Source organism: Aulonocara sp. 'chitande type north' Nkhata Bay, linkage group LG7 (genome assembly GCF_057382095.1).
Source record: "Aulonocara sp. 'chitande type north' Nkhata Bay isolate Kocher_YH1m ecotype deep benthic linkage group LG7, A_spYH_male_GT1.1, whole genome shotgun sequence".
Classification (NCBI taxonomy): domain Eukaryota; kingdom Metazoa; phylum Chordata; class Actinopteri; order Cichliformes; family Cichlidae; genus Aulonocara; species Aulonocara sp. 'chitande type north' Nkhata Bay.
In genome coordinates, this window is record NC_141350.1 from 55,686,300 (window position 1) to 55,758,388 (window position 72,089).

At 41.6% G+C, this 72,089-nt stretch overlaps 1 protein-coding gene across 2 annotated transcripts; it reads right to left on the bottom strand.

Moving 5' to 3' along the window:
* Positions 1-5,856: 5,856 nt before the first annotated feature.
* Positions 5,857-33,839, bottom strand: lhx5 (LIM homeobox 5). Of its 2 annotated transcripts, none has more exons than XM_086301438.1 (5): positions 32,745-33,839; positions 17,494-17,717; positions 16,281-16,558; positions 13,344-13,509; positions 5,857-7,903 (listed from the first exon to the last, which is right to left on the bottom strand). In XM_086301438.1, exons 1-5 carry the CDS (start codon positions 32,762-32,764, stop codon positions 7,554-7,556), a joined length of 1,038 nt encoding a protein of 345 aa, XP_086157564.1. In that variant the 5' UTR covers positions 32,765-33,839; the 3' UTR covers positions 5,857-7,553. The 2 variants fall into 2 exon arrangements, with proteins under 2 accessions (XP_086157564.1, XP_086157563.1); XM_086301437.1 differs by lacking the exon at positions 32,745-33,839 and adding an exon at positions 19,545-20,514.
* Positions 33,840-72,089: the final 38,250 nt, after the last annotated feature.

Sequence of the window (72,089 nt, forward strand, 5' to 3'; positions counted from 1 at the left end):
TCTCTTTGAAACTAAAAAAAGGTCATTTGCTAGCTTGGAGCTAGTTTGAAAGCATGACCCTACTTGAAAATTGCAACAAAAAATGTGTTGCGCACACAGTAAACTGTCCTAGTGTGTGGTGAGTTCACTGATCCACTTCTGCACAGCAAAGTGACTCGAGCCGACTGCCCCCCATCAATGCTGGCTGCTAGTCCATGTCATGTGCTGGCTGCTAGTCCATGTCATGTGATCTGCTGCCGACCATAGCGAAAGAGAGAGAAGGAGAGGCTGATCATTTTAATGCAGGACCTCATCGGTACTTGCACCCTTACTCCACTGCTGGAGTAAGGGTGCAAGTCATCATTAGCACTTCCCCTGCCAGTGGTGGACTCCCTCAGACATCGGTGCGTTGGTGGTTCTTTGTGTCCGGGGATGGGCGTCCAGGTACACACCGGCTCACTCCTTGGCGGCCGCTTATCGGGGCCTGGAGCCTGGGGCTCGCTCGGGCCACTTCGGAGGTGGGGTGCCCCTGGCCTCTCGGCCTGGGGCTCGGTCACTCAGGCACGGCTGGCTGCCGGCGGAGCTCACGGGCGTGTCACTGCAACCCCCCCTGGCTTCTGCTCCGCGGCTGCTGAGTGAGCCCTCATCTGGGACTCTCCTCAGCTCTTTCTGGGACAGTGGCGCGGCTGCCCCTCTGTTGGTCTTCCTTGGTCTCTTGTGTTCTGGGCGCCTCTGGATGTCTGGAGTTTTGATCTCCTCCATACCTGCTTCATGCCCTGGAGGACGGGGCTGTGCCCCCCCCGCCCCCCCCCCCCCCCCCCGCCCCCCCACACCCTCTAGCAGATCATTACATGAAGGAACCTTTTAAAAAAACAAACAAACAAGCGCGTCCATGCTGACAGGTGTACACACGGGTGATCACACCCACAAACTACACCCTTTTTGGCTCCTACCTCAAAGCACACTGTGTTCTGTTGATCTTATGTGCTGCACAATAATGTTTAATATTTAGTATTTACTGTCATATTCCCATATATCATTGTGATGTTGTTTATTCTATTACTCTTGTTCTCTTCTGCTTGTTTTCTTTTTTCTTTCTCAGCAGGTGATCCAGGTGATTGATATATGCATTTTTTTTTTTTTTACTGCTCATTCTGTTGGTTTTTGTCTTTTGCCCTTCTCCCCCGTCCCTCTTCTCAGCTGTTTCTCTTTCCCTCTTTCTTTCTCCCCTTCTTTCCCCCAGTCAAGTCTGTCCCGTATTCTGTAAGTGAAAATAAAATAAACAATAAAAGGTGAATCAAATGGACCATTACAGCAAGGCTGGGATGGTCAATTTGGTAAAGTAAATCCGTTGGGCATCTTTCTTTGCCTTTAGACAACAATTCTGATGGCAAAAGAGCCAAACGGGACAGGCAAAAAAAACAAAAAAAACAAACAAAAAAAAAAACATTAGGAGTAATACATTTTAGCACTTACATGTTGACTATTTTTCAATACTACAAGTCGTTATGTGGTTTAGTCCCTGCTGCTAGCAGTAGGGGTGCAACGATACACAAAATTCACGGTTCGGTTCGGTTCAATACTTTGGTGTCACGGTTCGATATTTTTTCGATACAAAAAATGTTCATGCTTTTTTAATTTGCCATTTATTAAAATTATAAATATATATTTTAACGCAAAAGTACAGTTTTTAAATTTAATGTTGCTGAAACAACAAAGTAATAAAAAATTAATCTATCTGATCGAGAAATCACTCATCTTTGGAAAAAAGAGTTTATTACAGAGAAATGGCTCTTTCCAAAATAAAAGCTATACTATACGCTTCTTCTGGGCTATATTCTCAGCAGCATTTTAGTATTTAGTATTTATTTATTTATTGTCATTGTCAAGAACAATGAAATTGCGTTTGGGGCTTCCATACAACCCCAAAAAAAGAAGAAAATAATAAATACCCCTTAAAACCCAAGTGTACATATTTAACCCAGTGTGACTCCAATGCAATAAGACAATCCTTAGCAATAATGTTCGTAGAAATTCAGACAAAGACCTGAGAAACATGACAAAATACAACAATGCAACCCATTCAATATTATTGTACTGTGAGATATGATATCAGATATGATAGTTATCTATTTAAGAAAGAGGGGGGGGGGGGGGCAGGAGGGGGAAGAGAATAAAGATATGATGCACCAATGCAGACCAGTTCATTGCTATTAAGAAGTTGGATATGGTTATTGTCCGTGAGAGGGGGGCAGAGAGTTCAGGAGCCTCACAGCCTGTGGATACAGGCTGTTGGCCAGTCTGGATGTTCTGGCCTGTATAGACCTGTACCTTCTCCCTGAGGGCAGCAGATGGAAAAGGTGGCGCACAGGGTGATGTTGGTCCCGCAGGATACTGTGCACCCCTCCTCAGACAGCGAGTGGGGAAGATATTACTGATCTCTGGCAGACTTGTTCCAATAATTCTGCCAGCTTCTTTCACCACCCGCTGGAGTGCTTGCTGATCGGCCTTGGTGCAGCTGGGGAACCACACTAGAAATCCATACGTCAGAACGCTGCTGATGGCACAGTTGTAGAAGTTCAACATCAGAGATCTGGGAATGTGTGCGCTCTGCAGTCTCCTCAGGTAGTAGAGGCGCTGTTGGGCCTTCCGTACAACTGAGGTGATATGGTTGCCCCAGGACAGGTCCTCGGTCACAGTTACCCCCAAGAATTTAAAACTGCTCACCCTCTCCACCGCCTCACTGCCAATGAAGAGAGGCAGATGGTTGTTATGACCCCTCTTCCGGAAATCTACAATGATCTCCTTGGTCTTTTTGGTGTTTAAGACCAAGTTATTGTCGTGGCACCATGACTCTAGTTGTTGCACCTCTGTCCTATAGTTTGTCTCATCATTGTTGGATATAAGTCCGAGCACTGTAGTGTCATCTGCAAACTTAACAATGAGATTGGACGCGCAGGAGGAAATACAGTCATGGGTGAAGAGAGTGTATAGCAGAGGGCTCAGAACACACCCCTGAGGGGCACCGGTGTTGACCACAAGGGTGGAAGAGGTGTTCTTACCCACTCTGACACTCTGTCTACGGTTAGTGAGGAAGTCCACAATCCAGTTGCACAGAGAGGAGTTAAGTCCCAGTTGGTGGAGTTTGGGACGGAGTTTGTATGGCCGGATGGTATTAAAAGCCGAGCTGTAGTCTACAAAGAGGAGCTGTGCATAGGTGTTCCTGTGTTCCAAGTGCTTCAGTAATGTGTGCAGCACTGTGGCGATCGCATCCTCGGTTGACCGGTTCTCCCTGTATGCAAACTGGTGCGAGTCCAGGGATGGTGGAAAAGCAGCTCTGATGTGTTTAATGACCAGTCTCTCCAGGCATTTGGCGGGAATGGGGGTGAGTGCCACAGGTCTGAAATCGTTCAGACATGTGACATTTGACTGTTTTGGGATGGGAACGATGGTTGCTGCTTTGAAACAGGATGGTACCAGTGAACAGGACAACGAGGTGTTATATATAGAGGTGAAGACGTCCGCCAGGTCCGCAGCACAGTCTTTTAGCACCCGGCCCAGCACTCCATCCGGCCCGGCCGCCTTCCTGGTGTTAATGCTCCGGAACACACGCCTCAGCTCATGAGTGCTCAGGACCGGAGCAGGGTCGGTTGAGGGGAGAGGGGACAGGACAGGGTCGGTGTTCTCCCTATCAAAACGGGCATAAAAGAGATTTAGATCCTTAGCCAGAGTAGAACTGTCGGCTGAGGGTGATGGTGTTCTTCTTTTGTAGTCCGTGATAGCCCTGATGCCCTCCCAGACCTGCCTTGGGTTTGTGTTGTTCTCAAACCTGGCCTCGATACGCCTCCTGTGCTGCTGCTTGGCAGTCTTGATGCCTCTTCTCAGGTTGGCCCTGGCAGCACTGTATGCCTCCTGGTCCCCGGATTTGAAAGCGTTGTTCCTTGTTCGAATAAGTTGTTGAACTCCGTGTGTCATCCAGGGTGGATTATTAGGGAACACACGGAATCGTTTCCAAGTTGTTACATTGTCCACACAGAAACAGATGTAGTCCAAGACAGTGGAGGTGTAACTGTCCAATTCGACACAAGCATATTAAACTTATCAGGTCCCCATAAGGAGAATCATGTGCTAACGGTCTAAATGACTCGGGTAAAGTTTGTAGCATGCGTGCTTGTTGTTTTTGTCTGCGTCCACTTGTCTTTGCACTAGGATGATGTCGGCGTAAATGTGCAGTCATATTCGTTGTGTTCCCACTAGTGCTGTCAGCGTTAATCTGAAATAACATTAACGCCACAACACGGCAAATCTCCGTTAACGAGCTACCGCGGATCGCCCCGTGCGAGGGGCTGGACGGCGTCAACACGTTAACGAGCTAACTACGCTAACGCAGTAGTTTCCACCCATGTAATTGAGCATTGCGTGGCACATCCAACATACTGTTTTACTTTAGTCCATGACGTGCTTACCTTCAGGGTCATACTTCACATGAAGACCACAATAGTTCCAAAGGCCAGATCTGAATGAGGGTGGGGGAGGTTCAATTTGCCATGTTGCAACGTGCTTAGCTTCTGTCTTGCTAGCTTGCGCTGCCCTTAGTGGATCTGCGCTCGACAGTGCAGCCTAGGCGGAGTAGTCGAATGCAGATCCACTGAGCTCTCAACACGGACAGCATCGTCAGAAGAAAAGTTGATCAAATAAATTAAAATTTTGTATTGTTCGATGCATATACGTACCGAACCGAAAACACTGTATCGAACAGTTCAATATCGATACGAGTATCGTTGCACCCCTAGCTAGCAGTGAACAACCCCTCACAAACCCACTGGAACAGCAGATATCAGAGAGAGTCAAGTTACCAACTAGCTGGTTATTGAGCATTTAGCAAACAGAGAGCCAGACATTCCACCCATGAGTGGAGGCGAAGAGCAAAAATAGTATTGAAGGACAGACAATATTCAGCTTAATCAAAATTAACCATTAAACATGACCCCAGATTAAGGATAATGTCACTTTGCCTCTGCCGCTGGTAGCTACCAGTATGGAAAAGAAATAGTAAAAACTTACAAAAGACTTGCATAAGATGTGGCCTACTTCATTTACTCATGAAAGTGGCCACTTTCTCATTACTTTCATATATTGTTTTAGTAAGTATCCAAAACATACAAGTTTCATTTATATAACTTTTCAAGGGATCTTATATCTATTTTCACTCTTGTATGCTTTTCATACAAGTTTCACACAAGACAGATACAAACTTTATAAGATTTATATATATCGTTTCCATATGGGTAAGATATTCATCACGGCAATTTTTGTAAGCTAATCAAATGCTAATGTTGTGTTTCTAACCTCATAGTTGAAAAAGTAAATAAATGTGCATTTAATCCACACACGATAAACACAATTGGTAAAACAAGTAGTCAAAGTGCTCGCCACTGCATTGCAGTGAATTCTTGCATGTGTTGAGGCTGGCAACCACCCTAAAATTGAATTTATCCATAAGTGTCTTCAGCAGTATCAGTAACATCAAAAGTGTTACAACTGATTAATTTTTTATAAAATGTCCTAACAAAGATATATGTGTTATAGCTGATTGGGATCAAGCTAATATGAACTGCTTTGTATTTTATTGGGCTGTTAGTTTTACTGTAATGCATAATTTTAACAAGCTAATCATTTTTCTTATTGTAATCATTATCAGCACAGTAAATGCTAAACAGGTGTAGCTGAGTTAAGAGTGCGATATTGTTCTCTCAAACTTAATGAGTAGCTAAAGCAAATTATGGCTGCTTTGAAATCATGCTAGTACTACTTTGCTTTACAGCAAATTAAAGAAAAGATGTGTGACGACACTAAACAAGAAACCAGATCTTCAAGTTATAAGAGAAGGTTTTATTACCAGTGCTATTTACATAGAAATAATACAGCCTTGCCCCAATTCCCCCCCATAAATCTACACACACACACACACACACACACACACACACACACACACACACACACACACACACGAACAAGCATACACACTCGCAAGCGTTCAGAAAGACACAGACAAGCTCCCACTCAGTCCTGTATCCAAGAATATCTCCATACAACAGAAAAAAAGACACATTCTTCCTACATCTGAAACAATGTTGAAAGGAAATACAGACGATCTGAAAACAAAATTTCAAGTAGAGCTAACTCATTGCAGAAAAAAACAGCATTCCTCGTGTTAGATGTGGTCTGTTTGAGACATTTTGTGTAGAGATGAGATTGAGCTGAGAGAGTAAAGAATGACATGGAGTTGAAATTAGGAATTGAGAGACAAAAAATAATCATTCTTTCTTTTAATATGTTTTCACAAAGGCGGACTTTTCAAATAGCAGCTGTGGTGACACTTGGCCCTGATCGGTCTGAAATAAAATGCAGAGAATTTGTCCTTTGAAGCACAAAGATGTTCACACACACAGTGATAGACACAAACACACACACACAACCCGAGTCTGCCGCTTTTGAGCTTATTTTAATTCTCTGTGCCTTAAAAATGTGGCCACTAGATGGCAATGAGTGCTTCGGAGCAGACAGCGGTAATGTCACAGATGTTGTCTGCCCCCTCTTTTGTTTTCTCTCTTTAGAGGAAGGAGACCTCAGCTGTTGAAGGACATTCTCCATTATGGGTTCAATGTTCTTTTGAAAATCAATTCCATTAAAACATGTTTTTTAAAAGGGACAGTAACAAAAGGAAGGTCAGGTGAAGCAGTGTGCAGAGCAGAACTATCAGGGCCGCTTCGATGGGTGTGAGATTTGTCCGTGTGTGTGTATGTGTGTGTGTGTGGGTACAAGTGTCTGTATAATTGTGTCCGTGTTTTGAATAATGGTATAGACATCCTTCTTTTGAGCTATGATCAAGAACGCTTTGTGTGCATTAAGGGACTTATAGCTGAGACGTGGGCTAGAGAATGTCAGTGCCGTGCTGGAGGTGTCAGCGTGTCTATCAAGTGGCAGCTTTTGTTTGATTTGACATGTTGGCGAATGTTTAAAATAAGCTGCCTCGATTGAAACAGGCGTGTTTGTAGATGAACATTAAAGCATGTATCAAAACCGGCTCCTTTGTTATGCTGAGCGTGAAGTGGCATTGAAGAGCAACAGAATGGAAACTAATACTGCTTTGAAGCAATGTCTTAAAGAAGGTGGTGAGAAACTAAGAGAACTAAACATGTCCCCTTTGGCATTTCTCCCTATTAGATGATACCGTCATTAACGTCAAGGGGAAGGCGAGAAGCACTTTTGCTGGGTGGAATCGCATTTTTTTTTCTTTTTAAATATATATATTTCAAGTCCAGTAATCCAGGAAGGGATATGCTTTGGAGTGTCTACTGGGCAGCAAATATTACGTTCTCCTACAAGCTATCCCATTCTTGATTCTGTCCATCAGTTCATCAGTTGTGAAAATCAGTCCATAAAAATCTGAGCTGTAATTTTCACCCCACAATGGGTTTTTTTTTTGTTTGTTTTGTTTGTTTTTTTAATTCATCTCCTGAATTAACTAGGCTGACATTCAGCCTAGGCAATGGTCCCTGTGTTTTTGTCCTTTACCAAGCGGTGGTTTCTCCCATCTCCTGGCCTTGGTGGGACATTGGAGCGCTGTAACTGGAATTACTGGCCAAGGAGAAAGGAGGACTGGGCCCACCCCCGAATGCCTCCCCCGGGACAGGCTGAAGTGAGTTTGGTAAGCCCGGCTCTGGACTGGGAGTTTCCGCATGGGAGATCATGTCCGTGAACCTTTGGTCATCTGACGGGTGGTGGCCTGAACCCTCCATCGCTCCGGGACCAGAGCCCAGGATGTAGGGGGAGTCAGCTGGAGATTGAGCCTGTGATGATGGAGGGCCATGGGGAAAGAAGTCGTAGTTGGTCCCTGGTCCATAATAGTCACCTTGGTATTCTGTGGTGTAAGAAGAGAACACATGTGGTTAGACTTTCTATCAGATACATAAAACACTTACAGTTCCCCCAAGCAGTCTACATTTATACACACGGCTCCACCCCTACCTAAGTGGTGAAATTGATCATGTCCAATTCCCAACCAACCGGTCTCCAACAGCCTCATTTGAGTGTATAAACAACTCCACACCTCTCCACCTCAGTTCTCTCGCCTCTTACACAGTGCATTCATCTCCCTCTCCCTCATTCAGCTCGCAGCCATGCGTGTACCTCGATGGATTCCCCTACAGAAACTTCTGGATTTGGATGAGAAATTCCAAAATGAGATTCCAGCTTCCCTGCAGCCCTGCCATGTCCTGTCGGCTGCTTCTCTCTGTCAGGTCTGATGACAAACACCAGCGCTGTCGCTTGCTTCTACATTACTGGGTTGTGGTTATTTGCTGAACTACGGGTGGTTTCTCTACTTTAGTGTTGATCACTCAGCAAAGAATTATTTGATGGCTATTTTTATTATTATTCAACCAGTCCAAAAGAAATGTCAGAGGTCAACACCAGATGTCCCACACAGTTTGACATCTTTTTATTCATTTCATCTGACCAACACTTCACGACACAAAATCAATTTTGAAAAAGTAAAAAATAAAAAAGCAAAATTAGCAAGAACAGCTCAGATGTTAAAAGTTAGAAAAGGAGAATGGCATTAAAATGTCGTTAGAAATCTTTTTTTCATGCTATTTCTCCTTTTTATTTATACCTCTCTCCACTGTTTTGTCCACTACATCGTGCTTTCAGCATCGTGTCAGCGTGACTCCATCTTGCCATGTTCCCACTGTGTTTGTATCCAGTGTCACGATAGCAAAGCCCCGATGACAACCATGATATTTAAAGGTTTATTATCAATGTTATGTTAATATTGTATTAGATTAGTATCATAAATAACTGTATAACTGCTCATTCTGTATGTTTTTGTACACATTTATTTCCCAAATCTCTCGCCACAACCTTGAATTTGCTTTTGGACTTCAACCCTCATGCAACCAAACTACCTAATTATGAAAATGACCGAGTGAGGTCATTCAGCATACCTGTACTCTTTCATTTATTTGACATTCTCAGAATTTCTAATGTAAATAATTATGGGTTTCAGTCATTTTTATGAATTAACAGCATTAACCCATTCATCTCCATCAGCACTTTGGGCATTGAGTATTCGCCTTAATGCTTCTGCAGTAGTTAATCTTTCTACTCTAGCTCTGTTAGCCAGGAATCCATAATTAACAGAAAAAAATATATTATTAAAAAATATTTTATACATAAACTACAACAAGTTGTAAATAGATCAACAATATGTGGTGGGAAAGATTTCAGTCATGACCCTATTCAGCCACTTGAAGGCTAATTAATTCCCAATAAATAAAATACAACAAACAGCAAAGTTATAGATTAGCTTATGGTTACAAGTGAATTTTTCATTACTGTGATAATCATGAAATGAAAGCAGGTCATTGTGACTTTTTGGACCGTTAGTCACATTATTAAAAAAAGCCAAATATTTTGTCATCAATAGAATTAATCTTTTGATTGCACAGATTTTTGTGCAACATGTTGTTACACCTATAAGAGTAGATTTACTCTTATAGTGCAGAAAGTGCAAACTAGATGCATCATACAGAATGGCTAAAAATATATCTGTTGCAGAACCTTCATGTTTAAAATGCTTCCTCTATAACACTCTGAGCCAGGTCGTGGTTCGTCTTGCCGAAAATGTCTGCACCTTCTCCTGGCGTTCACTTCAAAGCGAACAAAGAGCAAACAACTGACACATTAATAACAGATCTTGTTGCTTTCAAAGATGTTCTTCATTGCATACTTGGATAAATAAATATTTCCTGGTTAACCTATGACACTGACTGGCATGCTTATGTCTCTTAGAGGTTTCAGACATCTCTTTGTTTCCTCGCTCGTACTTCTACAGCACAATTTTGTTTCTGGTTCCCATAGTAGAAGAAGAGTTTTGAGTGTCAAAAATAAACAGTGACATCCCCAAAGACTATCCCTGTTGACTGCATAATTAAAACAACTTTCTAAGGGATTATCATCGCTTATAAGATGGTCTTTTGATCCAGAGTACCTGGAAATCTGCCAGTCGAAACACAAAATATGACCTTCTGGTCTCGGCTACAAATGAGAAACCTATACTAAATTTAAACATATCAAATAATGTAGCAGATATGAAGCCGGCAACCATTTACTGAATCAACCCTGCAAACTCCCTGTAACTTCTTTGCATGTAGTGTGTATGGTGCATTTAGTGTTTTAAACTGGCAACAACTATGGTCTTTAAGATGAACACTCGTCTTGCCAAGGCTATTATTAAGGGCAGCCCATGCTACTCTTGAGGTTGTCTCATAGATGTAATGCAATCACCAAAGGGCAGTTCCACTCAGCTTAGCTTAGCACAAAGACTTCTTTTGACCAGCTCAGCACAAACAGTGGAAAAGAAAATGCTAGCTCTGACTGAAGGAAACAAATCCACCCATAAGAATTCACATTAAACTGTGATTGCACGTAGTCATGCAATATAATAGCTTAATTCTACATGCAGAATCGCAACAGTAGTATATTGTCAGTATTTTAGAGACCACCCAAAATGTTGCAAATCGTGTTTTCAGGGGAGCTCATATCCTATATACAGCAGTCGACCTGAAAAAGGGTTTGTATTTGTACTTTTTGAGATTTAATGTTGCAGACAGGAAGATTTAATCTAATAACTAAGACAGACTATAGCTGTTCCCAAGGTTGTATATTGAGCTTTAAGCTAACCTGTTCCTTACATACAAGAAACTTAAATTATATGAATATGTGCCCCTATTATTAGAAAAAACAAAATGAATCGATCTTAAATCAACACAGCTATGCTTTCAAACAGGCACTGCAATTATTCTTCCACTACAGCCAGCACAGTGGACTCAGATGACAAGTAGCCACAGGCAGTGCTTGCACTGCAAAAAGTCTGGAAGGTGATTTTTAAAATGATTAAATATTAAGTGATTTTCTATTTCGTGTGTTGTTCATCATAAGCAATGACCAAAACAGTTTAGAAAGAATTGATTGGCTTAACAAATAGCCTGTTACTTTATACACTCTTTGCATCTACTAATCAACAATTACTACAAACCTTCAACTGCCTCCTGTTTCTCATTCCAAACTCCCAGAGTTGCATTAAATCTATTCGGTTTCAGCACCGCCGTGAACCGAGATCGATGACAGGTTTTATCCCCGTGCCCCAGATGCTACACTAACATTTCTCCACTCCTACCATATGTTCTTCTCGCTGCTATTTCAGTCGAAACGGGGAGGCTCGAGAACTAACAGGTTATACCTCAAGAAACATTCGGCCTAATTGTAAAATCTGCATTTATTTGTCGTAGTGTGTAATTTTGTTTTATTTATTTGTTATAAATTATCAGGAGGTATAATCAAAGGTTTTGCAAACAAGCTAATTGTTAGATTTCCCAAACAGGCTCCTGCTAGTTCAGCTGACCTTGGGGATAAGCAAAAAGCTTGTCTTGTGGTGTGTTCATGTGTGTGCGGATGAAAGAGAGAGAGAGAGACCAGGGTAGGTGCTGAGGGGAGTGTCAGCTCTGCAAACTATAATTACACTCATACATGCAGATGCATCATACCACACACACAGGCATCGCTCGCTCTGAACAGCAGCAGAGGAACACGAGGAGGCAGCGAGCTTAGATAAAGGCAAGCAGGCTGGCCTGCGCTGCCGTGGGACAAAAGGGTGTGAAAAGCAGAGTGCAAAGAAAGCGAGAGACATGAGAGCGAGGGATGGAGGTTTTTTGTCCTCTCTTTTCCCCTCCCACTCCCTGTGTTGCAGCCTTGATGGCTCCGGTTTATTGTATCCTCAATGCCAGGGCCCTTCAGGTAGAGGTGCAGGAGGTGCTGTATGGAAACAGCAGCTCACAGACTGTCCATCAAAAACAAACTGCTGATATGCATGACAGGTGCATCGGCTTTATTCCTGCAGTACAGTGTGGGGCGGCTGTTGCGTTAGCGCTGTGTTGTTATCTCGCTCTTTTGTCTTGAGATTATTTTCTTTTGAAGCAAAGGGTCTTTTTTCTCTTTATTTTTTTATGACCTTTAAAAAGCAATGTTTTTTTGACAATCTCTACACCAACTGGAGAATCTATTTCAGCAACAAACCAACTCCTTTTTTTATGAAACCTTTGGACTATAAGTGCAAATGCATGCCTTGTTTTCCCCTTGTGGCAGCAGAAATATTTCATCAGGGTGTTGTTCGTTGTAGTTATTTGCATTAGAATGGTCAGTATATTAGTGCACTAATAAGTCTAGCTTATCTTATATAGCAATAGCTAAATATATTCCTGTATGGAGGTATGTGTCTGGCTTTGGTTAAAATGAATGCATCTCTCTTTAAAATGAATAAATCTTCTATTCATTTTTACATCCTTATCGAACTCACCCTTTCTTTCTTTGAACAAGTATTCTTCTCTCACAGCTGTGTTTTTAAGACGGAAGCTAGCTACTTTTCAGAAAGTGAATGACACTCACAAGTTGTCATCTTGGAAAGGGTTATTAGGTGCAACTTCATGCTGAATAAAAGTTAAGAGAGACAAGAAGGGAGACGTGTTTCTATTGCTGAATGGCACAGAAATCAATTCTCACAAATATAGTGGAGCCATTACAGGTGCCATTTTTGAAGTTCACCATTCTGAAAGGCCAAAATAAATAAATAAATAAATAAAAAAATCACACTTCAGTCATGCCACCCATGCTGCAAGCTTTGTTTGCAAAGTGTCCCACTGGAACATATGTGCTCCTATCTAGCATTTTCTCTCCTAGCTATGTAACAAATGTGACAGTTCAACAGGATTGAAACTTTATTTACATTCCTCTGGGCGCGCTGAGATAACCAGACTACAGAGCTGTGCTCGGAACAGTTAACAGTTAAAAGCTTCTTAGCTGGTTATTGTGTACCACACAAACTGAGTGCAGCGTGCACGAGATTAGACTTAGACTCAAGTCCTGATCATTTCATCTCTGAACAAAAGATGAGTGGATTCAAGAAAGTAATGTGAAAGCAAATGATCCAATAAAGTACACTGGGGCTCCACCTGTATTCTAATATATAGCAGATTTATGTGATATACTTGCAATGTGAAAAACATCCTCCAGGCACCTGCTTTCCTCAGAACTGCAGTTTGCTTACACAATATCACCTTTTTTTGAGTGTGAAACCAGGGATACAGATTATATTTGCTATTGCACTTGCTCCATATTGCGCATTAATATTGCAAGAGGTAAAGAACCTGCAGGTGTGGTATCTGAGTGTATTTAAAGACACAGCAAGAAGTGTGCACTAAATTTGTGCTAGCACTGCATCTGTTGTCACAGCGTTCATTTCGTACCTCCATAGTAACCGTAGGCTCCAGGTCCTAAGATGTCTGGGTCTTCCAGCCTGCCTCCCAGCGGCCTCATCCTCCTCGGGCCCCTGAAGAAGGCATGCCGTCGGGCGCCCAGAGCACTCAGCTGCTTCATTCTCCGTTCTTTGGATCTTCTGTTCTGGAACCAGACCTGAAACAAACCAGGGTCTGAGTTATCAGCCGATCTCATCTTTTTTCTTTCTTTCTTTTTTTTTTTTTTTTTTTTACAAATTTGTAGTTTATTGTCATCCTTTTTCAAATCACCATTCACTCAAACTGTAGTAAACCTTGCAGGGCTTGTAAAAACGCACAAATGATGTCGATGTGAGAGTAACACTGGGGTGTGATCAAAAACAAAACAAAAAAAAAATCTGTGAACCACAATTGAAAAGCTAAAACAATTACATATGGACCAACTAATCGTTTTAAGGGTTTTTCTTACTGTTAATGCTCAATGTTGCAAAGTTTGCACCACTTTCAAATTTCACAATTAAATTCAAATGAATTGATTCCTTTAAAGAGCTTTTATTCAGAAGCTGCAAACTATTTCCCAGAAATGACACAACGTACTTGCCTCCCAATTATCTGGCACCTCTGCACCCATTTTGAACTGTATTTACTGTACCACAATTAGCTGTGGCCTGTTTTCATTTGTATTAATTGAGGTGTAAATGCTTGAAATTCAGCTTCAAAAATGACTTGATGGGTTCTATGGGTTTTTAAAGTATAAAAACCCATAAAAATGCCATTAACAGAAAAAGTCAAAGAACTCAATCTCATATGAGCATTCTGCAGTGCGACACAAGAATTACATAGGTATAATCAAATCGTTGTTTGCACATAATGAATCGGGAGGCGTTTTGTGCTACAGTGTTAGAGTTCATGTCAAAAAAGCACAAAAGGATCAAAATGAAAAATTAGGAAAGCCAGCGATGACTGAATAATAACAAGAAAGGAACAATTTCTGCTCCATTTTTCCAGTGATGATGGCAGTTTCCTGTTGCAAATTTCAGATGAATAGCAAAGTAATATCAACGGCCCCAAATACAAAGCCATATGAAGTTAAACCACTGAGATTAAATAAACTGTCTTTCAAAGACAAACAAAGGAGGGTTTCAAAATTGCAAAACGGTGCATCATATGGAAGAATGTCTTTGAATTATAAGCACATAACACATCTCGTTTCGCCTTTGCTTCACTGCTGCATAATGATCTATGTTCACACCAGCTAGGCTATGCCAGAGGGAGAATCCCACTGTGCTACAGATTAACAAAAACACACTCACAAAAAAAAAGAAAAACACACACACACACACACACACACATATCCCCTTCCACACATACACCTAAAACTACTTAGGCTCTGCACTCTGTGCTCCAGCGGCAAACGCAACACCTGCTTATTGAGAACAATCATCTAACTGTAGGGTACATTTTTATGGAAATGCTCTCGCTTCCCTTGAGAGAGCGTTGCTTAGGGATTACATACGCATGCTGGAGAAGCAGCGTGGCTCACAGGGCTCCCTGCGTTGAGAGCAATGGTATTTAACACACACTGAACAGGGAGGAAGATGACGAAACGCAGCCTCCATTTTGGCTCCGAGCAACACACACAGGCGGAGGGTGCAGAGGTGGAATGGGGAGGTGGGGGGGTGGGGGGGGGGCTTATCGCAGCCCAGACTGACTGACTGATATATCGACTGGTTTGCTGGTTCATTGAATGATTGATTGATTCATTGAGCGATTGAGCTCTGTTGCTGCACACTCGCACATGCTGGCTGCAGTTTATGATATAGATGAAGCGGTGGAGAGGCACGGGCTGTAAGTGAGTAAGAGCGGAGAGGTGGGAAAGGGGAGGGTGGTATGTAAATCTGTGAAATCAGCGATAATTACAGTGAGTGCACAAAAAGCCACATCACAGTTGGCAGAGATGGTGCTAATCATCCTAACACAGTCTGCACCCAGGCATCAAGCATGTGTGCTTGCATGTGTGTCTGTGTGTGTGTTTTGAGGATGGCAGAGAGGTCCAAAAACAATGTATGCTTGTGTTGTATTGCACAACATGTTTGTATGTGGGTTTGCTCTTACCTTTGGCAAAAACAAAGCTAACCTTTCACTAATTTCATGGCTGTGCATCACATGTTATTGCTGAAACAAACACAGTCTGCACCCCAAAAAAGGAAATTCTTTTACAAATAATGTATTTCTCATGCATCAATAAAATGTATTAGTGTAAGTTCAAAGTGTGCTTTGATGTTTTTATGCTGAAATTACAAGCAAGTAGGAGACTCTTTTTTATAGAAAAAATAAAGTGTGATTTATGATTTTGAATGCAGTAATTTAAAAAAAACAACTTGCGTTTAAATAAAAGTATCAAATGTTGTAACCATATTTCTATAAAAGTCAATCATAAATAAATAATAAAATAAGTAAGTGTGAACATTAAAAACAATGCTTTTCTGCATATTGTGAATCTACTGTTAATGCAAACATGAAACTCTCATTTTAGGCACCATGCTGCCTGCAGTTCCATATGTTGGACTGTTTTTTGGGGGGTTTTACAAGCTAGGAAAAAAAATGCTACAGTACAAAATAAAATCAACCAAATCCATATATTTCATGAAATACTTCCACAACACATAAACAAACAAGGAAGACAGTTTACATACAGCAGGTGGTGGGGTTCGTTTAAATGTGGCATATATTCATCTAATAGTCCGCATCGTGTTTTGGCATTTCACTAATAGATGATGAGGCTTTCAATTAAATGTCTGCACATTTCAGTAAAATTAAAAAGTAATTCCTTTGATTTATAATGTGTCATCTGTCTCTAATCTGTCCGTGTCGCCGCAGATCCCTCCCTCATCTGAATCGAAGAAAAAAAAAGTTCCAGCGATCCACAAACAACACAGCTGATCTTACCTGGATGACGCGCATGTTCAGCCCTGTTTCCTGTGCCAGCTGTTCTCGAATGTGCCGGGTCGGTTTCGGCGTGGCAACAAAAGCAGCCTTTAACGTTTCCAGCTGCTTGGCCTTGATGGTGGTCCGGGGCCCCCGCCTTTTGGCCCCAGAGTTCTGCTCCTCGTTCTCAATATTGTTCGTTTCCTTATCTGAGGACGTTGAATTGTCCGTCTCTTTTATGTCGTCCTGTATTGGGTCCTGCAGATCCGGCGATAAACTCCTATCTGTGCACGACGACACTGGGGGACGGGGCGGATGGGTGGGGGGACAAACAAGAAGGAAGGTCAGGTCACGATCCGAAATGTCAAGGTGGGGGGTGGCGGGGTGCGGTGGGTGGTGGTGGGGGGCTGTTTTAATCAGCCTTGGAGATGCACACAAGCGTTGCTGACTATTACGCATCCGAAACTTGACCTAATGGTAAATGAAATGCGTTTTTACGCCCCTCGGTGAATTTTTGTCTCCCAGTTTCTGTTTTCCCTTCTTTCTTTATTTGTATATTTATTTTTCTTAAATAATATCTGAAGTATCAAACAAAACGCAAAAAACAAATGCGCAAAATAATACCAAAAAATAAAAATAAAAATCCACAGTTGCTAACATCTCCAATTTACGCACACAAAAAAAGATGACATACGGGCATGCAGCCATATTACATTTGCGAGCAAATGAAGAGATTTATATTGGAGATCAAAACAAAGGGTTTATGAAAAAGGGACGCGTGACACCTTTAGTAAATAGGGTGTGGAGTGGAGTTGCTGCCCTCCTGAGCTTTTTATAAGGATAAATAGAGTGGAATGAGGAGCAGCACACACGGCCAGACCAACAGACTCATCCCCAGTGGACCCTGACGTATAATAACAGAAAGCTATTGTTCTTTGGAGGTAAATATTGAAAGTATTCATCTCATAAGGTTACTGTGAGATGCTCTCCGCGGAATGCTGCAAAAGCTCAGCATCAACTTATATTTAAAGCCGCCACTTCTGCTTTTCTTTTGTCTATTAAAATGCTGATTGCCAATTTATTCATCCGATTTCTTTCTTTCTTTCTTTCTTTTTAAATCGGTTCCACGGTTATTAAAATAAACAACGCCCTCAGCAGCCCTCTTATTGTTATCATTGCTTATTGTTGAATGGGAGACAAAAACGCAGCGCAGGCCTGGTGTCGCTTCGCTTACCTGAGTTCAAGTTGACTTCCTTTATGGCCCCGGAGCTCAGATAATCATCTTTGCACACAAACTTGTTCTCGTCTATCACATAGAGTTCTTCTCCCGTGGACAGCTGTTTGTTACACACCATGCAGGTGAAGCAGTTTAGGTGAAACACTTTGCTTCGAGCTTTGCGGACCAAGTCGTTCGGCGAGATTCCCTGCAGACAGCCAGCGCATTTAGTGCCAAATCGCCTGCACGGAAAACGAAAAATGAAGGTGAGATTGAGATTTTTTTTTTTATGACGGCAGCGCGTAAAGGGGTCTGTTAGAAATTACCCACATCCATCATATAATCATTAATACTAAAAAGAAGCTGGTATTAAAATAATATTAATTTAGAAGGAATAAACAGGTTTAACGCCTTTAGTTTAGCAAGTGATATAAATGTCACTAACACATAATAATAATAATAATAATAATAATAATAATAATAATAATAATAATCCACTGTAACGTTTTTAGTAAATAAAACGTAACAGGTAATTACTCAACCAGAGCACCTCTCTCTATGAGAGTGTTGATAACATAGCCATTAAAATCATTTAGAAAAAGACTTTAGAGAAAGGTTTTTTTTTTTAAAAAAACCTTCCTAATTTTGATTGAGGTGCTCTGACAATAACCCCACGCAAAACGTATTAGTGACAATCAACACATTGTACTCGTGGATATATTATAGGATTAGGCAGAGTAGGAGCATCTTAGCGTGCAAATCTTCTCTTAATCCATATTCACCCGCGCTTAAATAGCACTGGGTGGGAAGACTCATCGATTTGATACACAAATAGCCCAAAAATAAATTCACTAAAATTCCCCCTCCTCATTTGCCGGGGTGAGTCCGTTTTTTCCCCTTTCTCTCTTTTTAATTACTCTCAAAAGAAGTGCGATAAAGCACATTTGACTGAGTGACGCTTACAGTATTTCTCGCCTGCCCAGATGTCTTTACTGATGGAAAGAGTTTGAACAGATGCTTAAGGCTCACTTTGGGCCTGCTGTAGCTGGATTTTAAGTCCGCCTGTCGGGGGCTGGTTAAGCCTTTGGGTGACTGCAGGCACCCTTGTTGTGGAGCATTGTTTTAACACTGTGCTTGCCTTTCCATTCACTTACAATGGTATCGCATCACTATCCGCTTTTCACATGCGTGACCAAGCCTCCCCCAGCGAAAGGGCACAACTCTACTTACACAACAAATGGACACATTAGGGTGATTACTGTTTCGCCTAGCTAATGGCTGGCCATTTAAATCCACCGCTTGATGGGACCTGTGGTAATATGACGGCCAAGGCTGCGCGAGGCCAATAATAGCCCCGTCCCAACAAAGGCTGATGTGTCTTACATGTCATTAGACAATTTGGGAGAAAATAACTGACACATACAAATGAAAATGATGCTAAGAGAGTGACAAACAAGGGCTTCACTTATCACTCAATTACCTGGAACACTTTTTGGAAATTGTGAACCGGTTAATAGCCTAATGGGTGTTTGAAATAAAAGTGTTGTCTGGAGCTGGAAATAGATTTTTTTTAAAGAAAAGAAAAAAAAATAAGCACAGAATACACGAGGATACAGAATCAATATATTTATATGTCCATTCTTTTATAATAGAGGCCCCTTTTGACGCCACACGGTTCATATCATTTCCTAAAAATGTCACCACACAGAGATAGGTAAAAATCATGCATTTTAAAAATTACGGATATTATTAACAAATAAGGGAAAATGTATACTTTTAGATTTATCTTAAATTCCTTTAACCATAAAAAAAAAAATCCAAGTACGGGTTAACGTGGCCTATGACCTGAGTCCAGCGCACCGAGCTCGACTTTATGTGCCAGGCTTTAATTTGTATTTTTCTTCATCCTGTTCTTCTATTTTTTTTTTTTTATCAATCTTTAACCCCAAAATAATTTCCCTTATTGTAAAGGTGTTGACGAATGCTTGAATCAAAGCGTGATTTCTTTCTTTCTCTCTCTCTCCCTCTCTTTTTTTTTTTGAAGACCTCTTGATTCCAAATTCAGTTACCTGAAAAAGTCAATTTTGCAATAGAGCTTTCCGTCTCTGGAGAAGCACTTCTCGGTGAGGTTGCAGTTGCACTCACAGCACTGGACGCACTTGGCGTGCCAGGCTCTGTCCAGCACGTTGAGGAGGAACCGGTCCAAGATGGGCCGTTCGCACCCGGCACACTGGACCATCATATCGCCGGCCTGCAGGACGCCGAGTGCCGACCTACCCACGCGGACTGCGCTGCTCGGACTTGGGCACTCCGAGTTTACGCGGAACAACGTCTTGGCTCAGAGAGGTGTGCTGTCAGGCGAAAACTGGAGGGACCTGTCGTTCAAAGGCAGCGGAGTGACAATCCCCGAGAACTGCTGTAGTCCTGGTCCTGTTTGGTCGCTGTCCTGCTACTTGTCACAATCCACAAATCCAGAGGAGAAGAGGGGAGAAAAAATTCAGCTGCGCCAGCTGATGGACTGCGTAATGGCCAAACCAGACATGTTTTCTCGCCAATTCAATGTTAAAACATCATTTTTTAAACGTGTTTACTTCTAAATAATTTATCCCTTTTGCTCACGCTTTGTTTGGGGTCCAGTAATTTCCTTCAGGCTCACCTCACGTCGCCACTTGCACGTCCCTGTGCCTTGGTTATCACGAGGTTTTGCCAGCGCGACGCGCTTCCTGCGCTGAGATTGGATGACGCCCTTGTTAATTCCCGTGCCAGAAGAGCCAATCAGAGCGCAGTTGTTATGGTTACACGTTCATAGCTGTAGCCTCCGAGCGGACCCTGAGCAGAAAACACCTAGGCCGTGGATGCAGGGTGTTTGTAGTGGCGCTGATAGAGGCCAACAGGCATGAGGAAGTTTCACGGTGGGTCACGGAGACGGCACTGGCTTTAGAAGGGAATGCATCAGTTGCAGGTTAGACTATGAACGTCAGAACATTTTACTGGCGATGAACGTGAAAATGTCAGTGCATAGGTACAACGGGCACGCCTCTGAAATGAATCGGACTAGAAGTAGCTTGTTGGGAGAGGGAGTAGCCGAACAAGGCTGTGCTGGGCGAAGACAGGAGGAGGAGGGGGGACGCGGGCCTTTTCTCATGCAGAAAGCTATTTGCAGGGAAATGCGATGGATTAGCAGGAGCTCATCAATAGGGAGAGCGTGGTCACCCGGCGCTTTAACAGAGTGGCCACCAATCGAAGGGAATTTCAATATTTACCAACAGCCTCGTTTTGTTAGTTGCAGTTAAGCAAACATGCGATGCGCTAATTCGTGTTGGGTGAGACTGTTTTAAGCATAATGGGGCCTCATTTGAATGAAATTAGGTGTGAATTTTGGCTCATTTTACACGACTGAAGGCCATTCAAGATAACATTTAGAGGAACAGACAAACAACAAGGTTGTTAGTTTTAACAGAGGAAGAAAGGAAAACTGTTAGGATCTATCTATGAAATATACTTGTATCAACATTTAGGTGCTTTTACTATGAAAGGTTCTAAGAAGGTGTTAGCTTTAAGATAACGAATATTTACTGATTGCATAAAATTTAAAAGAGTATTGATAATATTTTTTTTAAAAATAGGTCACAATATTTTTTATTTCATTTTACCAAACAGGCATCATGATGGCAGAAGCTATGTATAAAAAATGCTTTCTTTCTTTCTTTCTTTCTTTCTTTCTTTCTTTCTTTCTTTCTTTCTTTCTTTCTTTCTCCTTATCTACCCTATTTGTTTTTTCCTTACTTCAGTTTCTCTTTTTACTGTCTTCCTAAATTGGTACACTGATGGTGTGTAGAGCGTTTAAAGGAACCTCCGGCCTTTCAGCTATGACACGAGGTATAATTAGTGTTAGTGTTCTAAGCAAAAATGAGTGTTTTTCTTATCAAAATGATGCCACACATCCAAGTGTGGATTTACTCTACAGGTATCTGTGGTTTAACCTGGCCAGATCTGGTTTTTGTAGAGATGAGGCTGAATAAGTTTCCTGAATTACTCAAGCTTCAATGACCTTTAGCCCACAAACTGAGATGGAGTGTGTGTGTGTGTGTGTGTGTGTGGGGGGGGGGGGGGGGGGTCAGGGAGGTACAGACAAAAAGCCCACAGTGGGGAAAAGAGCATGTGAGGAAAACCTCTAGTTTGAATGCAGCTGTGCAAGGGTATAAAGAAGCTCTGTTTGCTTTTGCTTTGTTCTGCTCTTCTGTGCACGCTAAACACCACCCAAAGAGTGAGACACTCACCTGTGGAGAAAAATGAGGGAGCTGTCCATGGTACCAAAGGCAGCAAGCACCAAGGACAGCAGCAGGCTTCCCTTTTTCCCCCCAGTGAGAATCAGCTGACCTTACTAACAATCACGTGGCATCAAATTTAAGGACGCATTCTTTGTGATCCTTAATTGCTTCCTTCTCCACTGTCGTGCAGACAGCAGTCATATCACCTCATTTAGCTAATGGCAAAACACACATTTGTCTTTTATAAAGTAACTTAAAAAGCAGCCCACCAACAGAGCAGAAAAAATGTCCTAATAAAACATTAACTTTGAATGAAAAAATTGAAAGACAAAGTAAAGTTCACTTACCTGCACCCTGGAATTTATTTTCATCACATACAAAGTTTAGCAATAAAACCCCCTTTTTGTCTTTTTGCCTGCATAAAAAAAAGGCTTTGTGCATGGTAAAGTGCTGAAGGACTGATTTTTGTCATTCAGCGCATAAAAAAGATTGGAATACCTTTCAAAATCAGACGAGAATAATTAAATAGAAATTTGGATGAAGCGTTTAATAATAACATGTTTACTTCTGAAATTATTAGTTTGTTTTTAAAGGACAGGGTGGGGTTTGTTTGCGCGTTGCAACTGTTTATGCAGGCTGACAGACCATCACAACACATATTTTTCAAGGACCAACATCTGAAGTGGTTTGAACATCAGTCACCTTTCTTTACTGAGAGGTCTTCATAAAATATCTCTGCCGTGCAGCATCCAGGTCTCTCCCTCTCCGTAGTTTTATTCATAATGCAGGAGGAATAAAGGCGATAATTTAAACAACACAACTAATGTCCACAAACCCTGAACCTGGGATTTTCTTCAGTCTCGGTTCCTACAGCACTGAAGAATCTACGTGTTTGTGCTGATTAAATTTATGAAAATGTTCTTAAAAACAGGCAAACACCCCATCAGGTTGATGCAGCTGGATCATTTTTTAGGTGCTTGCTTTGCACTGCGAGCTGAAATGAAGTCTTAAATTGAAGGGAAGAAGTGGTGGATGGGAATATAAATCTAGAACAGGTACATAAATAAATGGGAGACATGGGGAGGGGGAAAGAAATTCAGCCCTCACACCCAAATTCAGACCTCATCTTCAATGCTCCACTCCCCTCCACTCTGCACCATCGCAGCCCAGACACCTGAGCAGACCGCTTCCTCCCCTCTCCTACCTCCCTCCTATGCATGCGGTGTCACCCCAACCCCAAAGGCGCGCGCACATGTACGCTCAAGACCACCTCCAGGGCCCCTCTTTGGCAGGGCCAGTCCCAGGGGAGAGGTTAGTATGATGGATGTCTGATTGGTAGCCCTCCCTTAGGGCCTCCCTCTCCGTCACCTCTCTGCGCTCTGAATTAAAAGGCCGTTTGTCTCCTCTGAGTCCTCAGCTGTAGAGCGCCGGCCTGCAATTTCACAGCACTCAGAGAGAGAGAGGGAGACCATTACAGAGGAGGTTGTCAGGGGAGCCATCAGAGCCCGGACACGCCTGAGGGACTCTCTCGCTCCCCTCTATCTTCCCTGCTCCTGTCTCCTCCTGCTCGGCACCACCAACACCTCTATCCCACTGGAGGCAGCCAACCCTGCCCTCACAGATAAATTCATATTCAAGCATGTATGCACCTATGTGCATATAAGATTGCATAATTGAATGCACACGTGCTTGACACGCATCACCGGGGGCATTGTTATTTTTAAATCTACCACTCGGTCTTGGTTCTTAAATAAATTAACACAATCAATTATTTAAAAATAAGTACGAGAATAAGAAAAAGAACATCACATTCAGTCTCTCAGAAAAGCCACCTTGAATTCATTCATAGTCTGAATTCTTTCCCGCAGGATTTGCTGCCAAAGCCTTACTTGTTTTTGTTTTTTTTAGTTTAAATTGTGGTGGCTAATGTTAGCCAACTTTAGATACTGCTGTATAACTGACATTACTGAGTCAGTTTGACTCCATCATATGTGATGTTTGACAGTGTTAAATATAGACTATATAAAAGATAGATGTACAAACCAGTGGATGTAATGTCATCCACTGGTTTGTGAAGCCTCTACTTGAGCAATTTGTCTGTCACCATCTTGTTTTTGGGAAACCAGATCTCAGAAGTAACGAGTAGATCTAACAAAGAAATCAAGGACACCAAACACTCATTTAACAGTGACTTGTCAATCCTACAGTAGGCCCACCCTAAAAAAAATACTGTGCGCTATTCATCTAATAGTGAATATAATTTATAAAACATACATCATGTTATATTAACTATGATTTGAAAATACTAATTGAGATATTCAAATCATAAAGGTAAAGTAAATAATATCAGACCCAGATGCTCTGTCAATCTTTCATGTACATTTTGTGTTTTAAGGGCTACTTGTCATATTTCTTAGCATACCTTTGAAAAGTTTCTCTTTCAGGGCATTCGTTTAAGTTGTTGTGTGGAAAAGGTCATGCTTATTTGTAGAGTATTGTATAGTTTTTTTGTATAGCACATTTAAAACAACAAGCAAAGCGTTTCACAGGTCTTAAAAAAACACACACATATGTCAAGGTTTAGCTCGAATTAAAGGCCAGAGAGTAGAAACAAGTCTTGAGCAAATAGTTAAAAGTAGAAACAGTTTGAGCAATTCGATTATGAAATGGTAAGGCATTCCCGAGACTTTGGCAGCAATTGAAAAAGTTCAGCCACCTCTGACAAGAGTGTGGACATGAATAAGATCAGGTCTTAAAAACAATCAATAAAATCTTAAAATGAATCATAAAATTGACAGGAAGCCAGTTAAAGTGATGCTAAAGCTGGAGTTCATGTTTTCTCATCCCAGTTAAAAGGCGAGCAGCAGCGTTTTGTACCATCAACCTATATACAAACAATTACAGTAATCCAGCCTTGTCATAATAAGAGCATGTATAAGTCTTTGAGTCCTTATTAAAAAGATATGGCTTTGGTTTGGCCAACAATCTCAACTGGAAAAAAAAACAAACAAAACTCTCAAAATCTGAAATTCAAAGTTTCCACTTCCACGTGGTTAATTTGTTGTGAAAATTGTCTGCATGTATGTCATACACATGTATTTTCCTCCAATTGAGAAATAAACCATTAAGATCCATTAAACTACCACATGTATATTTATGTATTTGTGTGTGTATGTGTAGCACAGGCTGTGTGTAATTTCAGTTGAATTACTATTTTAAATTGCTTAATAAAAGCTCGATAGTAGTTTTTTTGTTTGTTTGCTTTTTGCAAAAAGACAATAAATGCCGAGGACTGTATTCATACATATTTATAGGTCTAGTGAGTATTTCTGGCAGAACGATGGCATATATAGGGTTGGCTCGTTGTAAAATCCAGTGATCCTTTTCATTAAAATGAAAGAACACATAATTCTGGAGTAAAGTCAGTTATTCGTGTAATTTAGCCATTTTATTCTCCGAGAAAATGAGGACTATGCTCTAAGTAAGAAGCTACGCCGGGCTTTGAGGCATAGATAATACAAGTAGGACACAATACATCTTTATAATATGCCTTTTTTGAACTATTTAAAAAGATTGAAAAATGAACATGCGCATTATTCGAAGCCTCAGAACTCAGACCAGGCAGTACAGAATTAACATTTAGAGTCAGAAAAATCTTCCCCCCTGTGAATTTCGCATGGCTTCATTTTGCTGTTTTGCTGTTTGGTGTTTTTTAGTCCCTAAATACGATCGTTATATTTTCCCCTCATACACCTTTCAAATTTTCTGTTCAATTAAAACTGCAAAGAATTTGTTTTGAAAGAAGCACTTGGAATTAGTTTTGTGTGTTTTTGTGCTCAGCAGGAATCTGCACTCATACTGTATGAATGGATGTGCTCTGTTTGAAAGGACAGGCAATAATTGGAAAGTATCATCAAGGAAAACAAACACAGCCCACAAATATAACCTTCTCTATTACTCGGAATAAAGGAGTAATTCAAACAAACAGATTCACCTTTCACCCCGTGGGCACTAAATCACCCGTGTTTCTGCATACAGACAAACAATATGCACAAACTTGACGTGGAATGCTACGTGGCTCTTGTGAATGGATAATTAGGGCATTATTCAGCTCCAGGTGAGCAGGAGTCACAAGTTGATGTGTGCAACTGTTCATCAGGTTGAATTTCTTTCCCGCAGTCAACCATGGTGTAAAGTGGTGTGACTTTATGCGGAACAGAGTAAAAAGACAGGTGGCTGGTTCTGGGCATTTGCAGAGAGTAAAAGCCTGACTGGATGGCTCACACTGTGCCGAGTTCAGTCCCCTTCATTGAGATATAATGAGGGAGATCACCTTTCACTGTGGGCCATCCTAATGAAGTAATGAATGGGGGTGTGCATTGCACCTTTGCCCTCACCTACTCTATTAATCAGAGTAGGGTCACACATAGCCGCCAGGATCCAACCTCCCCTATCTGGCAACACTAATGGACCAAGCGATGCATTGAAGGTGCTTTTAGTTAAAGAGCTCTGGGTAGTGACCAGGAGCAGAGAGGAGAGGAGAGAGGGTTGGCATTTCCTGTGAAGAGAAAAAAAACTGGAGGAAATAAAGAGTGGGAAGCAGCTGACTTGGAGAATGGTTTGCACCTCCAAGGTAGTGGGAGTGAGGTGTGTGCATGTGTATGTGTGAGACAGAGAGAGACATGGACCTTTAACCTCATTTGAGTCACCCTGAGGAAGGATCACGAGGGTCAGAAAGCTATCTGGACTGCCCACAGCAGGATCACCAGTTGACATTTACTGTATGAACTACAAAGAATGACGATACTGTTAGATCACATGAAAATTGCTTGGATTTTTATTTATTTTTTTTTTTTTTGCGGCAGTAATCTACATTCAGCAAAATAAAGTGAAATTAGCAGTTCTCATTGCATTCTCCATACTTAGGTAAGACTGACATATGAAAACCTTTACCTTTTGGCTTTTGTTTTAATATTTTTTAGTGGGCAAGCATTTCTACATTTTGCCTTATTCTTTTAGCATTCGTTGGACTGTTGGTTGCCTCTATTTTTACCTCAGATATATTCAGATAGAAAGCTGATCTTATATCCTGTTAAATGACAGGTTCAAGATTTTCCAAACAATTCAAAAGGTGCCCATATCTGCTTAAGATTAGGTTTTGATCATCGTGACTAGTCCTATTCGCCATACTGGCCATAAAGCTTTATTAAAAAAGGTTTATTAAAGGTAATCTTCATCATTATTGGCTTTAATCACATCATATACATACACCATTAGACATATTCTTTAGATTTTCATTATATCAATTTATAGAAAAGGACACTGGAAAAAAAACAAAATACTGATGAATAAAGGTTTAAGAACCAGCAATCTTTCAAATGGCCAGCAGGGGAGCAATAATCTGATTGCAGGAAGGTTTTGATTGTATTTACATATGCCATATACTTTAATATGTATAGTTGTTCAACTGCATTTTAAAACAAATATCAAATCAGCGAGTCAATGCAGGTATCTAGACACGGTCAAGATGACCAGCTGAAGCTTAAACTGAAAATCAAAATGGGTGAAAGGTGATTTAAAAGACTGAATGTGGCATGATTCTTGGTGCCAAACAGGCTGGTCTGAATATTTCAGAAAATGCTGATCTCTGATTAGTGAGAATAAACTGAAAAAGAGAAAATATTCAGTGAGTGGCCATCAGTGGTCAGAGGAGAATGACCACACAGCTAATGGAAAGGCACAGCAGATGAACCAGCAGATGATCACACTGGGTCACTCCTCTCAGGTAAGAACAGCACCAATTGTGCATTGTTCAAATGCCATAGCCTACCTGAGTATTGTGGCTGACCATGTTCATCCTTTTATGACCACAGTACACACATCTTCTGATGGCTGCTTCCAGCCATGTCACAAAGCTCAACTCATCTCAAACCGCTTCCTTGAACGAGTGAGCTCACTGTACTCAAATGGCCTCCTCAGTCACCTGATCTCAACCGAACAGAGCACCTTTGGGATGTGGCAGAAAGGGAGATTCCCATCATGGATGTGCAGTCTGCAAATCTGCAGCAATTGCTCAATACTATCCTGTCAATGTAATCAAAAGCTTTGTGGAATGTTTCCAGCAATCTATGCCATAAAGAATTAAGATAATTCTGATGGTAAAGCTGGTACTTGAAATATGCACCCAATAAAGTGGCCAGTGAGTATATATGATGAGTTTTGAATCTATGAACTTCTCCATTTCTACTTGCTACTCCTTGGGCATGCATAGCATCATTAGATTGTAGGTCACATCTGCCTCAGATTGTTGCTTTATTATTGCTTTTAGAAAGGTAAGACAGCAAAGATTAAAAACAACTCAAGGCTTCAAAACAGGAGTCCATAAATTGGTTGGTAGAGTCCATCCTTAGTATACTCTTTATGGATCAGACGCATTCCATCTCTACTTTCCATCTGATCTTGGTTATAATAGTTTTAATCTGGCATGATTAGAAGGATTTCATGGTGACAAAATCTGTCCACAGACACACATGCACACACAGGCTCAGTGTAAAAACAATACCAGCTTTACTGTTTCTGCTGGTAAGTGAAAAAGCCTTGAGATTACCTTGATTAGATTAGAGATTAGATAATGCATTTGCATTTTCATATGGACTAATGATGTGGTGTGCTTTCTGGATCGCTGCCTCTCTGCTGGACCTTACTGAAAGCATGACATATAAAGGAAAACACACCCTTAATTTGGCTAGTTTGGCTTTACAGACATGAAATTATGTTGTTACAGTTGTTTAACAACATCCATAATTGTTGCTGGTTTTAATAATAGGTGCAATAACAATATGTGTGTGCATTCAATTCAATTCAGTTTTATTTATATACCAAATCACAACACCAGTCACCTCAAGGCGCTTTAAATGGTAACGTAAAGACACTAGAATAATAACTTATACAGTTTCTGGGAGTCTTAGTTTACTCATTCTCTAATCTCTATATAATAATATAACTGACACTCTGGTCACATGTTTTCTTTAGTCACTTTCCTTATCATAATGCATATATTAGACAAATATTGGGACTGCTTTCTTGCATTGCAATATCTCCAAATTTAGAAGCATCTTGTCTCAGAGTGATGCTGAATATACTAGTTTCTGTAATTATTACTTCTAGGCTGGACTACTGAAACTAATTTTTATCAGGTTATTCTAAAACCTCCCTGAAAAGCCTCTAGTTGATCCAGAAGGCTGCACAGAGAGTACTGACAGGGACTAGAAAGAGAGAGTAGATTTCTCCCATATTGGCTTCTCGAATTTAAAATCCTCACATACAAGGTCTTGAATAATCAGGCCCCATCTTATCTTAAAGACTTCATGGCACTACATTACCCCAATAGAGCACTTCACTCTCAGATTGGGGGCTTACTTGTGATTCTTAGAGTATTTTAAAGTAGAATGGGAGACAGAGCCTTTAGCGTTCATCATCAGCTATTGAATCATGTAACATCTTGTTTTTAACAACCACAATAGCCTAGCTGCTTTGGCTTTTACCTTATGAGCCTGTGTGTGAATTGAGAACTAGGCTCAAAGCGCATGTCAGAAAAGAAGATATAATCTTTAAAAGCAGGCATGACAGTGGGTGAGTTGGACTGACCCACTTTCCAATCAAATGGAAGCTGAGTGCCCAAGTGGCAGAAGAAAAAAAGAAATCCACAGTTAAGTACAAAACTGCAGTTTCTCAAATAAGAATCAGAGTGGGTCTCCACAGACACTAATGTTAAAATCCCCAGCTTTAAAGCTGATTGGTTATGCTAACATAGACCGACTTGGATAAAAACACCTTTTAAGCATGTTTCTCATTAAACAAATGATCATTTCATTTAAAATTACAGATTCATACGAATGCACCATGGTTAGTCAGCCATTAGTCAGCCATTGCTTCTAACCACAGACTGTTCAGAAGATGGATGTAACTCCAGAGTCTGAAAATGAGTCAGAATGCTTTAAACATGTATTGTTTTTGATTGCCTATAGGGGCAGCACATGTAGTTGCAAAAAGACTAGGTTGTTTGTGGAAAAATAAACCGTAAACAGCTCTTTGACCTCCATAAACACTTTTCTGATGAATTTATGAGCACACTAACTACTTCCTGGTCATACTGAATGAATAAAACATGAAGTTCATTTTGTTAATTATGGTCATTATTAGAATCAGAGAAGAGAACGATACAGAATTTACTTTTTGCTTTATTTGCTTTTCTTTAACCAATGAGCATGCAGTGAAATCCCCCTTCCTTCACCTTTGTTTTCAAAGCATCATGATAGCAGCAGTGAACCCACTCAGTCATCCACTCAAGCAATAGCTAAAATGCTAAACTTGAGGCTTCACAATCTAAAAGCGTCACAGTGGCTATGTCCATCTTCTATACAGAGTGTATGATATTGCCCCAAGCAACCCCAGACTAATGTACAAATGTCCAATCCAGATTAAGAAAATATAATTGAATTTTTCTGTTATTCATTATAAGGGCAGGGAAGCAGTGCAGGGATGAGCACTGTTTCCTCTCAGCAAATGTACTCTAGGTTTAAATTTGCTAATCTAATTGGTGATTCCATACTGGCTGTAGGTTTGGAGGTGACTGTGAATGGGTTTTTTTGTCTTTATTGGTTTGTGCCCCCTCTAAGCAACCCCATAGTCAGACAAGTGATCTAAAAAATGCATGTACTGTTCATTTTGCACAAATTGCACACATCAGGCTAGAGCTAAATATAGCCATGATGAAAAGAATAGTTACATAGTCATGCTAGTTTGGAGATTGGTAGTATCTGCCCTCTTCTAGAGGAAATGACATTTGACGTCTGGCGTGATTAAGCTATTTCAATGTGATAACGCAGTTGTAGAATGATTTATAATATCTAGTAGATGGACATGCGTACCCAAACCGATATGGTCTCTTTTTTAATTCTATCAACTCTAAAATCATGTAATGTGATTATCACAGAGAAGCATATTTGCTTCTCCCCCCCAAAAGCACAAGAGTTGTGAAAGAACACATTCATCACGAGTCAACAAAGACTCCACAAAAACAGACAAGAACACATCTCTGACTGAAAAAAACCCTTTTAATCAGCTACTCATAGCTTTTTTCCCTTCAGCTGAATGCCAGAAATGTTCAGTGTTGTGAGTTTTCAGTGAAAGCGTTAACTGAATGCAACTTTTTGTACACTGGAGAACATTTCTCAGAAATAAGTTTATCATGTAATCTTTTATGACCGACTGGGGGAAAAATAGCTGATTGCCATTGATTATTTGGGCAAAAATACGGATTATATAATAATTACAAAACATGTGAAATTCTTTCTTTACTCTCATTAAGTTATCAGATCCATTCATATTTCCCCAGCTGCTCTCACTGTATTCCCACTTAATTTCCTTTTCAAATATCCATTATAATAAATTATACATTAATCCACTTACATATACAAGCTTCCCCATTGGTCAGCTGCATACAGAAGAAGATGTGTGAATTGGACTGGACTCAGCATGACAAAGTGGGAAGGCTGGGCAGAAAAAGAGGAGATGGGGGAAGGGAAGGGGGGAGGTTGAAATAATCTCAGCTATGTATGTGTTCTCAGCACCTCGTCCTCCCCTGGCTAACCGCATCGGCGGCCACTTGAATTAGCGGCGGAGGATTATGGGCAGAGAGCCTCATTAATCTGGGCAACAAACAGTGGCCAGTGTGAATATTTGCACGCAGAAATTGAAAAGATTAAGTCCTATTTGACAATGACTGGCAGGCTCTGCGCTGCAAGAGGCTACTGTTAAATATTCATATCCTGGACTCCTTTTCCTCTGTCAGCTTGTCACATGTGTGTTTGTTTATGTGCAAATGGAAGCAACATGCACAGACAGTAAGGAAGATTCTGGGATTTTTGTCAGTCATCATGGGCAGTCAGGCCTTCAAATTGAATATTTCTTTACATCAAACTGGTCGAACTTGAGCATCTAAACAAATCTGCTGAATTAGTTTTGATTAGACTGTTTAAATCATAACTTGTGTATTTTTTTGACATGCAGAGGAAATATGTTGTGGCTATATAGGCAACACCCAGCCTCATCCTTCCCACACACACACACACACACACATTAACGACCAAAAAAGAGGATGGGGTCTGCTGTAACATCCCATCATCCTGGCCGCCTTGTCAGCCTGGCAGGAGATTCCCTCCTCCAAACGTTCAGCAAATACACCTGCTATTCATTTCCTACAAGGCAGAGAAGGCTCGCCAGACCTGACAAAGCTATTTACCCACCTCCAGCCCAGCCTGTGCAGACGCTATCGCTAATGTTTTCCCTTCTGCAGGAGATCAATATGTTTGGAGGCAGACAAACAACCCTGCTCTGCCAGGCAGGCTCTTCCCCGTTTAGCAGGCCACCACTGGGGGCCCTGACAGCAGATGTACACAAGCGAATCAACAAGCGACGCTTCTCCAGAGTCAACACTGGACACAATCAACAGTGCAGGATCTACAGTGCTAAGAATTAACACTGCAGCCCATATGTGCCATACCAAGGATCAACACTCATCCTTGCTGGTGTGCCAAGTTATGTCAGCTGCCAGAAAACAAACCACAGAAGGAATATTGATCCAGGCGCAAGCCAGGGGAATCGCTGAAATTTACAGCTGTTGGAATGAACATAAAGCAGGAGAGTATAGTCAGCTGGAGAGCTGCTCAGTGCGAAATGCTTAGGACAGGAAAAGCGAAACGATTCAGACAGATTCAGAGGAGCACATAACTTTTCACCAGATAAAATAGGCATATAAGCTTGGGCAAACAACAGCAACAAACCCAGACAATACAAACAGAAAGAGCTAGACTAAACCAACATCCAGGTCTCCCAATCTTCTCCCCTGGATAAGCCCTCATCCTCTCTAGGGCCTCCCCTCTCCCACTCTCCTCCCATCATGTTTCCTGTCCTCTCATTTCACCCTCTAATCTTTACCTTTCTGCTCCTCTTGTCATCTCTCTCTTTTCTTGCTTCTGGCAGTTTCACCTTCTTTGATTTCTTCTCGTCTACTTTCTTTTTTTTTAATTTCTTCTTTTGTCATTTCCTCTCATCTTGTTTCTGTCATCTGTTTTCTTGTCCTCTTCTCCACTTTCCTGACTACTTGTTTCATTTCTTTCCCCATTCTGTTTGATTTATATCTTCTTATTTACACCAATTTTCATCTCTTCTTCTTTCGTATGCTCTCGTTTCTTCTCCCCTCCTCAGCTCTTGTATCTTCTTGTTTCCTCCTCTTCTCTTGTTTTCCTCTTCCTTTTTCGTCTCCCATTTATTCTTCCCAACTCCTCTGCATTTCCTCTGTTCTGCCCTTGGTTTCATAATTTTATTATTGCTTCCACTCCTCTTGTTCTTTTCCTCATGTGTCCCAGCATCCCATTTTATTTCTTCTCTTTTTGTAACTTCTCTTTTTGCTTTCTTTTGTCCACTCTTCTTACCTTTCATCTTTGTTCTTCCCCACTTGTTTTAAAATTTGTGTTTCTATTCACCTGATTTTCTTCTTCTTTCCCCTCCACTTGTTTCCTTTCCTCTCCCATAGTTTCTTCCCATCTTGCTTCCTCTCCTCTGCTTATGATTGTTCTCCTTTTGTTTCGTTTACTCTTCTCTTATTCCCTCAACACCTGTACCCCTTCTTTGTTTCCTCCATTCTCCAACATTACTTCCTCGTTTATTTCCTCATCTTGTATTCTCCTCTCTTCTTTTTATTCACTCAGATAAAATCCACCTGTGTTTTTTTCAAAGAGAAAGAAAAGCATTACCTTCTGCAGGCTGTATATCTGCAGGAAAATCTTACTCCAGTTTGATTGTCACTGTGGTATTTTACATTGGTAAATGTCCATGAGGAGGAGAGGAGCAGCCAAAGCAGCTCATTTTGATGTGCGTGCGTGTGTGTGCTGAAGGTCCATGGTGATCCACAGATAGAAATATGAACAGAACAAGTCAGTTCTTAATGCATTTGAATATTCTTTTCTTTTTATGGCACGTTGAAGCAGCTGTGTGCAAATGTGTATGTGTTTAAGGTGGTCATGGCATGGATTTCTGGTTTTACATGTGTGGGCGTGTGTGTGTGTGTGTGTGTGTGTGTGTGTGTGTGTGTGTGTGTGTGTGTGTGTGTGTGTAAAATTGTTCTGTGTTGTGGAGATAACACTGGATCCCTATCAGCTGCATCGGGGGGCTTAAGTCCCCAGTGGGTGTGAGGGGAGAATGAATTTTCCTCACTACTCTGCATATTACAGGATTACACTGCACCTTTAGATATGCTTGGGCTGAGCCTATCTCTGCCTTATGGCTATACGCATGTAGATTATTGAAATAGACTGTCACACAGTGAATGAGCTGAAGGAACACCACAGGGACTGCACCGCGTCCTGAAATGAAACACCAAAGTGAGATAACCGTGATAGGATTTTGGTTTTTCTGACATTGTTTGGAAAGAATAGCGCTTTATAATCTGAGGGTCTGACATTTTTTTTTTTAAGTTTTTAGTTTTTGTACACAAAAATAACCACAAATGTGATTCCCTACTGCCTCTCTTTGTTCACTAAGGGAAAAAGACTCAGCAAAGCGCCTATAAAAAGTAATTCTGTGTTTATTTTGTAAAGGTAAATCTGAGCTGCAGCCAGGGCCACTGCAAAGAATTTCAGGGGTTCCCTTGTAAACAGCTCTCCTAGGCCCCTGAAACGGCAATTTCTGGCATTATCCAGGCTCGTGTTCGGCTCCGGGCCCCCCCCAAGCCATTCAGACGCCCACCTTGAGTTTACATCAGGTGTGACCGAGTCTTTCATCTGTTACAACTTGCCTACTGGTGCCACATGCAGAGGATGTGTAGGCAGCAAATATGTAGGCAGTTATCCTGCCTTATGTCCTCTGAGTTTTATCGTGGACAAAGGAGGGGGAGGTGGAGAGAGAGCAAGGAGGGGCCATCTCCTTTTCTCTTTTTTTTTTCCTTCAATGCCTCCTTCGCTCAGGCTATCTTCACCCCCCTCGCTGCCTCTGGCTAATTACTCCTTTTTTTCAAATGCAAAGCAGCGGCAGTAAGTGAGATGATTTCTCGGCGGCCGCTTTAGGGAAAAAGCGAGGAGAGAGGAGAGAGGAGAGAAAGAAAGCCACAGCGAGAAAAGAGGAGCCAGAAGAAGACGAGAGAGGCTGAATGGAAGAAAGAGGTGACTTTCTTTCCTCGGCTGGCAGGGACCTTTGAAGTTGGGCAAGATGGAGAGGCGAGGGAGGGGGTCTTTCTGTGAGGGGACAGAGGTAAGAAAAAAGCAAGGGAAGATCGTGTTAACGAGATGGCCTCTAAAGACGAATTAAATGGTGGGAGAAAAGAAACACGATCAGGCCTGGTCCTACTTATAGACTCCTCACAGACTCACTCTTTTCAACACCGCGGAGGTGTTCCAAAGCCTGAATTCCTTAGCTCAGCTCTTTAAAAGGCTTGGAGTGTGGGGTGTGTGAGTGAGGGCCTGCTTTGGGGGCAATAGGATCTAAGTGTGTGTGTGTGGGTGTGGGTGCAAATGTGTGCACAGGAGGGTCACCCGTCCTTTAGTCACACATCCCAGCTCCTCAATGGGGAGGTCAGGGACTTACACACCGATGGAGGGTCAGAAGTGGCAGGGATTACACGTCTGCTCTAAGTCCCCCTAGATCCTAGTGTTTTCACTCCCTCTCGCTGTTTGTTGTTTTGTGGCGAAGCAGACGGAGGAAAGAAAAGGAGACGGTCGGGGAATTAGTGTAAAGCTCAGGAGATGAATGGGCATCTTATTCGCACCTCTTGTAGGCTGTTTTTCAGCAGCAGCACCCCCCCCCCCCCCCCCCCCAAATAGCCCTCCCATTCCTTGTCATAGTGAAAGCACGTTAGGGTTGCCTTTGTGCAGACAAAAGGAGACTCCCCTCCTGGCTTTCATGCTCCTGGTGGAGCAACAAGAGGATTTGGCCTGCCGTGCAGCACCCGGAGCTGTTCCTGCTATGATTGGACATCGGCAGGAGAGAGCTCTGCCTCTCCTTTCTTGATTAATCAAGTGATTCCAGTGCGCTCAATAACACCTTTTTTTTAAGCACACTCTTTCTGTGTCTCCATAATCCTATCCCTCACCCACCACCCCACCACCACCTACAACACACCCTTACAACCTACATCTGCCTTTTTTTTCACCCAACAGAAGAACTTTTTTTATGAGCTTCAAGTGACACTGTGCTTATCTGATGTGTGGGTGTTTTATTATTATTTTTATTATTATTTCAATGTGCTTATCACCGCTGACACGTGAAAACATTAACGGGATTAATTTAGAGGATTTTTACAAGAGTTGCCCAAGAGTTGACACAGCATGTCATTCAAAACACAAGTGGCTTCAACTTCAACTAATTTTTCGATGATATTAAGAGAAATGATTTTTTTTGTAAACAGCAATCCACAGGATGAGACTATTATTTGAGCTTTTTGGATACACATCTCTCCAGCTCATCCATCAATCTGCTTTTGTGTATATATCTATTGTGATTTACGTGCACTGTACCGCAGTCACACTGGAAATATTATTCTCCTATCATTTCTGATGCTGCGTCGGAGTATTGGGTATATTCTGTTCAGTGCAATTAAATTTAGCGTATAGTTTAGTTCAGCTGAAATCAAAAGCTAATATACTCTGACAGCTATCATGTGCTCGTATGAACTGCGTTCAAAATAATAATAAAAAAAAACTCACAGAGGGTTGAGCACTCGCAGTTACAAATGATGTTTATTTATTTTAAGTGGCTCACTTGGTCACTGTGTTCAGTCCACTTGAGCTACAGTTTCAGGATTACAGACAATATATGAGAAACTATATATAGAATGTGTCAACTGTGTAACATCATGTGATTATGTGGTGATGACTTATTCAGCTGACTTTCTCCAAGGAGGGATGACGCCGCTGCAGATGGTGAAATGCACTGCAAAGGAGTATTTTGCACTTGTTCAAGTTTAGTTCCTGTTGCAGAATTTGTGAATATCAATTGTTGGATATGATAAACTTGGACACAAGCTGTTTCTTAGCAACACAATTTCAGTGACATAATGATAGATCTGCTCTGTTTGCTGAGCTTGCTATGGTCGAGCTGCTGGGGACACTCAACCCCAAGCACCTTGGAAATAAAACAGCATTATAGGAAATAAAGAAAAAAGGTATTAGAGAGTTGCTTCATCCAACACCCATCAGCTCCCTCCCAATAAAAGATTTCTTGTTAAAAACTTCCAAAAAGCATACGCCACCCCATCCATTTTGAATTGATTCAAAGGTTAGATGCAAGCTTTAGATGCTTTGCGCACCCCAAACTACCTAAAACGTATGCACTCGCACTGTATTGCGGCGACGACACTGTATTGCAGTGTCCTGTATGAAAACTCAGAGCTATCTACATTACTATAACTATGAGTGAAAGTCATTGTCCTAAAAACCAAACTGACCCTTTAAATTAGCCAATTGGTCTTGATGTAGCACCATTACAGCCTCTGCACAAAAATAACACCTGATACTGTAGATGCTATTATACTGCATTAAAGTCAGCACTTTTTAATATCTGACCCCAAAGGAAAATCTTTTTGTCTTGGAGAACATTTGTGTCAATTGCTATATTTATATGGAGCCCAGCATGTGATTAATATCTTTAAAAAAATTAAACCAAAAAAACTCCACCCCACTCCCAACAAGCAGGCCAAAAATAATTCAACCAGGTTATTTCTGGCTATGTTCTTTCTTGTGTCCTCGGTTTTGACATAAATGTGTGGAGGGAAGCTACAGAGCTTCTGCTCTGGAGAAAGACAAATGTGAGCTTCTGTGCTGAGCTGTGGTTGTTTTGAATAAACTGAGAGACACATAATAATACCAAAGCTGCAGTGAAGATAATCTAATCTAATCATATCCGTCTTCAGATAATTGCTCAGACATGCCAAAAATAAGACAAAGGTTGAACACAATAAATTCATGATTTTTAAGCATGCCACACTGTTAGGTCATGTGCATCTTGCAAACACCAGAGGCCTCTGCTGTGTAGTATGTTTGGGCACTTAGTGAGGTACCTTCAGGTTTAACTCTGGGTTTTCAGGGTTATGGAGGTGCTTCACTTCTCACCAGGGTACATCGTCATGGTAACATAGGCTGCAGGCCTAACCTGCTCAGATTACGGTTGAGATAAGAGGTCAACATGCACAAAATCACCGTCCACGGATCAACAAGTTCTCTGGAAATTAGTGTCATCACTCAAGATCTGATGGAGCAGAGGTAGTGAAGGTGGACAAGTTTAAATACCTGAAGTCAACCATTTAAAGTAACGGACAGTGCACAAAAGAGGTGAAGATGAGAGTGCGGACAGGGTGGAGTGGGTGGAGACAAGTGTCAGGGGTGATTTGTCACAGGAGGATAGCAGCAAGAGTGAAAGAGAAGGTTTACAAGATGATAGTAAGACCTGCTATGATGTATGGGTTGGAGACAGTGGCACTGACAAAAAAGACAGGAGGTGGCAGAGTTGAAGATGCTATTTTTGTTAGGAGTGACCAAAAAGGACAGCATTAGAAATTAGCGCATCAGAGGGACAGCCCAGGCTTAGTAGTTTGGAGACAAAGTCAGAGAGGAAAGGATGAGATGGTTTGACCATGTGCAGACAGGAGATGGTGGATGTATTTGGCAAAGCATGTTGAGTATGGAGCTGTCAGGCAGCAGGAGAAGAAGATGTCCACAGATAAGATTCATGGATGCAGTGAAGGAGGACAAGCAGAGGTTTGGTGTGCCAGAAGAGGATGCTACGGTAGATGGAAGTAGAGGATCCATTGTGGCGACCACTAAAGGGAGCAGCTCAAAGAAGATGACCCAATTATCCAGTGGACCCAAGGAGTCTTTAGCTTTCATCGATGTGCATCATGATTCTCAGCAGGTATTTTATTGCCTGCTGAGAATCTTGATGGTGTCATTTCCTGTGGGAGAATTTTAAAGACTCTCCTAAAACAGAGAACACCAAAGCCTCTTGACCTTTCATGGCAATCTGCATTTAAGACTACTCATCATTTCAAATTCTTTTTCTTTGTCCTCAATGTCACCAGGACTTCAGTTGAAAGAATACTACTGAAAATGTTTGACTCACTCTAAGAAATGTCTATGAAATATATTCATTTAATCGAGTAAACTACTGTATTTATAGACACACCTACCTGTGCCTTAGTGACAGCCAAAGTCTACTAATTGACACAGTTTACGTTTTAGCCTGACTTTCTTTCTGCCTTTTAATGGATTTCATTTGTACAGTGCTCTCTGGTCCTATAAACCACTCAAGTGCTTTTCACATTACACATTAGCATAGTGTGTTTTTTTTAATGCTATACCTACATACTGTCATATACTCCCTGCTATACACACTCTACCTTTGACTACAACAGTTGTGCTGCTGTAGAACAATCAAATTAGCGTACAGCGATCTTGAGTCTAGGCATTTTCCTAACATATCAAACACGTTTCAAGTAAAAATTTATTTTATTTTATACATTTTATAATTGACAGAAATTGCACTACATACAAAGATGAAATTAGGCTAAACAATGGTAAAAGTAATAGTAAATGCCACCACTCAGTCATTCATGCTGGCTCGTTAACCCTGCCTATACCATTTTCAGTATCTCCATGCATTGTTTCTGTGCTCCATATAACTATCAGGGATGCAGCTTGCGCTGGTGTATAAAGTGAACACCTGTCCGGCTGGAAATCTCTTTGTAACTCAGCGATGCTGTATCTGAATTCCTTTTGCCTTATCACCTCAGCAGCTTTGTATCTAGTTGCAGAAATTTCAGAGAGTAGGTGGGTGGCTGCTATAGATGCTACAAAGACAAGAGAAAAACACACACGGAGAGAGAAAGGGGGGTGAGAGGTGGTGATAAACAGAGTTGGGTGGGGGGTGCCTTGGAACGATAAATCAAGTTCCAGACTAATCTATTTAGCATGCTCTCACCATTATCCTGTCAGTGAAACAGCTAATTAATTAACTGATTCCACAATGAAGAGGTTTTGAATGAGCCCATTTAGATAATTACTACAAGGAGCCGATCGGGCCAGTCATTTACAACTGTCACACAGGTTCCTGCTTTGGCAGCTGCCCTTCACTCTGGCCCTGGTCTTCATTGTCACAAACATCCTCCATACTGCATGGCAACGCCATCGATGTGATGTCTGAGCACAGATATATGAAACATAGGTAGATTTTTTCTTAAATAGTGTGAGTTCAAATAAACTAAAGTCGCACCTCACTGAATCGTTTGAAACCCTAAAAGTGAGAATGTTAGCATTAAAAAGGCAACGAATGAATCCCAGTATATTTACACCTTTCTTGTTTCTGTTTTTGCCAGAATTGTTGCTGTTTCAAAAGCTAACAATTGGACATTTTATCAGCATGCAACAAGGGAATGCAGCAAAGTACAAAGTGAGACTGCGGATTACTGATGAGCACATTTAATGAGAAAAAAAATCCAAAAGATACATGATGAGATTTCCCTTTTACAAATGACAGCCAATGACAATTATCAGCATCATTGGCTGCAAAGTTAATAAAAGCCATTTATGTTCTTGTTTTTCATAATGCAGAGGTTGGAACCTTGTCTGGATGCCTTGATTTGAAAATGAAATAATTCCTTCCTTTTATGCTAAAATGATGCTGATAATCTGATTGGTATTTTCAAAAGCTGCCAGCAGCCACTTGCCCTCAGTGAGGCTGTTTATCAAATCTGACTGAGGTGAGAAATAATTCAAAAGACCGTGAACCTCTGTGTCCTGCTTCTCTCTCACAGATATCGGTGTGACAGTTAGCACTGTTGCCACACAGCAAAGATGGTCCTGAGTTTGAATCCAAGCTGGAGCCTTTCTGTGTGCGTTTAGAAAAGTTTCCCCCGTGTCTGTGTGCGTCGTCTCTCCAGATAACCTGGCTTCCTCCCATGTATGGGTTATGTTAACTGATAATATGTCTTAGCTCACATGGACTGGCAAACTGCCCAGGGAGCACTCGTCCTCTTGCTCTGTGACAACACCTGGCATACGTCTGTATTATCTCTTTTTACACAAACTAATGACATAAAATTCACAAATGATAACATTACTAATGATTTTTAAACATTATTTCTTCTTCCAGTACTGTTAACAGTAAAACAACTAATATTTACATACTTTACCATTTATTACTGATGATGATTAAAGAGCATTAGCATGTATTGCATTCTACTTGTCAACAGTGACATTCTGATGACATTGACACAGAACATTTTACTACATTCTGTTAATGATGATCAAATGTTTGCGTTAACCTTGTAATAAAGGTTTCATTACTGATATGTGTGTCTGTTCTCATTCCCAGGGTCTCAAATGATGGTTTGTCAAAGCTGGCGCTTTAAAGATAAGGACAAGGTGTCCTTTTGCCAACACTGCTGTGATGTACCAGTCATGGCAATACTGACACCAGGCTCACTTGCAGCCTTTCACATATGGGTGCTTATGGAGGATGCCTATGGAGGACTACTAGGAGTTTTTAATGAAACACCATCTTTTCCTAAATCTAACCATGTACTTTGAGAACCTAAGTCAAACCTAGAAACGCAGAGAACAAAAGTAAAAAATAAGTCAAACAGGACAGAAAACCAGTGGTCTCCCAGAGGACGAGCTTGATATTTATGTCACTGGCACATCACCTGCCTACTTAAATGCTCTGTAAAAGAACTATTATAAACACACTTTTAGCCTTGTAATAGTCATCAAATAGACACACTACATTTTTTTTTTTTTTTATAGACTAAAACAAAACACCGGTATAATAATGATACATGGTTTATAAATTAATTATTCAAACAATTAGTAAACATTATTTACTCTCTTTACAACGTTTTTCATTATGATTTATGAAAAACGCTCATTAGAAAGCGTTGCCCAATCATAAGCAAGTTCAACCAGACCTTTTTTCATTGCCAGAACCAGTCCTGTAGTTTCCTTCAATTCATTTTCCACTCAAAATACTACACAGGAAAATCAGAGACTGTAATATGTAGCATGGCAGTCCTGCCTTACAATTATGAAAGTGTCTAGATTACAGTTTTTTCACAGTTGTTTTGGATTTGTTGTTGAATTGCAGTTGAAGTTGTCAAAGCAGCTACTACTTGTGCATGTCAGAAATAGCATTTCTTGATCTTTGGAAATATTTGCTAATTATTTAGGGGCTGACCAGCACAGTTGGTTACAATTTGAACAATTACTGGATCTAAATATATATTTGTGAGCAAAATAAATCATATATCTATCATTTGAGTTAAACTTATGTTATGGTATTTCAGTGTGTTGTGTCACTAGATCCAAAATAGTCCACATCTGCAGAGGATGTGAGTCAGATGCAAGAGTTGAATGTAATACTTTTAGAAAGGTATTGCATTACTCGACCTGTGTCACAGATTTTGAAGTAATGTATTTCAAACTAAAGCCACAGTACTAGCACTGTGTTGCAAATACATTATATTTTTTACATGCAGTCTTTTATCACTGTGGGCATGGCCTAAACCAGAACTGGTCTACTTTGTCAATTATAAACATTTTTTACTTAGAATTCAGAGCTGCATTATGATAAAATTGTGAGGTTTTGCAGGTATAAATCTTTCTCTTCTATTTTCTTTTTTTATATAAACAAACTTGCAGTTGAAGTCCTCGATGTACTAAAGCGTTACACCAAAGAAACATGACAAGAGCTGATTTGGTAGACATTGTACAATCAGGTATTTTTTCCAGTGTAAACAGACTAACAGATAACAGCACGTGAAAAAGACGTTGTATGCTAAAAAAACAACAACAGAAAAAACCCACCATAACTATTCTAATCCGAGAGGGTCAAATCTGAAGTGGTCCACTCTAATAAGGAATTAAAGAAAAAAACAAGTTAGGAAGGAAGTTAATTAGCCGTGCAAGACGGGACACCGATACTTAAGCTGCTATCTTTTTAAATTAACAATTACTTGATCAATTCGGTTTGATTAAAGGAACATGATTGTCATTGTCATTGCTTCTTTCTTCTTCTTCTTTTTTTGCTAGTGTACAGCATCTCATTACTACTGCAGATTGCATTTGAAGGCTTTTCAGCACATCTTCAAACAGAGTTGGTGGAGTTGTGGATAGCTTTGTATATAGGTCTTATTCCAGTCCACTCCTTATAAAAGACATGTCTTATTCATTAAAACTGAGATTTCAGTGTTAAGAATTACTTTTTATACCTGAGACAAATTGACTGGTGAAAAGACGATGAAAGAAAAGGTATTGAAGTTAAGCTTACACAGTCTTTAATTGTTCCAAACTCTTAACCACATTCAGCATGCATTTAAATTTTAATGGTTTGCTCGAGCTTGTTGTGGTCATGTAGGTTGATGAGGGGAAAAACTGTTCTACACCCCTGGGTCACTCCGGTCACATCACCCAACTGTCCACATATTCACACTCCAGTCCTCTTCATAGTGTGGGAAAGCGTGAGTTAAATCCAGACCACTGCTCTGAGTACAATGGCCCAAAGGTGGTTATCTCATTGCCTGAGTCACTGATCAGGGTTTTGTCTTGTCACCTTTTTTCACTCAAGCAGCATCAGACAGCTCAATCCACTCCATCAGATCAGAGCTGCTCTCTCCATATCTCTCCTTTCCCTCCTTTTCTTTCTCTTTCTCTCAATAATGGTCAATCCCACATCAATACGCAAGGCTTCTTTCACTGTGTCCATTCCCCAAGGTGGCCTCATTACCCTAGGGTGTTTTGTTTGTTTGTTCCTTGGTTAAAGAAGCTGAATTGAGCAGCCGGCAGGGGTGGATTGGAGAGAGAGAAGGGCTAAAAAAAAAGGGGAGGGGGAATAAAGATGTGGTTTTACAAGGGAACAAGGGGCAGAGGACACAAGAGCTCCTGTGGCTCTGGAGAGGACAGATCAGCAATCACAGGGCAGGAGGCCATGGGAGAATGCTTGCATCAGTGATGATGATAATAAGAATGATCACAGGCAATATGATGCTGCCACTGATGATGATATATGTTGTGCTCTGTAACGCCATATGTACACGTTAAAGTGAACACACTGAATGTTGTTTTAGTGACTCCCAGGAATGCTGTCAGCTTGTTCATATGTGCAGGTAAATTGCGTGACCAGGCATGAGTGTTTACTTCAAGCATGCTGTCACAGACAATCTTTGAAGTGCTTTCCTAAATACTAGTCATAGGAGAGAGCATTTACTCACTACAAATACAGCCTGCTATTATTGCTCTAGTTTTACTGTTATTCAGATAATAACTCATTGATTAATTAAGTGAAGTGAAAAATACACTTCGGTTTAGAGAAAGGTATAGTACGTCAATCCTGATCATAGACTGTATGGAAAATATGGACGTATCTACCCTTGTTTTTGTGTTTTGGATTATTTTTTTATTTGTTCAAAAAGGCGTTGGCATACTTCGACAAATGGAGAGTTTTGGAAATTTATGAGCTGTTGCTAGCACTTTTCAGAAGATGCATTTTTTTATTCACTCAGTGTTCTGAGTACTATTTGCCAGGCATATCTGTCCTTTGTTGATCATCCCAGACACTGAGACAATGTTCCACATTTTAATAAGCTTATGTTTAACAAATATGTTGCTCAAAAGGAGATGTGCATCCTTACTAAAGCCCAAAGAGAGCAACAACTGAAATAACAATTAATTATTTAAGTACTTTTTGTAATAGAAAAAAAGGGAATAGGAGTGTAAAATGACAACTTCATAATCTCATAAAATCAATATATTTATGATTTTTGTATTTACTTATCATGTTAGTTGAGAAAAACACAAAATAAAGTACTTGTATTTGTTCTTTATAGAACTGATAACAAAACTGTAATCGGTTTTTTTTGTTGTTTTTTTTAGGGTTTTTGTGTTTTGTTTTGTTTTTTAAAACTAAGATATATAAAATTTTCAGATTACCTCTCAGCATTAGTAACACAACCGGTATTACCTCACATAATCACGCTCTTTGCTCTAACGCATTACGTATGGTGGGATTGGCCACTGGACCAAACAGAAACTCCATGTCAACACACTTTACAAGGACATGTTGCATAGAAATAAAGTCCCTGTGTACAGTTTTCATGAAGATACAATTTAACTATGGAGGCCAAACACATTTTTTCATACAACGCTGTAATCGGGCTTTTTAGCATTTAACATGGGAGTCATTCCTGGAGCCAACCTCTAATGGCCATTAGAGGAACATCAGTTTTTGACATTTCCAGATTCATTTTCATGCATGATTTTGATGCCTCGTAATGCCTCACTTCCACAAGAAGTAAGCAACATTTGTCAAGCAAATATTTCCTGTTACATAACCCAAACGTTTAAATGTGGAAATTGATTTTATCATTGGAAAGTCTTATAAAAAAATTCAAAGAGGTGTCAAATAGTATTAAGGTTAAAAATTAAAAAATGAAATAAAACTAAAAATAATACATCACAGTTGAAATCCAGGATAACAAAGATAACCAAAAAGCAAAGCAAGTGGTTATAGCTATTATTTCAAAAGGGATAATAAGACAGGGTACTTAATTCACCTCTTTATACGTTACACAGTGAACTGTTTCAAAACTTTAAACTGACCATCCAAGTTGTTAACATGTATCTTATATTTCTGCTGATTTCCTTTCATATTTGTGAATCTGAATAGAAAATGACATATTCACACCAACCCACACACGCACACACTTTACACTTAGCGAAGGACATGAAGGCCGATTAATTACTAGGAGTAGGTCATTTTAAATCTGGTGGAAGGACAGCCTGTTGTTCCTGCAGAATGGGTTGTAATTAAAGGAAGCCGAGCTGCAGCAGGCAGAAAAGGCCACACATCAGCCCCTCATGGGCCTAAGATGCCACTGATGGGAATTTATGGTTCCCCCTCGCATGTGTACGTGCCCACTGCACCGCTTCAAGCCTTCTAAATCACCTTGCAGCCTGGAAATAACTGTTAAGATGCAACAAAAGTGAGCACCCTTTATAAAAAAAACTGGAAAGTTTCCTATGTATAACAAAAAAAACATTAGCTGTACATTATGCAAATATAATATGTGTTCACTAAGAAGAGGTCACTAGGAGATAACGTGAAATATAGTCAATAGGTAGCAGTCAATAGAGGCAGACATCGTGCGTCACGTCCACAAGAAGTACAATTTAGTATAGACAAATTTGAGAATGCTCTCTTCCCAAACAAATAGTGAATTGATTTTATGACTCCTCTCCAGCGGGGGAAGGGGATTTATTTGAACAAGCCTAAAGTGTCTACAGTACTTGACTAGGCAATGAAAACGGGACACTACATATTAAACTATTTTTCTCTCCCTTTCCATAAAAATAATATTTTTTTCTCATTTTCTACTTTTCTGCAACATTCGTCGTCATTACATCCTGCCTCAAATACACATCTTCTTTTTTCTTTTGCTCCCTCCCTTTTTTGTCCCCTTCCCCTGAACCGCGCACACATCTGCCCGCTTTTACCTCTCTGGGAAAATTTTTAACACCTCGATTCCTCTCTTCTGCCGCTCAGTTCTTTCCCTATCACTCCATAAAACACTCCTTCTACCCGCTGCTTTCTGACGTCTCTCCTTCCACCTCCATCCATCTCCTCCTCAGTCCCTCCCTCCCCTTTCCCTCTCTATCCCCTCCCGACTACCCTACCACCACCACCACCACCTCTCTCGCTCTCACAGCCGTTCACTCCATTTTTCTGCACATGAGATTTGCCTAACAATAAGTGGCTCTGCCCAAGGTCAGATAAGAGAAGCACAGCCCAGGAAGCAACAGCCACTGTTTCTTTCATCCCTTTTTTTTCTCTCCTCTCTCTCCTCACAGCTTTCGAATTATCTCTGCAGCACATAATAATAATTACTGAGGACGGCAACATAGAGATAAGAATGCAGGAGCTGAAATGGCGAGAGAGAAAGAGAGAGGGGGGGAGGGAGGGAGAGAGAGAGAGAACGAGAGAAGGGGGACAGGTTAGAAAAACTATAGCAGCAAGAAGAAGCATAGTAAAGGTATATTAGAGAGGCTGTGAGGCATGAGAGAATGAGGATGGAAGGTAGAAGTCAGATGACAATGTAGAGACAGGCACGAGGAGAAGCAATAAAGGAAAAGTCCAGGGGAAAAAAGAAAAGGAAAAAAAACATGTTGGTGTTATTCCATATTTTTTTCACAGTCCAAAAAAATCCCACGACTAGACTAAAATCAACAATGTATTAGTCCTTTTAAAATAACTTCCCAGTGCTGGCCTTAAGCTATAAGGCAATTGGTTCCTACCGAAGACATAAAATGAAAAACAGCTCGCTGATATATGATTTAATTTCCGAAAGTAAATTTCCAAAGCTAGGGACTGTAATTTTTAACATATACTGAAAAGCAAGGATGAATTATAGAATTTGTTGGGGAACATTTTCCACTACCAATTAATGCGTAGTTTGTGCTCTGTTGTGAGTATTTACCAGTTCAATGTGACTGGGATTTATGTCCATATTGACTGATTCTGCAACTTATTTAGCTCCGGTGCAAATGTTACATGCCAGCAGTTATAATAATGCAACAACATGCTACTAAATGCGGCAGAGTGGCTGACTGATCAGAGTGATAACAACTGGTAACAACTGAGCTCTATGACACAGAGGAATGGGACACCGTATATCAACATAATCACGACGTCATTGTTGGTATGGGTCATTTTGGAGATTTGTTGCCACCTCAAACATCTTGTGCACGTTGGCGGTATTTCCCCACTTTGTTGTGAGCAGTGTTTGGTTCGTTACTCAATAAAAGTAATGTATTACAGATATTACACAGAACACTTTTCTTTAAAATAATCCAGAATGAATGACCTGAAATGAATTGTCTCATAATTACCATTTATCAATATAAACCTATAGACTACAGTCCCACACATCAAATCCCTATTCTAATGAGAACATCTTATGATCTTTCTCTTAGTATTTAGATATGAACACAAGTATCACATAGATATCACCAGTGATTCTACTGTACAAACATGAAGAGGTAGAAACAGACACTGCAGTCTGACTGCTCATTAGGTTGTTACCTGTTAAAGTTCAAGGTCTGGCTGGTGGGCTAGGGTCGCATTCACTCAGCTAACATCCCTCTGGGTTCTTGGCTAGTTTAGCATGAGCATGGTGTCTGTACATTTTCTTGCAACGACTACAGTTTTTGGAATAATCCCACTGTTCTGTTCTGCATGCAATTAACACTTTACCATCGCACAATTGTTCTGTTGTGGAATAAAAATGAATGCCTATATCCACACTCACACTGCACTGCTACTTTCCTCCTCCTGCACACAAACTGAAATCAGCTGATTGTAGCACATGTGCAAGTGGAACCGATAAGAGGAATCAGTAGGCAAGCAGACTAACCATTCCAATGAACTGAACTCCTGGGACCGTTTTCAGTTCTCATCCCTAGCCTATCTGGAAGCTTGCCGTGTAGTTTCTGTGAGTGAAATTGTATTGGTCAACAAAACTGCTAGCATATACAGATAACTCAGCACTCCACCCACTCCACTCCTGTCCAAATATTGTCACTTCATCTTCAGAGATTACACAAATCCGAGTGGGTGACAGTGCAGTGGCTACATCCATCCTTTATATACAGTCTATGGTTGACATTTAAGTGATAAATAATTCTAGCAGCTATATTGCCCTTAAGATTTGTCCATCAGCAGTAAAGGCGTAAATAGTGTTGCTTTATTTTGAAGCCACAATAACTGAAACAGAAGCTTTGGTTAGAGAGATAGTTGGGTCAACAAAATGATGGGTTTTGATATAACAGGCTGACAATGTCTAATAATTATATTCACCATTTTTCACCATCTTAACTAGGCAAATGTTTTTTTCTTTCTGATTCAAGTTCTTTGACTGTTATTCTTCTGGAACTGTGATTTTTAGATGCATTGGAAGGCACTGAGAATGGATGTTGTTCTACAATATGGGAGGAAGCTGAGAACGCACTTACAGTGGGGCAAAAAAGTATTTAGTCAGCCACCGATTGTGCAAGTTCCCCCACTTAAAAGGATGACAGAGGTCAGTAATTTGCACCAGAGGTACACTTCAACTGTGAGAGACAGAATGTGAAAAAAAAATCCATGAATCTACATGGTAGGATTTGTAAAGAATTTATTCGTAAATTAGGGTGGAAAATAAGTATTTGGTCACCTCAAACAAGGAAAATCTCTTGCTCTCACAGACCTGTAACGTCTTCTGTAAGAAGCTTTTCTGTCCCCCACTCGTTACCTGTATGAATGGCACCTGTTTGAACTCATCATCTGTATAAAAGACACCTGTCCACAGCCTCAAACAGTCAGACTCCAAACTCCGCCATGGCCAAGACCAAAGAGCTTTCGAAGGACACCAGGAAAAGTATTGTAGACCTGCACCAGACTGGGAAGAGTGAATCTACAATAGGCAAGCAGCTTGGTGTGAAAAAATCAACTGTGGGAGCAATCATCAGAAAATGGAAGACATACAAGACCACTGATAATCTCCCTCGATCTGGGGCTCCACGCAAGATCTCATCCCGTGGGGTCAAAATGATCATGAGAACGGTGAGCAAAGATCCCAGAACCACACGGGGGGACCTGGTGAATGACCTGCAGAGAGCTGGGACCAAAGTAACAAAGGTCACCATCAGTAACACACTACAACAGCAGGGAATCAAATCCCGCAGTGCCAGACGTGTTCCGCTGCTGAAGCCAGTGCATGTCCAGGCCCGTCTGAAGTTTGCCAGAGAGCACATGGATGATACAGCAGAGGATTGGGAGAATGTCATGTGGTCAGATGAAACCAAAGTAGAACTTTTTGGTATAAACTCAACTCGTCGTGTTTGGAGGAGGAAGAATACTGAGTTGCATCCCAAGAACACCATACCTACTGTGAAGCATGGGGGTGGAAACATCATGCTATGGGGCTGTTTTTCTGCCAAGGGGACAGGACGACTGATCCGTGTTAAGGACAGAATGAATGGGGCCATGTATGGTGAGATTTTGAGCCAAAACCTCCTTCCATCAGTGAGAACTTTGAAGATGAAACGAGGCTGGGTCTTCCAACATGACAATGATCCAAAACACACCGCCCGGGCAACAAAGGAGTGGCTCCGTAAGAAGCATTTGAAAGTCCTGGAGTGGCCTAGCCAGTCTCCAGACCTCAACCCCATAGAAAATCTGTGGCGGGAGTTGAAAGTCCGTGTTGCTCGGCGACAGCCCCAAAACATCACTGCTCTCGAGAAGATCTGCATGGAGGAATGGGCCAAAATACCAGCTACTGTGTGTGCAAACCTGGTAAAGACCTATAGTAAACGTTTGACCTCTGTTATTGCCAACAAAGGTTATGTTACAAAGTATTGAGTTGTATTTTTGTTATTGACCAAATACTTATTTTCCACCCTGATTTACGAATAAATTCTTTACAAATCCTACCATGTGGATTCATGGATTTTTTTTTTCACATTCTGTCTCTCACAGTTGAAGTGTACCTCTGGTGCAAATTACTGACCTCTGTCATCATTTTAGGTGGGGGAACTTGCACAATCGGTGGCTGACTAAATACTTTTTTGCCCCACTGTATATGTGTAGCACATGTTTTTTGGCATTTAATTTGGAGGACTTGTTTATATGGTAATACACAGAAAACATGACTTAGTAACACGAATAAACTAAGTATTTAAGTAATCATTTTTTTAGACTCTTTCATACCCAGACAAATTTCTTCATTAATTTCTGGCAAACTTCTGCCCGTGTGTCATCTAATCCAAGCGAGAAGTAAATCCAAGCAGACACAAAACAAAGGAAATTGCTTTCTCTCTTTTTAATGCTAACATGTGGTTCCATAGCATTTCTGCACCTGTGACAATACAGTCCTCGCTCTCTCATCAGACCTGTGCTCTGCAGGGGTCAAATTGCCATTTTGCCTCACGATGAAGTGTCTCCTAAATTGATTATATTTTCTCAATCACTCTGAAAAAGAAAAAGAAAAGAGGGCAATTTCTCTTCATGAGTTGTTACACCTGCACACACACTCATCTGCCTGGCTGACTGCTGGGTACTGGCAAAAGCTATAAACATGTAGAACTTGCAGGGTGTCAGTCAGAACACACATATTAAGAGTCTCAGAAATTCTGATTATCTTGGCTCACAGGAATGATTTCAACAAAAAGTCAAGCAAACACAAGCACCTACACAAGCACACATACACAAATTTGTTCCTCGAGCCATCCTGCCCTGCCTAACCCCTGACCTCCATATCGCAGGGAGCAGGGTAAGCTTCAAAGTCCCTGAGCTGCTGCTCCCATACCCCTCCACACACACGCACACACAAACGCTAACCGCCACTGCTCGCCACCTCCACCCACCCATGTCTCACCCCTCAGTACTCCGCCCCCAACCCCCAGAGGACCTGCTATCAGCTGGGCTGAGCCCTTCTGCACCAGCCTGATATCCACGTAGGACTGGAGGGAGGGGCACCAGCAGGGGTGAAGTACAGAGAGCTGTGATTTACAGTGAGAGACAGAGAGTGAATAAGAAGCAGTCTTTCTGTATTTCTATTTGTTATCGTGGCTCTGTCTTTGTGTGCACCTTCCATATGTGTGTGTGTATGTCCTTCTTTCTCTGTGTGTAGCGATGATTATCACTAATGTGTTATTACTTGAAATGATGGCAGATTAGCCCCCACCTCCACTGGCCAAACCATCCCAGTTCCACCCCCTCTCACCATCCATCCACTGCCCCAGTGTCACCTCTCAGAGTGCCGGCTATAGTAATGCCATTTTGACCACTTCTTATCTCCCAGCTCAGGCCCTGTCACCTGGGTGACCCATGAACTAACCATCAAGACAGAAAGAGAAGAAAGAGGAGTAGGAGGGGTTTAGCAAGTTTGAATGGATGACTTAAGAACATGAGGACAGAAAGGCAGGGTTTAGTGAGGGCGGCTTCTCTACTTCTAAAATAGCAGTGTTAGCAAAAAATGTTTTTGTTTGAGAAAAAGATCCAGCACAGTTAATATTTCTTCACTTTCGAAAAGAGAGCCAAAGAGAGATTTGTGGAAACATTCAAGCCTTTAAATGAAGGTCTCCCATGTCAAAGTTCACTGTCTTGGATTGTGCCAGAGCACTGTACCATAAGATTATAGATATATAAAAGATGGATGCAACCACAATGGCCCTCTTCCTATTGAAAAAACAAAAGTTGTATCCAAGATGGCCAACTTCTAAATGGCCACCATGGTCACCACCCATCTTGAGGAGTTTGCCCCCTCACATATACTAATGTGCCACAAACAGAACTTTAATATCACCAACCATTCCCATTTTATTACAGTTTATCCATATAAATGGCCCACCCTGTACTTCTCATACCTGTGGTGTTTCTGTGAAAACCTTTAAGGTTAGCTATGCATCATCAAGGGCTGCACAAGACTGAGGCAGTCAGCAGGCTGTACAGCAGGTTGCAAGACTCACTTCAGAAATTACAATGCTTTGAAATGCTTTTTATCATGACCATCTACTTTAACCTTTGGTGTCAAAATGTGAGACTTTGCAGACTTTCCCTTTATAGAGCCACATGAAAAGTACAATTAATGCAGTCTTGACGGTAGAGTTTACGTTGTTCCCTTACTGGTCTCCCTGTGTGTCCTTAAGTGTTATTCATTCTGTAAAGCTGTTTTTTCTTTGTGTCCTTATTTTAGTTATTGCTTCTCACTTTCCATTTTATTTTGACTGTCTTTTATCTCCTGTGTATTTCATTTAATTTTGCTTTCCTTTTTATCGTTGTCTTGATTAGTTTCAGCCAGCCCTTGTTCCCTAGCTGTGTCCACTTCCCCTAATTCTCTTGGGTGTATTTATAATTTTTTTTTTTTTTTAGATCTTTCTGTTAGCTTCGCCTCATGTGTTCACTGAAGAAGTTTAGGTTTTTGGTGTTTATTTTTTTCTCTGTGAACATTTGCTTCAGTATCATGGACTGCTGAAAATAATACATCCTAATTAATGCATAGTTTTCAGTTTAACCTGATTCCGAGTTCCCTGAGTAATTTCTGGGGACAGCTCTGGGAATTCCTGAGGAATAACAATTGATTGGCACGAGTCTGGGCTATGACTGTTTTGTGACAGTTGGTCAGAAACATGCTCATGAGGTCATTTTGTGGTGGTGTTTGTTCTGTTCCTCCTTGCACAAAGAAGTAGATACTAATCCTTCAGCTGGGTTGATGCTCTTCTAAAGCCCTACCTAATTCTCCCTTGTAACAGCCTTTCTCCTGGTATCTTTACCACACTCTTGAAGACACAGCAAATATTCTTGCAACAGAAAATATGGATGTTCCACCCTGGATGATCCAGTGTTTTTCTGGCATCCAATCATCTGGAATATTACCAGTTTTTCTTTTATAGTGTGGCTGCCAAAACTGAAAGAAAACTGGAGACTGTCACAATGAGGTTTAAATGTGACCGTATCTGTGTTTGATATGATATCCCTCTAAGTACCACTAAAGTCCTAAAAATTAGAACTAATTATGCTATTGCTGAACAGGTTGATTATGCATCCAAGATATTTATCTTGGAATGGGTTAGAAAAGATTAAATAGAAATAGAACTCATTGTGATCTTACACAATTACAACAACAGCAACATGGTGGGAGATTTCAGGCAATGTGGACTTATAGAAATATCATAGCCAGTTCTTCCAGAAAATACTGAGAAAGATACAATGCTCCTGGGGTCTGCTATGAATTTGACAGTGACTGTACATATGTACATCTGATTTGCATACTTGTCTGTGCAAAATCCAACACCCTCCTGTCTGATTTGGAGGCAGACTTTATCTCTATGTTTTTTCTCTCCAAATCTGCCAATGACTGACTGTTAACCCTTCAGAAATTTATCATTTGGCTGCATTGATTAAAAGATGAGTGAACTTATTATGCATTAAAGCATCATGTCAAAGCCCTGGCACGGCAAGATAGCGGCCTTATCTCGTCTCTACCTGATAAGAGACAACATGGGAGAGAGACAGGGCAGCGGCAGCAGCAGCAGGGTGGAGGGGGAGGCAATGAGCGGGTGGAGAGGTAGGCGAAAGAAGCAGAGCTGGAGGAGAGATACAAGACAGGAGGCTGGGGTAAAGGGTGGTGGGAGGTGGAGATGCAATTTAATGGAGAAACACAAAACTGAGGATATAGAACATTTAGAGCAGATGGAAGAGAATGAAAAAATTGAGAGGGATAGCAGAAAAATCTAATGTTGCCTCTGTCATAACATTAACCTCTTAACTTTGATTCTTATATTGCTTTTTCTGTCTGTATTTGAATTTTTCTCTGTTTTAATTTTTACTGTCCAGTGGCAGACTGGCAACTTGTCCCGAGTGTAACACACATTTTGCCCTAAGACAGCCACAACCTCAGCTGGCTAATCATAAGAGATGGATGAATGGATGGATGGATGGATGGATGGATGGATGGATGGATGGATGGATGGATGGATGGATGGATGGATGGATGGATGGTCTAGTGGCTTATCTTTCTTTTTCCCTCTCTCATTCTCTCTCCCTCTCGCTCTCTCTCTCTTCAGAAGGTGTAGGGAGTCATGAGGGAGACAATGCAAACACAGGCCCTCTGAATAGAGAATGGGAAGAAGACAGCTGTTGGAGATGACAGCGATGGCTGTTAAAACGCAATCTGTCTCTCTTCCCACCGGCCTGTTGCAGACACACACACACACACACGCACGCATTCATCTGCATAGACTGTGGCTCATGTCTTTTCACAGAGGCCAGGATGTCACGGTGACACTCCCAACTGTCAAACATGAGTGTGAGAGCACACACTTCACAGCATGTGTCATGACGCACACATATGTAAATGCGCAGTATGCGAACAATGAGCACACGATGAAACGTGTCTCTATGACACACCGGTGTATAGAAAAGGTATAACAATGGATTAACATGGCACAAGCATGAGAGGGTAAGTGAAGGCTATGTGAATTTCGTACCATATTGATCACTGGTGAAGGAAATATTAAACAATTACTTAACTCATTCACTGCCAGCCATTGGCCATTTTAAAACAGTGACTTGATATGTGCAGACTTCAACAAATTTACACAAGGGCAAAACTTTGAAGCTAAGACCAAAATAGTGTGCAAGTTTTGCTTATTTGTGCACAGAAGGAATGGCATTTAACTGGAAATATTCCTAACTACAGAGAGAGCAGGTTAAACATAAAACAGTGAGAGTGGGAGAGACTGGTTTAAAGTCTATTAGTCAGCCTGCAATCAGCACAAACAGCTAACTGATGGGATTCTGGGGTGGACAGAGCAATGTAAACGGGCAATTTGCTCTGTATCTGGCATCCTCATCCCCCCCATGGAGGAGTAAAGAGGTGTGAGGGAGGGGGTGCAAGGAAGAGGAAAAGCAAGAAATCGCAAGTAGCGACAATCCTCTGTCGTTTTTGTTGGTGTGTGTGTGTGTGTGTGTGTGTGTTGCAGTGTGTGAGCAGTATCTCAGACTGCATACTCCACTGACAGCAGGAGATAAACATAGGCCTGTGCTACTGACCACATGATTTATCAACATGAATTTCACCCCCATCCACTATCTCCCTCCTTCACTTTCTCACTCACTATGCAGACTCAGGTGGAGCTCGCATGAAAACGCACCAGTCCACTCATTAACTGTCAAAATGCACTAATGAGAAATAAAGAGACTGTCTGAATTTTCTGGATTGAGGAGAATGAGCAGCACACCAGCACACACAAAAGAAGAGAATGAAAGAGAGACAAAGAAAAGGAAGGGCAAGGCAGACAAAGAAGAAAATGTCAGAACAAACTTATTTTACAAAGATGACCAAAAAAAGAAAAACAGAAGACAGCATTAATCCGAAAGTATTAAAGATGAGAAGTGTCACAGACGTTGTTAAATATAAAGAGAAGGCCTTGCATTAAAGCTGTTTTCTTGCAGTCAAAGAAATATTCAGAGCTAGTGAGAAAACCTTGATGGGCACTCACTATTATGTACATGAATCTATGCACGTGCACATAGACGCACACACACCTTGCAATTAGACTGTTCCCTCTGCTCGGTTTGTGCGAGGGGGCTCTGGTGTTGAAAAGGGTGTTAATACCTTGTCTTCCTGCATCCTCACTCCTTCCTCTCCTTTCTTTATTTCGTTCCTGTTACCCCCCTCAGCTTCTCCCCCACTTGGAGCACGATTGGGGCAAAAGGTGCCAGACACTCTGAGCCAGACCAGGGACTAACTCTGCTGGAGAGGGAGAAAGAAATAATGATGTAAAGAGGCTTGGAATTGTGCGCGTGTGTGCGCGTGTGTGTGTGAGCCTGCGTGTGTGTACAAGCAGTTTTCCATGTGTCTGGTTCGAACAAGTGTTAGCCTGTTTACTTACTGTTTGGACTGTGTTGATTGTCCCCCTCTAACCTTGCTTTGCTTGATGAGAATGACTTTACAGAAGTGCTAACTAGAACCCAAATGCTAGCCTACAGATAGCATGTCTCCCTCCACAATCTACTTTCTATCTGATAAACCATTCAAAGGAAAGCTGAGCAGTGATGGCAGTGAAGAACGTTACACTGATTTGGACCATTAGAAAATCCCACCTGTGTTTCCTTTACAGGCATAATTTTTCTCTGGGCTAAGCTTTAAGATGACCCGTTCTACTCCTCAGTTTGACATTTATTTTTCTAGGATTCTACTAGAACAGCTTTGTATGACTCAGAGTTCAACATAATCCTTATTTATTATTTATCTTATACTAGGCTTCAATGCAAACCCACATTGCAACCTATGTCTGAAAAAAGCCATTTAAGCTCTTTTCCCTTCAAGGCCACCCTTGTTTTAAATCAACATCCTGTTTAAACAGCAGTTAGGAAGGGGTTTTGTGCTCACAGTCCGAGCTGTGCTCGAGATGACCATATTAGTGAAATCCTCTCTGTTTGTCAAGACTACTAAAACTTGTCTGAAAAGGAGCATTTAGAGCAGCCTGAAGCCTGAGAGTTTGGCTCACCAAGATCACTTCTACATACGCTGATCTCTTTATTTGAAACTTAAGCAGTGTTTAATATGAGCATCCACCACTGTAACAGGATATGTGACAGAAAATTAGCACAACAGGTTCAATTAAAGCCTTGAAAGGGACTCCAAAAACTGTTGTCCCTAGGTGTGGTTGCACTTGTGCATATTAAATTAACAGTATATCCTTTTCATGGTTCGTACACTGTCACGAACTGAGCTGCAGTTCTCAGTCTGGTGTGCATGATTAGATTTTTTCTACCTAGTACTCACAAATATTGAAAAATAGACACTATTCAGGGAAGCTAGAAAAAAAAGACAAAAAGAAAAGTCCAGTTAGTCTATTCTTGGATCTTATCCTTTTCTGCACACATGGCATATTGATCAGGATTGTTTTTAACAGACTGCTGTGAGGTCCATTAACCTATGGTGATGACAAAGCATTAAGAGGCTAATGTGTCCCTAGGGACTATAAAGGGCCAAAGAAGGATGACTGGGACAGTTCAGCAGACAACACTGCTCTGCTCCTTTTATTCGGAGTATTATTAGTTTAAAGCAATGATGCTGATGGCTTAAAGTCTCTCAGGAAGATCTAATAATAAGATTTCTGTGCCTATTATACAGTAAATATCAATGAAAAGCACTCCATTGTGTTTTGTACAGTTTTATGTCCATATTTATGTGGATTTCATGCTTTAGCTAATGAATTTACACCTTAACTGACCAATAACATCCCTTTTTGGCTTTATTATTTACAATCCAAACACACTGATGCTGAAATTGTCAGAACTAGCCACAACTAGCCAGGACCAGCTGTGAATTATCCAATCAGTGTGGAGCCAATATGTATCACATTAGTCATAAACTTTTTCACAAGTATATTTTTTTTAATCTAAATAAAATGCAGAGGTAACACTATATAACCGGGTTAATAAACAGTAAATTAGAAGGTAATTAAAATTCATTAATTTTATTAGTTAATTTACTTTTCACAAACAATGAAATAATAATCCATAAAACCATAAAAATTGTCAAATAATTGGTTTGTAAAACAAACTATCAGAGTAACTCTCTGAATAATTATTTAAAATATACTTGCTGTAAAAGAAAAAAGCATGCTGACATATAACTGATGATGCATTAATGGCACAAATCGAAAGACTGGGATCTGGGGCCTGCAGTTTGTGTCCTTTTTCATTCACTGTTTAGTTTTTGACATGTGAGGAATTCAGTTGCCCTCATGTGCCACAACATGTATTTCAGGGCCAACACTGAGGAACACCTTTGATGTTGTAGAAAACAGAGCATTTCATTTCAAAAATCACACTAGTAACAATAAAAAATATATAGATCATGGTATATAACACATTATGTGCAGATATCATCAGAACGCTATCTCCTATAAGCTGTGATGCAATAATAATATATTCAAAAAGTAATTAGTTTTCATTTAAAAAGCTGACCTACAGTTAAACTATAGCATCAGTGATGACTGCTAAACAATATTATTGTTTATGTACAAGTAAAATACAGTAAAGTACAGTAAAAGTGCTATTTACTACAGCTTACATAACTATCAGTTCGCTGTATACTGGCGCTGGTTACTAATGTTGAATGAAAAACTGATATGAAGCATGAGACACTGTCTTTGTTTAACCTTTGCCAGCAAGAGAGTAGCTTTAGGCCTCATATTTCCAAAGATAGAAACGCTGAGCAACATAGCAACACTGCTAATTATCCTGAGCAGTCAGATAACTAGGCAAGTTTAAAAATACAAGAACAGGCACCACTTTAAATATGAAGAAGTCATGAAAAAAAATATATAACAAATATATATATATATATTAGGGGTGCAACGATACTCGTATCGATATTGAACCGTTCGATACAGTGCTTTCGGTTCGGTACGCATATGTATCGAACAATACAAAATTTTTAATTTATTTGATCAACTTTTCTTCTGACGATGCTGTCTGTGTTGAGAGCTCATTGGATCTGCGTTCGACTACTCCGCCTAGGCTGCACTGTCAAGCGCAGATCCACTGAGCGTAGCACAAGCTAGCAAGACAGAAGCTAAGCTCGTTGCAACATGGCAAATTGAACCTCCCCCATCCTCATTCAGATCTGGCCTTTGGAACTATTGTGGTCTTCATGTGAAGAATGACCCTGAAGGTAAGCACGTCATGGACAAAAGTAAAACAGTATGTCGGATGTGCCACACAATGCTCAATTACATGGGTGGGAACTACTGCATTAGCGCAATTTGCTCGTTAACGTGTTGACGCTGTCCAGCCCCACGCACGGGGCGATCCGCGGTAGCTCGTCAACGGAGATTTGCCATGTTGTGGCGTTAATGTCATTTCAGATTAACGCTGACAGCACTAGTGGGAACACAATGAATATGACTGCACATTTACGCCGACATCATCCTAGTGCAAAGACAAGTGGAAGCAGACAAAAACAACAAGCACTAGTGATGTGTCGGTGGCGAATGAAAGGGGATCTTTGACGTGAACGACACGAGCCGGCTCCCTATCGCAAGCCGTGGGATTTTTTTTCCTTTTCTCACGCTCTCTCTCTCTCTTTTTCCGCTTCACTCAGCATGTGAGCCTTGTGCTTTGCGCTGGGAAGAGAGGGGAGGGGCGGTACTTACACTCGCAGTAGCACAGGAACAGAGCGGGAGGAAGAGAGAGAGAAAGAGAGCCAGGGACAACAACGTCACATTAGAAAGGTATAGTAATCATCCACATCCAATAAAGGATTCAGAAAGTTTATTCATGCAGGCCTATATGACAGAGAATGTGCATCTTCTTTTTGTTTTCATATTTTAATTTATATTTAATTGTGTTGTGGTTTGCAGTGTTTTGTGTTGTTTCAGTTTAAATTTGTTTAAAAGGAAAAAGCTGAAAATTTAAATAGTTAAAAGTTGAACTGTGACTAGTTGGTTTTTGTATTATATGATTTAGGCATGGATATGATTTATGTATTACATTTTATGTGGAGTGAATAAATAAAAGTATATTTACAGTGGCCCCTAGAGACAAAGTACGTATAAACTTCAAAACACGTATGAACTCTGAAGTACGTACAAATCCTAAAGCATGTACAAACTCCAAAACACGTAAAAACTCCAAAACAGGTACAAAACATAACAGAAGTTGTATAAAAGGCCCCAAAGTTCATATAATAGTTTTACTGGTGTTTATAAGTTTATATAAGTTCATGTAATGTTCCGTCTTCTGTCAGTTTGGGCCAGCCCACCTTCTAGTGACATCATCCGGTTAGTAAGGTGGGCAGTTTAATGGCGGCTGGGCAGTGTTGGTCCGGAGGGGGTGCACTGATTCCTGGGGCATGTTAGGTGTGCGTAGGGTTGCCAACCGTCCCTTAAAAAACGGAATCGTCCCGTATTTCGAAACAAAAGTACACGTCCCGTATTGAGCTAATAAGGGACGCACTTTGTCCCGTAATACAGTGAGAATCAAAAGTAGTCTATAAATGTTAATGGAATTAACGCTTTGTTTGAAAACATAATTCCCAGCCCCTCTCCTGCTTTGTGACCAATGAGCTGACAGCACACTTATGACAATTCGAGTATGACAATTCAGATTATCTCATTGGTCGAGGAAAGGTCGCTTGCGGAGAAAATACCGGAAGACAACAGATGACCACAACAACAAGCATGGCCAACAGGGAAACAAACGCCGACACTGCGGTGCACGTCTCGGATGACAGTACACCTAAAGCTGGGCAGACACTGCGATTTTTTTCAGTCACGTTATTCAGCTCTTGCTCAAACTGCACGATTGACTCGCAGGGATTAGAAGTTTGCAGGTCACGATGCAGGGTCTCACACTATACGGCCCGATGCTCTGATGCGACCTGAGTGCTCACACTGTGCCAACATAACATGAAGGTTATAACAGAAAATCTGTCGCTCGCTCTCTCTGTCTTTCACTCACACAGACACACCACCATCAACTTTGCTAAATTGCTAATGAAAAACATGATCAGGCAGCTGTGATTGAGCAGCAGTGTAAATCCAACTATTTTCACGGTTGTTGTGGTCGTGATAATTTTGTGATGCCACATCGAAAAGGCTCGGATGAGCTTTCCAAAGTTCTACAAGTGCCTCCATCACTTGTGTCCAGATCACACGCTGCACAGCCGTGCTGCGCCGTCTTTTTCACCGATGTTTACGTGTTTGCGCATGAGCAGTGTGAGCGGCTGTGGTGACACCCTCACGAGCGATTGATGATCGGGAGCTGGTCGTGAGGTGTTAATCGCTTCTCGTTACCCCACGTATACTACACGATGCACGATGAAGGCCAAAATCGGGCCGATCACCAAATCGGTCGCACAACTCAAAAATCGGCTCAAAATGGGCCAAAAATCGCACAGTGTAAGCCCAGCGTTAGAGCAGCAATGTTTGTTCCCCTCAGAGAAAGAAAAGAAAAAAGGCTGCAAAAGTACAGGGAGGACTGGGAAAAGGAAAACACCTGGCTGGGAAAGTGCACGATAACACCTATAAAGCGCACTGCACTGTGTGCCGGCGCACTTTTTCCATAGGCATGCTTCTAGTGGTGGGCACAAGAAGAACATGAGGGGCGTGAAAGCTCGGGGAACCCTTAACCAATTTTTTGTCCACCAGGCCACGGCAGAAGCAGATATGGTATGTAAACACTGGTTTGTTGTTAAGGTTAATATGGGCATGTGCGGTGAATATCAGCGCTATGTGGCCAGAAGTGTGATAATATCATTTATTTTGTGTAATAAACAACTGCAAGGATGGATGATTACAACAAATAGATGAATAATACATAAAAGTAATACATAGATGAATAATGATGATGAGTTAAGGTGCGTAATCATGGGAACAAGCGGGTTTACAAACAGGAGCAGCTGATTAGCATTAGAAAAGCTGAAATAATACCTCAACTGAAGCCAATTGTACTAAATGCACTATATGTGCACTGTTACAAGAATATTTTTCGTTCTATTGCTTTCTATTAATTTATATAATTTTAAGTTAAGCAGGACAGAGTTCTTTTAAAGAAAGATTTACTTATATTCTCAAAAGTTAAGCATGACAGGCTTCTGTTTAAGAAAGAGACCTGTTTTACTGTGTTAATGTTGTCATTTTGAGCTAAAAATAAATGGCTAAATGATCATTTGTTTCCCATATGGTCATATCACAAAGAATATGCATCTGCTTAAATCAAATTCAAGTCAAATGGTTAAAAAATAATTTCACACACACAAAAAAAGAGCTACCACACTGGGAAGGGTGAAGACAACTGGGTTGCCCGGCCCTGGCCACGAGGTGTCCCTTATTTATTTTTCAGGGAGTTGGCAACCCTAGGTGTGCGTAAATGACAAGTGAGTAGTGACTTGTGTTATATTCTGCCCTTGTTTGTGTCAGTACTGTAGTACGTTACCATTTAGGAGCTAATGTAGTCCATAGTTGGAGCTGTAGGCCACGCATGCAACGCGTGAGTTCACCCTCATTTCATAAGCTAATTTATGTTGTTAGCTTACCCCGGTTTAGCTTTGTTGACGCATGTACGGTCGTTCGTATGTCCATAATGTCGTTCCTGTGTTATCAGACCTTCTCTGTATGTTGTATGTGATGCTTGTGATTGTTTACTTTGAAGTAGCGGAGTTTGTAGCGAACAATTAGGTATGTGGATTAATAAAATAGCGAACGTAGTTTGACCGGAAGTATAGCGTCCCGCTTGCCCTTCACAATAAGAGCATTATAGCGGATTATAACGGGGGATGCTTTTATTTTGTATAACTACCGGAAGTAGTTCCTGTGTACTGACGGTTGCTTAACCTCGCACTGATGCTATTTAGTTGCATAGTGTGAGCAGTTTGAAGTGTATTATATTTTTCTGATCTTTATATTTGATAATGTTAACTATGTTGTATTATGTTTATATTTGAGTATTTGACTTGTCTATTATCTTTATTGATTGTTATTTCCCTTGTTTATTTCCTTGTAGGAAACCACACACACACACACCCAGACACACACTTATGTACACCCGCTGTGTTTACAGCCCCAGAAATTAAGTGGTGACAATAAAGTGCCTCAAACGGAACCTCAAGCTCCCTCCTTCTTTCGTACTCTGGGACAATTTGGCCTTAAGTGGTGTTCTGACCGACACACCGGGGTGACCGTAGTGCTCAAAGACTGAATCAGTGCCACAGCCGTGCCTATCTTTGACATCTCCACTACATTAATTGGTCCTTCGAGCCGGAGGCACTAGGTTCGCCTCAGAGATGGAACCAGGCCCAGAGTACGAGGCTCGTGGCGCACACCCCAAACGACATGCTCGCCCACCTGTGCGCTACGCAGATTATGAGGTGGAGTACCCAGGCTACATTAGCCAGGCATATAGAGAGGATGTAGAGCTCAGACACCAAGAGGACAAGGCCAGGATGACCTCCCTCGCTTCCCCCTTTAGCTGCAACCTAGCCAGCCCTCAGTGGAGGCGGGATGCTATTCTCCATGAGACGGCCTCGCGCTATGGAGCTCAGAGCCAACAGCACATTCAGGAGAATCAGCTAGCCCCCCAGCTGTATCCAGAGAGATGACATGGGGAACAGGCCTATGATCACTCTACTCCTCTACCCTTCGTGCTCCCCTATACACATCCAAATAAGGAAATAAGTGCAGAGTTAGAGGATATCCGTCAGGAGCGCCACCTCATCCAGCAGACCCAGCAACGTATGTCATCAGATCTGGTCGAACTCAAGGCACTGCGAGCAGAAATGAGACAGTTAGTGGAAGCTGTCCAGAGCATGCAGGGCCCATCTTCTCTCCAAACCAGTAAGTTAATGCAGTCACCGCTACCGGGTGATGCACCAGAGATTGAGGAGGATGATGATTGGCCTGCCCCACCACCGTGGCCAGATCCAACTGAGGAAGCACCACTGCCTAGTGACCCACCAGTGTTGAACCCCCATCGCCAAGATGCATGTGTGTTTCCAGCCATTAAGACGGAGGCAATGGCAATCCCACCTGCTAATATGGTCGTGGACCACCCAGGACAGAGTCTGTCATCAGATCCTCCACCAGCTCTCAGGTTTCCAGATAAAGCCTCCCATAATTCACCTCCCTGGTTCAAGCCGGTTCATCTCCCACCTCGCTCAGGCAGTTTCCCACTGGGTGGGTCCAAGCATCCGCGCGCCGCCTATGGGGACAGTAAGACTGAGCATGGCTGTAATCCAGCATCCCCTGAGCAGCAGTTCAATCTGTCCTCTCCACAGCCACTGCCGGACAGACCAAATCCGGGCAGGACTCCTATCACCTCAGAGACAGTTTACCGTGGTCCCCGCCCAACAATTCCCAACTTCTCCAGTCGAGACCCTAGTGAGTTTGCTAGGCTTAAGATGGCATTGGGGAATCTTCTACCTGAGGACGCGACTGAGCTGTTCAAGTATCAAGTGTTGGTTGATCACCTGCACCTAGAGGAGGCCAGATTAATAGCTGATGCTTACCTCAACTCTACCACACCCTTCACTGATACGATGGAGGCCCTCAATGACAAATTCGGCCAGCCACATCAGATAGTGCTGAGGCGTATTGCTGCGATGATGGACTCACCTGACATCAGGCGTGGAGACGTCTCGGCATTTGAGAGATTTGCCCTCCAGATACAGTCACTGGTGGGGATGTTAAGGACACTAGGCCCAGAAGGAGAAGTGGAACTACACTGTGGTTCGCATGTTGCTCGTCTGCTTAGTAAACTACCCCCCGAGCAGAGAGCAGAGTTCCGCCGCTGCATGTTTCAACAAGGTGTGAGTATGCATACCTTGGCAGATCTCGCAGGGTGGCTTAAGTATGAGTCCTGGTGCCAAGACTCTGAAGGGCAGCTAGCAGTGAAAGGGACAAAGGAGAAACAGTGGTCCAGGCCTGAGGTGCGCCAGAGTAAGAGATCCATCACAGTCCTTCATGGTGCAAAGGAGGTAACGACGAATCCACAGGCTGTGAGGCCAGGTGGTGTGGCCAGTAAGAACAAGCCATACTGTCCATTCTGTAACACGGAAGAGCACTATCTCAGTCAGTGCACAATGGTATCCAAGTTGACAAAGGACCAGCTAACAGAGTGGATAAAGAGTAACAAGAGGTGCTGGCGCTGCGCACGGTCACACCAGGCAGCCCAGTGCAATCTGAGGAAGACTTGCAGCCTCTGCCAAGGGAAGCACCTGCAGGTACTGCATGATGTCAATGTTAGAACACCTAAAGGGTCACTAACAACAGCGGTGGTGAGCGGTGACTCGAAGGCAGCAACCGACGTCCTGTATCTAGACAGACCCACTGAAGGCTGCAAAGTCCTTCTAAAGATCGTCAAAGTCTGCATTCATTATGGCAAGCGAACAATCAGCACTTATGCTGTACTGGATGACGGGTCAGAGAGGACAATGCTTCTGCCAGAGGCTGCCGAGAAGTTAGGCATGCAAGGGATCGCAGAGGACGTCCCACTGCGCACGATTAGGCAGGACGTGCAGACTCTCAGAGGTGAGTCAGTGTCGTTCTCTGTTTCTTCTCCATCAAGGCCCAGGACCAGGTTCAAGATTGCTGGGGCCTTCACTGCTGCACCCATCGGACTTGCAGGCCACACTTATCCCATGGAGCAACTCAGAGAAAGGTACAAGCACCTGATTGGCCTTCCGATCCACACCTTGTTAAATGTGAAACCTTTGCTACTCATTGGCAGTGACCATCCCCATCTGGTTACCCCTGTTGAACCAGTCAGGCTGGGACCTCCAGGAGGGCCTGCTGCTATTCGTACCAGGCTAGGTTGGGCGCTACAAGGGCCAGCAAGTATAGTTGGCCAGCTTACCCAACCGCAGCAGTGCTTGCTGACGACTGTTGCACCTCAGGTCAGTGAGTTAATGAAACGTGGAGAAACTGTGGCAGGTCGACATTGTTCCATTCCGAAACGAGAAGCTTGTTACTCGTTCAAGGCAAGACCAAGAGGCCATATGCATTCTGGAGACCAGAACTGTCCGAATAGAGGTTGAAGGCATACGTCGCTATGCCACCCCACTGCTTCGCCGGAAGGGGATGCCTCTACTGCAGGCAACTAAAGATGCCGTCATGCCAAGTCTACGAGGTGTGGAGAGAAGGCTGGCCAAAGACCCAGAACGAGCTGAAGCCTACAAGGCGGAGAGGCTGATCCTACAGAGGGCCCAGATGGATAGTTTCCCGGAGGAGTACAACCTGTTGAAAGTCGGTAAGCCAGTTCCCAGGAGCAGTCGTCTTCTCTCTCTGTCACCCGAGGTGGATGAGACCAGACAGCTCATTTGTGTTGGAGATTTGGCTCTGGAGACACTCCATCCGATTATCCTGTCGCCCGTAGAGGAACACCTGCCGAGTTGTTTTCAGACCAGGGGACCAACTTCAGGGGAGGTGAGAGGGAACTGCGTGAGACCTTTCTGAAGATGGCCCCGGAACTACAACAGCTTCTAGCACCCCAGAGGATCAGCTTCCACTTTAATCCTCCAGGTGCCCCACACTTTGGGGGAGCATGGGAAAGGGAGATCCGGTCGGTTAAGTATGCCCTCTATGCCACCGTTGGTGCTCAGTCAGTTCCAGAAGAAGTGCTTCGCACTGTACTCATCGAAGTGGAAGGGATACTCAATAGTAAGCCCCTGGGGTATGTGTCTTCCGATGCCAGAGATGCAGATCCAGTGACTCCCAATGTTCTTCTGATGGGGCGGCCGGATGGATCGCTACCTCAGGTAGTATACCCAGAGAGTGAGCTGGGTATATATATATATATATATTTATATATATATATATATATATATATATATATTAATAAGGAAGTCAATGTAAAAGTGAGTCACTAAAACTGTCTACAGATGTTTAGAGCTAAACATTTTGAGACCTTTTTCTTTTTTACACGATTTCTTTTCCAAATAAGATAGGCTAACCTGTACTGGTTTAAATCCTGTCCGATATCTTGCCTGTTTTTCCCTGCATTATTTCACTTCTGTATAGCAGCGTGATTATCTCAATAGGTGCAGTGTTATTATCACGGACAGGTGAATCGAGGTGTAATAAAACAAAATGATCCTTCAACAACCAGCTAGTTGGCGGACAGTGTGAAAGAAAGAGCTTCATGAAGAATTCTACACTGGTTGTCTTCAAAGTATTCAGTGAGCTGACAGAGCAGGATGAAGAATGTGCAGCAATTTCATGTTAATTTATTTGTTGTCTCATACTCATTCTGTGCCTGTGGCAAGCATCAGGCAGATCCAACAATGCAACTGTCCTCCTGTCATCCACTCACTTTTCTTATTTCATGCTCAGCTGGGAAGCCATGTTGTCTCTGTGACTGTGGTATCTGGCATTCAATCAAAACATCTGTGGGGCTGAAGCTGTTCTTCTTCAAATTACTTATTTGCATGTTTTCTTGATTATTTTCCTGACATGTGAAAAGTGCTGTGGAGATTCCTGCAAAGAAGCAGAAATCCTTCGGTCCTTTCACACCTTTATTCTTCTCATTTCTGGTCTTTTTTTTTCTAGCTTGGGCCCTTTTTCAGCCTCTACTATTTCTTTATCAGATTCCCTTCCTCCATAATTACCACTTATTAATTTTAAATGAGAGCCCTAACACGTTGCATGGTTTTAATACAGCCTGTTAATATGAGAGGTAATTTATGGGCTGTGGGTGGGATGGAGGGATGACGGAATGACTGTCGTCCATCACAGAAATCATTATAGACTAGAAGCTCTCACTCTCACTTTATCTTAGAAAAAAGCTCTTGCTGACTCCTTAGCAGGAACTGATGATACGCAGGTGAGTGTCAGGTAACCCTCAAACAGACCACATATGAAAAAAGACACTCATTTAAATGTCTTTCTAAATTATCAGTGTGTTCAACTGTGAGAAGAAACCCAGAGCAAACATATTTCCCCATCTCTGCTCACACTCTTTCTCTTCTTCCATTCCACAATTTCCTTTCTTCTCCTCTCCACTCCTGTCTTTGTGTTACATGCCCCATTTCAGAGGCTTTTCAGGGGCTGAAGTGGCGCTTGGCTATGCTGAAGTGTCTGCACTGCTGTGCCTGAGCCTGCAATTCACTGACTATATATATATGTGTGTGTGTGTGTGTGTGTGTGTGTGTGTGTGTGTGTGTGTGTGTGTGTGTGTGTGCCTGAGCCTGCAATTCACCAATTTCACCGCTAATTAGCCCACAAAGGCTACCGGCAGGGAGGAGCAGAGGAGAAGGAGGGAGAAGAAGGTGGAAAGGGGTGGCATACACGGGAGGTCCAGGCCTGGTGGGGGTGGTGATGCTGGCACAGCTGAGACACATGGCACGGGACCAGACAGACATCTTTGTGTGTGTGTGTGTGTGTGTGTGTGTGTGTGTGTGAGGGAAAGAGAGAGAGAGAGAGAGAGAGATGGTGGAGAGCATATGTGTTTCTGTGAATCTGTAGCAGTGTGTCAGCACATGTATCCCATGGTCATTCTCTCCTGCTCTGGTGATGGCTGGGTTGGTTGCAGCTGTAGTTCAGCAAGTCTTAACTCCTGAGGCTAGTCCCAGCATGCCCAGTAGTCCCACTATGCCCGTTGGCACAGGCTACTGGTTCTCTGCCATCACTCTCTCTCTATCTCAGAGAAAGCGAGCAAGAGAGAGAGCGAGAGAGGTTCGCGTCCTTCTTGCCAATTGTTTTACTACACAGCAGACAGGGGCCTTCCAGGGAGGCAGGCTGCCTGCCATCAGAACTGTGGAGACTGTCCAGTGTTTTTATTTTTGTTGTTTATTTGTTTGTTTCTTTCATTGTGTTCTATGTGCTCTGTGTATTTCCACATGTACACACATTTACATGTCTATGCAACCTAAGATTTGCACAGTATGTGTACAAGCTGTTTATATTTGCATACAGTATACAGTTCTAAACGCACACAAACAGACACACAATATGTGTGTGTATCTTCTCGTGCATGTGTGAATGTTCATACTGATATGTACGCAAACATATGCCTGTGTTTGTGTACATATGGATATGCACACAAACATATACTCGGTCCCTAAATAATTGAACAGTGACTTTGTTTTTATCATTTTACCTCTGCATGGCATCACTTTAAATTTGAAATAATCCAATCAAGGTATGACTGAAGTGTAGGGTATCACCCTTAATTCAAGGAGGTTTATAATTATAAATAGAGGGATTATGTTTAATACTTGGATGAGTGAGTGGTGGAGCAGGGACTGGAGCTACGGTTCATGTTGTTGCCCATTTCCTGTCCAAAGACATGCATGTTAAGTTAATTGGTGATTCCGAATTGGCTGTAGGCATGGATTTAAGTGTGAATGGTTGTCTGTCTCTCTGCCATGTAATGGGTTGGTGCCCACTGTCCCGCTCCAGCATCTTGCAGCCGTAGTTGGTTGCATGAATGGTTGGACGGATGGCCAACGCTGAGGCCAGGTGAGTGACTTTGACTTAAGAAGCTCTTAGATTGCTAAAGCTTCATATTTTATACCACCTGCACTGTGATATAGTGCCTTGTTGGTTTTGGCCATTTGACAAAATCGGAGAAGAAAGTAAAGCCCTATGTAGAACAATCAATGTTGACATAGGAAGTAGTATTGTCAGGACCCAGGCTCCCCAGTGGACTGTCTCTTTTTCTCTGCTTGGTTTCCAGATCATCTGTGGCTGGGGCTCTTGAGTCTGTGCCAATCAGGGGGCTCCTACTTGAGGCATGGGATGACTGCCAGTCATCACTAAAAGGTTGATCTACACTGGAAGTGAAACCCTGGCTTCTGAAACTCAGTCTTCTTCTCGAGTATTTCCTGTGGCATCACCTTAGTGTCTTTTGTCCTCCCTGTCCTCCCTGGACTCCGGACATATTTTTAGCGTGTTCCCTTCATGTCAAATTAATTATGGTGGTATAAAGAGAAAAAAATATGAAAAGTCACTGATGGCAGATGGATGGATAATTATGAAAAGAGAAAAGAAATAAATGTATTGTTTAATAGTTACTTATGTTCTTATTGCTACATGTCAATACTTGTATGCAATAAAGGTGGTGAAGTATGGGGGGGGGGGGGGGGGGGCATGTAGGTCATGTAGAATTTATCAATAATGGCAAGTACTGCAATAAAAACATGAAATATTAATATAGATATAGATATGTTAGAATGAAACAAAGACAGGCAGAAGGAGAAAAAAAATCTGGCCTTGCTCATTACCCTGACTTTTGTATTAGAAGGTGAAGGAGATGAGATGAAAGAATCAAAACACAGAAAGCACTGACAGTAGGGAGGTAGGAAGGTAGGAAGGAAGGTAGGTAGGTAGGAAGAAATGAGAGGGAGAGGAAGGGAGGAAGTAAGCCAGGTAGGTAATGGTATATGAGTAATTGCATTAAAGGAAGTTTGCTGATTGACAGTTTTCAAAAGATGCCCATTTAGCAGACTGGAGTAGAAAGGGGTTTGTGTGTGAGTGACACCTTCCTTGCCCTGTCTCTTCTCCGTGCTCACAGCTGATGGATTAAAGCTCTGGACAGGTTTCGGCCCTATTGATCTTACCTGCCACGGCTGCTCACATCAGTTGCTGGAGGAGGGATAAGACGGGACAGAGGGCAGCGGGCAGCAGGAGGGTTGCAAAATGTTTTCACACCTACCTGGTTTGAACCTTATTTTATGTGAACTTGGGGCGATTAATCAGCATTTTATTCCAGCATTAACTGTTTATCTCCAACCAAAAAAAGTCTGTAAATTCAAGTGAGAATAGGGAAGTTAATGTTGTTTGCAAGGTTTGAGCAGGTGGAAACATTTTGCTAATTAGGTGTTTCTGGACTAAATGAAAAACATCTTGTTTGCTACTTTTTAACAAGTCTGTGAAGGCTACATGGAGCCATAATGAGGTCATAATGCTACTTATCAGCATGATTATCTCTTTGAATTCATGATAATAAAAAGTCATCCTCCTACCCAAATAAAGACACAGAACACAAAACAAAAGTCTGCAAGCAGTTCTGTGAGGCTTTGAGTGTTAAAAAGAAAATTCTAGCATGCTGATATTAGGTAGTGTGTGTTTACAGAACCCTGTTCATCATTTTAGTTCAGCATATCAGCGTCCATGTCACGACAGATAAACTGAAAGATATGTTTGGCCAACTTATTTTCTCGCATTTCACTTTTTTGGTACACTTAAAGATAACTGAGTTTAGTTAGCGAATGTGAAAACACCCCGGGGCGACGTTTGTCACCACAGATTCAGTATCGAGACTCATTTCATGTGGTAGACTATCACCATCCTCCATGCTGGCTTATCTAACTAACTGATAAATAACACAGTCTGTCACAATGATAACAAGGTCAATTCAATAGGCTGACCAACAGCAATGTTTTCCCCAAAGCGTTGAGCAGTCACATCTGATGCCTGCGCTGACCTCCATGCTAATGAACAAAACACAGGAGAGAGAGGGAGAGGGAGATAGAGCGAAAGAGAGAACAAATGAATATGAATGAAAGGCAAATCTATCAGAAACACGCCTCCTTTAAATAACCCCCTCCCTCGTTCCCCTCCTCCACTCCTTTCCTCACGCTCCCATCCCCTCCAACCCGTTATATTTTATTCTCCAACGCGTGGTGAATTTAATAAATATATGCAAATGTGTGCTGTGGAACATGACGAGTGTAAATCAGGCGAGGATGTTCTTTGAGCGCTGCTGAGATTGAGGCTGAGAGCTGACCCTGGGTTAATCATTTTTCACTTCCCTATCGCATTCAGTTCTGCTGCCTGTGTGCATGTGTGTTCCTCTGTGTGTGTGTGTGTGTGTGTGTGTGTGTGTGTGTGTGTGTGTGTGTGTGTGTGTGCATACGTGTACAACTGTGCTTCTTGCATATGTGTCCATCTGTGCTAGGGGCAATACACAAGGCATTAAAACTTTGTACACACGATTGTATTTACTTTAAAAATTTATGCAAAATGATGCTAGCAGTTTCAAAATCTTAAATCTAAATTTTGTTTTTTCACAAGTTTACTTTAGATTTATTTCCATAGAGGTATATGCTGATTAATTATTATGCTGATATTTAAATAATATAGATTTTAAAGAGCTTTAAAGTAGCAGTGAAAGGTTAGAAGATAGTAGTGCTTTGTCATTGCTTCTGGGCTGCACATGCTTGGAAATGGAATAATCTAAAGCAGTTAGATTCACTAACTC

Bases quoted from the DNA above. Each gene is read 5' to 3' on its own strand.
- lhx5 (XM_086301437.1), bottom strand. From the start codon at position 19,717: ATGATGGTCCAGTGTGCCGGGTGCGAACGGCCCATCTTGGACCGGTTC. The intron at 16,559-17,493 runs GTAAGCGAAGCG...CCCGTCCCCCAG, and splicing joins GGAAGTCAACTTGAACTCAG to TGTCGTCGTGCACAGATAGG. The intron at 13,510-16,280 runs GTAAGATCAGCT...GGTTTGTTTCAG, and splicing joins TGAACATGCGCGTCATCCAG to GTCTGGTTCCAGAACAGAAG.